Source organism: Malus sylvestris, chromosome 6, assembly GCF_916048215.2.
Source record: "Malus sylvestris chromosome 6, drMalSylv7.2, whole genome shotgun sequence".
Lineage (NCBI taxonomy): Eukaryota > Viridiplantae > Streptophyta > Magnoliopsida > Rosales > Rosaceae > Malus > Malus sylvestris.
In genome coordinates this window covers 27,894,106-27,965,533 of record NC_062265.1, presented here as the reverse complement: position 1 = coordinate 27,965,533, position 71,428 = coordinate 27,894,106, and the positions used below count along the sequence as shown (strand labels likewise).

The following is a 71,428-nucleotide window of genomic DNA, read 5'->3' as shown; positions in this document are numbered from 1 at the left end:
ATATATGCTTATTCAGCACGAATATATGGTTTCGATGCACCAAGCATATATATTATTGCCAATCTATCGATTGATGGAATATTGGTTTATCGATGACATTGTAAACATATTTATCGTTGTTCCCCAGCACATGAGTCATGACGACGCTGATATATATCTGTATATTCATACCTAAACTAGAAAATATGTCACTGTCGTATTAGTATTATACTCACATAATCATGTATCGATCTCCACACTTAATCAGTTTGCATGCAAAGTCCTGATATTTCTTTACAAGTCCTTCGATATCATGCTCGTGAAGAAAATTGAGGTTCCATTATAGATCTAATTGGTAATATAAAGAGTAGCTCAATTACTGATAAGTACGTGTAAGGTCTCTCATTTCCCTGATGTGGGACTGATACTCTCAATACACTATCTCACGTATGGCGAATTTCCAAACCTAACACGTAAACAATACAAATCGGATGACGTGAAGCCCGTGTGACAGTTGAGCTTCACATGAAAAACAATATACTCTGATATATGGTGGAAGCCCAACTGTCTTTATAGTATCTTGCACAACCTGCACTCAATTTCATATGAATTATTTCAACTAATTTGGCTTTTTTTTTTTTTTTTTTTTTTTTTTGTGTGTGTGTGTACGCTCGCGTTTAATATTTACCTAAAATAATTAGTACATTCATCTAAATTTATGCAATAATCATACGTATGCGATACCTGAGTCATCATGTTTAAAAATGGATCAATGCAACTAAAGAAGATATGGACCACAATGAGCACATGCATGGCACCAACTTAGGTTCATCATCACCTTCTATAGGAATAAGATCATCCAATAATATTTCATTGACGACTAGAGGAGTAGCCTGAATGATTCCGGACTGAAGTGCAAAACGTTAGTTTATAGGACATGGCATTCGAACTTCAGACCCCTTCTAATATTGTGAATAAAAAACTACTATATGGTTAGCTAGTATACCCAAAAGATGTTTATGGGTAAATTTTTCAATTAAAAAATAATAATGTTTATGCATACTTATGAACTCATATCAATCAACAATTATTAGTTATCTGTCTATACGATCAATATAATTAAGAGTCGAACGAGCAAGATTATTAAACACTTGAAAGTACTTGAAAAACAACTCTAGTTATATCTTGCCTAATTTCCACCACTCCAATCAAATATACTCACGATTGTTGATCCTACAAACTAACCATACATTTGGAAAAGATGAATCAAAGACTTATAAGTAGCTTGACTCGTGATGAACAGGATAAATGTAGGCCATGCCGAAATTATTGAACGGTTGGTCTCTAAGGCTCTTCAGATTCAAAACACAAACCTATAAACCTATAAGTTTAAGGAAAGCTTGGAAGGATTAGGTTCTTTTCAAGGGATACAAGAAAAAGCCAACTCTCTCTCTCTCTCTCTCTCTCTCTCCTACTAAAACCTTGGACATGTGGCTTATAACTACAAGCCTAAGTTTGTCCCATCGGCTATTATTAGTAATATATAATTGACGTGACATTGCCCTAACTATATATGCTTGGCTAGTTCGTTTTGGTACAGTGTGGAAGGGAATCTTGCTTTCCTAATTAATCTAGCTTTTCAAGTGCTAATTATATTGATCCCATGTGTTCAAATGAAGAAGTGGATCGTACACTTTGCAAGGATGGTGCGCACACACGAGAAAGCACATTGGTCTTCTCCAATCTTAATTTCTCATGCACCTTGGAGTGCAAAAGATCTAGGAGATAGCTTTTCACCTTCTTTGGCTCCTATGTTTGATTCTAATATAATTAAGTGGGGGTGGATTATGCCTCTAACATTTGTCTCAATTAGAATATAAAGTTGTGGGAAGAATGTGTCACAATTATCAAAGTTAAAAAGCATCAAGTTCTTACTAGAACTTGCATGCATAGAAAATATTAGTGGTAGATTCAGAATTTATGGAGTAAAGTAACATGATGAGAACCATAAGAACAACGTTAACAAGATTATTTTTATATGAACCCATGCTAGTACTAGTAGCGGAAAGTTTATATTTAGATAAAATAGGAGAAAACCATAATGATGCTATGCAAACCAATTACATGTTTTCTTGAAATCACTTTTAATGTTGATCTTATTGATCTATATTATAACTTGTCAAATAAATGTACCAATATGAAATATAAATTTAAATGTAGTGGATAATAATGGGGTCGGCTCGAGAATTGATGTACATTTGAATCATAGAAATTATAATCAATGATATGCTCATATCGGTGACGTTTTTGTTGCTGTAATCCATGAAATAGTACCAAATACAACTAGAAAAATTAGAAGTGGTTCGAGCTGTAATTGTACATAATTGTTAAGAACCTAGGGTTTATAATAAGTTCCTTAAATTTATACTTGCATCAAAAATCATATTCGTGACGTCATTGTTGCTGTAATCTACGAAACAGTACCAAATACACCTAGAAAGATTAGAAGTGGTCCGAGCTGTAATTGTACGTACTTGTTAAGAACCTAGGGTTTATACTAAGTTCCTTAAATTTATACTTGCATCAAAAGTTTGTTAACTTTTTTTCCTTAAAGCACCACATTCACAATAACTTTTATGCGTATAACTGATGTTACTTATCATTTTCTTTTTCCTTTTACAAAGCATCAAATTAATTAATTTTGTAAAAACTATTTATGGTGGGAGTCAAAGTTGATGAGGATCATCTTTAGACTCTTGACACCCAAAGAAAATCTCAAGAGTGAATATATGAAAATACACTAGAAATACTATGCCACATTCCAACCCTGGAAACTCACAAAGTAAACGAAATCCCCATATTACCCATAGTTCTCCTTAAAACAACATAAATAATCAAGTTAAACACCATTTTGTTGGGCTACTTTTAATATTTCCTTTGTTCTGGGTTTTTGCTTAAATTGGGTTCCCTGATGTGTCTCTGATTGGTTAAAACAAAACCACAAGTCACTTTCCAAATTCATATCACTAAACAAGAGGGTGTTTAAGTCAAATTATCTTTACATCAACCACGGGAGACAAAACAATAACCGCAGACAAAATCCAACGTCCCAGATTTGATCTCACATCTACCTCGTCACTTGACCGTCCACCTGGCTGAGACCTTCAATGCCAATTTTAAAACCCCAAATGCATGAGGCGTCGTGTCCACCTTCTCAAACCCAAAAGATTTTTCAGTGTGATTGGTACACAGAGTAGTACATCACGTATTATTATAAAAATAGTGGAATATGTGTGATAAAAAATTAATAACATAAAAAAATAAAATTTCTTACCACTTTTATTAAAATACGTAGTGTACCACTTGTGTTCCTGTTACAATGAAAAAAATTTCTATTCAGTCACCAAAATTACTCTCTTCTGCCGCGAGACACGTCTCTCCCTCCGATTGATTCGTCAACGGGGCCCAATCACAACCCTTGGCAGCTGCTTTTGAGTGAGAAAAAAATTTCAAGTGTGTGATATAAGATGCATTTTTGCTGGCATCATTTCACTTAACTATAATTTTTTTTAAATAAAAAAGGGTAACCAAAGTTAATAGAAATAACACATGTCAAATAATGAGGTGTATGAAAAACATATACTATAGTTATAGCGATGAGCAAAACTAGTCCTTCTAATATTTAAATGATTACTCTGCGTGCCATAAAGTAATATTGCTTAGTATTGTTTTAATACATAAATATTTGTCTAGTAAAACTAACTATTTAGATCAAAATTTGAAAACTACATAATATGATTGTTGATGATTAAATTCCTATTGGCTACATATAATATATTTTATAAATTTGATTTAAAAAATTAGTCTACTTTAATATTACTCTATTTGTCGTTCACGTGGTCAAAAAATTTTCAACGTGAAAACATAGGACAGTACGTCACATGTTATTATACTATTATAAATTTTTTTTTATTAATTCTCTCTATTTGTGTAATAACACATAAGACTTCCAACAACATTGAAAAATCTCTCACGTAGCCCTGCCACACCCTAACGCCACGTCTCAGCTCAACCAATCACCCGCCCGCGCTGTTAGGGTAACTATTGACACACGTGTTTTCATCCATACGTGTCAACCTTGTCGCTGTTATAATTTATAAATCCCATCACCTCCATTCTTCAGCTATCAGCATTTGAGTGCAAGAAAATCCTGAAAGTAAAAGAGACACTGGAGTTTTAGAGAGACAAAAAGAAGAGAGAGAGAGAGAAAGAGAGATGGACGGGAGAGGAGGCTGTTGCATAGCGAATTACGGATATGGTGGCGGAGGAGAATATGACATGTCGAAGGTGGACAGGATCATGTTAAAGTTCAGACCGATCGCGCCGAGGCCGGTCAATGGTGGAGGATCAACTGCGGAGAAGGGTGACGTTTACGTTAAGAGTGGGAGGGGGAGAGGGAAGAGATCTCGGTGTGTGAAGTCAAAACGCAGAGCGGTAGTTTACCCTAATAACAAAAATAATAATAAGAGAAAGAGACCGTCGAAGGCGGAGGAGGAAAAGATGGTTGTGACCTTGCCTCTGTTGCCGGAGACTCCGGAGCCAAGGGAGTTTTCTGTGGAGAGAGAAAGGAACTCCTACTCGAGTCACTCGAGTTACTCGTCCACTACGTGGATGAGTTTCGAGAATAATAATTGTACCTCTACGACTTCTCCGACAAGTCATAGAAGTAAGGTGGCGGCGGCGACGGCGATGGGGAAGTCGTGCATCACGGTGGACTGCGTGATGGACACGTGGGTGGAAGTGGAGGGGCTAGGGTGTACGGACGAGGAGAGGAGGATGAACCTGGAGAGGGACACGTGTCCAGGGTTAATTTCCGACTGGATGGGGAAGGTGGTGTGGACAAATGGGGCCTACCGGAGTATGGTAGGGCAAAGGGAGGGGGAGATGATGGTGTGGCTGGTGATGAAGGAGAAAGCAGCGAGGGCGGTGGGAGTGATGAGTAGTTATACGGCGGCGTTCACGTGCAGGGTGAGGGTGCAGTACAGTGGGTGTGGTGGTGGGACTTCGGCAGGGGATTGGTGCTCGTTGACGCTGCCGTGTGACGTGTGGAGGATGGAGGGTGGTGGGTTTGCGTGGAGGCTGGATGTGAAGGCTGCTCTTTGTTTGGGTGCTTATAGTGATTTTATCAGTGCCGTATGAGTAAGTGATACAGATTAACTAATTAACTTAAGTTTGTTTTCCGTTTTAATTAATTAGTTACTTTTAATTAATAATTGTGAATATTTTGGGCACCTGAGGTTTGAAATCCTTATTCGAAGCTCTCTGTGATCTGGGTGTTTTTTTTTTTTATTAAATAGAACAGGTAGTGAGAAGCTAATTTGAATGTTTGAATTTTTCCTTTTTTTTTTTGGATGCAATCAAAGAATATCACTTTATGCACAAGTAGTGTTGAAGTTAGGTTTTGATTTCTGTTTATAGTTTCATTAATTATGTGTCAAGATAGACAATGAATACGTATATTAAGAGAAGCAAATATAAGGATGTGCCTTCGCTTATAATAGAATCTCTCGTTTGTTAAAATAGAACATGTATGGAAGAAAGGAAGTGCCTTCGGTAGGTTTGTGTTTAAGTTGAGAGGTATAGATTATAAAATAATATCCTCAAGTATCAATTTCCTACTCTTTTGACACGACGAGTACACGTGTTAAGAGGTAGATAAAAAGATGTTTTCAATTACACAGTAGAATCTCTTGTCTTTTCATGTCTCAATCTCTTACTGTCGTGACCCAATAAGTACAAGTGTTAAACGATAGATCTTGACAAGATGAGTACACGTGTTAAAAGATAGAAAGATATTTCTGATAATACAGTAGAATCTCTCGTCTCCTCATGTCTCAATTTCATACTCTCATGACACAATAAGTACACGTATTAATAGATGTAGATGTAAAGTTGTTTCCAATTACACGGTAGAATCTCTCAAAGCTGATGCTTTAATTTGTTGAAGTTGGAGAGGGAGAGAGACAGTAGTAGCATGTGGCTCTGGTTGGGGGACAGGTGGAGGGGGTTGAGTTGGATGTTCATGTGTTTAGTTTGAAAGTTTTGATCTATCTTTGATTGGAACTTGGAAATTGAAAGTCGATCTGTTCATCCTCTTTTCTTTCGGTTTATTGCACCACGTACCACGTACCAGTGGGGGGTGTCGTGTTGCACGTAGACATAGTACCTTAGTGATTGGTCTAACACGAATACATTGTATATGAACCTTCGAGAATTTGATCCAATCGATGATTGGGGGGCATAATCGAACGCAAGTGGAAGTGAATAGATTGAATAATCTTAATTTTTAAGCTACAAATACAATATTGCTATTTAATTTATAGCATGATATGACAATTAGCATACACAGATATATGGAAATGTGAGTCTTATTATTTGAGTTTGAGCTAACGCAGTTAATCTAATTAATTCATGAGAAATCTGCTAATCGACCACTATTATTATTACTTAAAGAGGTATTTATCAATTTACCCTTTAAACTTGTGACCTTTGGTCAATTTCTCCCCTCAACTTTAATTTTGACCAATTTCTCCCCTCAACTCTCATAATTAGTCAATTTGCACCACACTTTAATTTTGGCCAATTTCTTCAGAAAATAGTACTACATATATATATAAAACAACACACAAGGGCAGTGAAACCCAAAATATGTCATGTCATAACGTATAAATCATGTAAGCTAGGTGTAGAATCAATGTAAAATAACACACCAGTTGGAGTCACCTAATGTGACCTGTACGACTAGACTATAGCTCATCAACCTAGGCTAGCACATGAGTCGAAGTCACCTGATGTGACCTGTACCACAGGCTAGGTATAAATATGTACGCTCAAGTGCTACAATCACGTGAAGGCTGTGCGATAAATCACGGGTCACCTACTAGTCGGAACCACCTATTGTGGTCTGTACAACAGGTTGGCACTAGACTTGGATCCAAGGTGAGCGTGTGGTGCAGGAGGTGAATGATCACGTGAAGGCTATAACCTAATCCCCAGACGGGAGCACTAATACTAGGTGCAGCCCTGATGAGCTCTAAATAAATATATGCATACCAATGCAACACAACCCATTCAATCACATCATACTCACCTGAAGCTTACCTGAGTCTCCACATCATTACACAATATAATTCACAAGTATAACAGTGCAATACTCAAAGTGCAACTTATTACGACATTGCATTCAAAGCATAAATCATTTTAAGAAAACGTTCTGGAAACCATATCATATATATCTATATATATATATAAGAAAATGCCCACTCACTGATAAGTAGCAGGATTGTAGCCCCCTGACCTCGCTTATCCACGTTCGTCCTTAAGGTATGTCTCACCTATATGCGAAATAACTAATTTTAGATTAATTTTAAAGCACATACACAAACTTTAGGAATAACTTCTCATACGTTGCTCGAATTGGGTGTTTGAATATACCAACATGATCTACTTAGAACACCCCCATATTTTCAGAATAATTTTTGGACATCACACGCGCCCTCACGCTCCAGCCATGCGTAAGCACGTGCTTGGCACACTGACGGAATCCCTAACGACGTTAGGGAATATTCCATTAAATAGTAGAATATTCGGTTTAAAAACTAACGGAGTTACCTGACGCCGTCAGTATATTCAGTCAAAGTTGACGGAATATTCTCCTCTATCTTCGATGGCTTCGCCGGAATTCATCGTCGGCCCCCGTCCGTGTCGCCGGTTTCTGGAAAATTTTCCAAAGCATATAACTACATCATTTCTCAACTAGAAGAACACAATCTTACCTATTTAAGGTCCTAAAATCGACGGAAAGTGGTTGAAAAAACCTTCGAAACCTCCGGGTTAAATCTGCAACTTCAAGACCTTGAGTGATCCGACATTCAAACCTCTCCAAAATTGTTCCAAAATGCTAGGGAAGTTAGATAAGTACCTTCTTGAATCTCAAAACCAACGACATCCCTCGCGATCACGTCAGAGGAAATTGGAACCCGAGCTCTGTCCTTTCTTTGAGAAAAAAGCACCTCCAAGTTTGTGAAGTCGAGATGAGCACAAAGATGTTATCCTTGTGCTTGATCCGTGAGGTTTTGATGAGTTTATGCACGGTTGGTCTACGAGCTGTACGGAATGGGAAGAATCGAGAAAGAAGAAGACGGTAAGGGTATGGTACACGTGTGTGTGTGTGTGTGTGGGTGTAGTCACGAATTGGCCCCAAGAAAAAGAAACAATGCCCTAATTGGGCTGCCATGAGAAAGGGAAAGGGAGAGAGTTATGTTAAGTGGCCCAAAATAAATAAAACCAATCCAATTTTGATTGGATTCAAGATTGTAGGAGCTAAGGTGATTGGTGAGTAAGGTATAGCCAACCCAAAAAATTATTTCTACCTAATCTCGATCTTTAATTGTCGTAACTTTTCCGTTAGAAAACCGATTCGACCCTAACTCACGTCAACGCGCTCGTGACGTTGAGTACGATTTAATTACAATGATAGAAATAATAATTTGAATTTGCACATGTACATCCACGTCACTAAACCACGAGGGCATTATCGTCACTTTACACACTCGGGGAAAAATATATATAATAATTCGAGACGGGTCGTCATAGTCTACCCCCCTTAAAAAAAATTTCGTCCCCAAAATTTCTACACATCAATAACTATAAAACAGGAATGGATATAAATCTCGCATACGTTCCTCAGTCTCCCAGGTGGCTTCCTCGACCGAATGGTTCCTCCATAAAACTTTCACCATATGAACAGTCTTGTTACGAAGAACCTTATCTTTCCAATCCAAGATCATCACTGGTTCCTCATCATAAATCAAATCTGGATTAATTTCTAATGGTTGAGGAGGGATCACGTGCGATGGATCAAAGACATAGTGACGAAGCATAGATCGTGAAAAACGTCGTGCACCTATGATAGCTCTAGAGGTAGTTTAAGCCTGTAGGCAACTTCACCAACTCGCTCAATAATTTGATACGATCCAATATACCGAAGACTCAACTTACCTTTCTTATCGAACAGTACCACACCTCTCCACGGTGATAGTTTTAAGAATACCCAATCTCCAACTTTATATACTCTGTCAGTGGCATGCTTATCGGCGATGCTCTTCTGTCGATCCTGGGCTACTTTCAGGTTAGCTTTAATCACCTGAATATTTTGTGTAGTCTCATTCACAATCTCAGGGCCCACTAGCACTTTCTCGCCAACTTCAGACGAACATAAACGAGTATGACATGATTTACCATAAAATGCCTCAAAATGTTACATACCAATGCTAGAATGATAATTTTTATTATAAGCAAACTTGATCAAAGGCAAACGCTTATGCTAAGCGTCTCCAAATTGCAAAACCGAGGATCTCATCATATCTTATAGCGTCTAAATGGTTCTCTCAGATTGTCCGTCCGTCTGAGGGTGATAAGCCGTACTGTAAAGTAATCTCAAACCGAGAGCTTTCTAGAAAGCTACCCAAAATTTAGAAGTAAACCTGGGGTCCCGATCCGAAACAATACTCACTGGGACACCATGATATTTAACAATTTCTGAAATAAACCGTTCTGCCAACTAATTCAACAAATAATTTTCTCGAACGGGTATGAAATGTGTTGACTTGGTGAGTCGATCCACTATCACCCAAATACCATCATAACCATTCCGCGTACGAGGTAACTTGTACACGAAATCCATGGTAATATCTTCCCATTTCCACAGTGGTACGGGAAGTGGCTGCAATAACCCAAAAGGTTTCTTCATCTCTACCTTTAATTGTTGACAAACTACACAACGACTCATATATTCAGCAATCTCTCTTTTCATACCAGGCTAGTAATAGAAAGGTTGAATAGTGTGATACATCTTGGTACTTCCAGGATGCATCGCATATGCTGAAACATGCGTCTCATAAAGTATATCTTTCTTTAATTCTTCGACATTAGGCACGTACATTCGGTCGCCCTGCATCAGCATACCATCAAAATTCCTTATCCTGAGGTCTTTCTTTTTCCCCTCTAAAATTGCCTGAAGTAATTCCTGAGATTCCTCGTCATTCATTTGAGCCTCGAGTACACGATATATCAAGATTGGTCTGACTCAAAAACTAGCAAGTAGGGCTTCTTCCTAATCTTCCACTTCTAAATCAACTCCAGTAGATCTCAATTCAGTGAGGAGAGGAATACGACATGCATGAAAAACATTAATTTGGCCGTGTGATTTTCTGCTAAGTGCATCTGCCACTGTGTTTGCACAACCGGGATGATACTTAATCGTGCAATCGTAATCACTAAGCAATTATATCCATCTCCGTTGTTGGAGATTAAGATCTTTCTGAGTGAAAATGTACTTGAGGCTTTTATGATCCGTAAAAATCTTGCACTTTTCGCTATAAAGAAAATGCCTCCAAATCTTCAAAGCAAAAACAATGGCAGCCAACTCAAGATCATGAGTAGGATAATTCATCTCGTGGGGCTCGCTATGCATAAGCAATTACCCTGCCATGCTGCATTAACACACAACCCAATCCATTCAAGGAAGCATCACTATAAATCTCAAAATCCCCACTATCATCCGGAAGCACCATAATAGGTACATGAGTGAAGCAATACTTCAGCTGTTGAAAACTTCGGTCACAATCATCACTCCACTCGAAATTTTATGGTTAACGCTGTTAATGGCAAGGCTATAGCTGAGAATTCTTTCACAAAACGTTGATAATAACCGGCTAGACCCAGAAAACTCCATACTTCCGTGACAATACGAGGTTGTTCCCAGTTCTCTACTGCAGCTACCTTCTGAGGGTCTACAAGAATACCCTGAGTTGAAATTACATGTCCTAAAAATGATACTTGATCTAGCCAAAATTGACATGTACTAAACTTAGCATATAGTCGATGTTCTCTTAACTTCTCTAAAACTAAAGTGAGATGTCTAGTATGCTCCGCCTTAGATTTAGAATATACCAAAATATCATCAATGAAGACAATAACAAACATGTCGAGGTACAGACGAAATACCCGATTCATCAGGTCCATAAAGGTTGCTGGAGCATTCGTTAACCCGAATGGCATTACAAGAAACTCGTAATGACCATAACGAGTTCGAAACACTATCTTTGGAACATCCTCACGCTTAATCTTCAACTGATAATACCCAAATCTCATGTCAATCTTTGAAAACACACAAACACCTCGAAGCTGGTAAAAAAGATCATCAATACGAGGTAACGGATAACAATTTTTAATCGTCACCCAGTTCAACTGTCGATAATCAATACATAGCCTCAAAGTTCCGTCTTTCTTTCGCACAAACAACACTGGAGCTCCTCATGGTGAAGTACTAGGCTGGATAAAACCCTTATCAACAAGTTCTTGTGATTGGGTTTTCAATTCTCTCAATTCAACATGAGCCATTCGATAAGGGGTTAAAGAAATAGGATCAGTACCTGGAATTAAATCAATGACGAACTCTACTTCACGATTTGGATGTAGCCCAGGTAATTCATTAGGAAAGACATCAGGAAAGTGTCTAACTACGCGAGCATCCTCCACATAAGTAGAATTACCCTCGTTCAGCACCACATGAGCTAGGTGGCCCTGACATCCTTTCCTCAACAATTTCTTCGCTTTCACGGCTGAGATAACACCATGTCTCAACCCACAACGCTCACCCACGAAAGTGACCACAGGCAAGCCCGGCTGATGGAAAGTAACAACCTTCTTATAACAATCTAACTTGGCATAATTGTAATGTAACCAATCCATGCCCAAAATAACATCAAAATCGACAATATCCAGATGAGCAAGATTACCTGGCATGATAACATCCTCAACAAAAACAGGACATCCTTGATACTCCTAGCTAACATAACATGTCTTACCTTTAGGCATTGAAAACTCTAACTCGTAATCGAGGGGTGTAAGGTGTGGTTAAGTCATTTAAGCAAACTTATGAGAGATAACAGAATGTGTGGCACCTGAATCAATTAATACTCTAGAAAAATGACCAAGAATATTCAATGTACCCATAATTAAATCAGGGTTGCTCTGAGCGTCTTGCAGAGTGATATGATGAACACGACCTTGCGCTTGCTGCCGGCCTCCAAAACCTATGTTCCTTAATTACCTCGTCCCTGGATACCTTCTCCTTAACTAGGCTGATTAGGATGCCTCAACGAACCAGCACTGCTATAAGCAACATCAAGGTTCTGAGATGGTCCTCTAGCGTACCACTGCGATCTACTGCCCTGATATGGCGCATAACCCCCTTATATGGTGGATAACCACCCTGGTAATATGGATCTGTTAGGTACTAGTATGTTCCCCTAGAATATGGAGCTACATCTCCCTGATAGTGGTAAGCACCACAATAACCTGTCGGAGTATAGCCACTATGCCCTTAAATCTACTAAAGGGTTACAGCCGGTGGTAAAGCAGAAGGCTGAGGTTTCTGCTGATTCTATGAGCACTAGATAGCTCGATGCCCCATCTGGCCACAAGTGAAACATCCACCACTACCATCTTGTCTACACTCCCCAAAATGACGATTATTACACCTACAACAAAGTGGAGCACCAGGACTATTAGGATTTCTCTGCCTCTGGAATCAGGAACCACTTGTAAACCTGCCACCCCTCCGTGGCGTAGCAGAATTCGAACCACCACTGGATGAACCAGAACTAGCACTACTTTGCTTAAAATTCTGTGTTTTACAAGGACCGTAAGATGACTGCCCTTTATCTTTATTATTATTTTTTTAACATTACCTTTTTCTTCCTCTTCATCACTATCATCTGGAGCACTCTCAGAGTCCTCAACCCGAAGTAGAATCTCGAAAAATTCTTGATATGTAGAACATGGAGTCATAGTTACCATAAAACACCACTTCTTTCGAGTACCCCACTTAAAACGTCGAAGCATCTTAGTAGGATTTGCAGCAATCTCCGAAAAATATCGGGACAAATCAGTGAACTTCCAATGATGCTCAATAGCTGACATTTTCCCTTGCTTCAAATGCGAGAATTCTTCCCTCTTACGATCCAAATACTCTGGAGTATAAATCTCTTCTGAAATAGGTGCTTAAAAACCTCCCAAATTGGGGCATCTTCCGCTAACAACTGGAAAGATTTATGTCTTCACCATGATGCAGCCTCCTCACGCAAAAACCAAGTAGTTATCTCAACCCATCTGTCATCTGGAAGATTTCCCTGTTGCTGCATCACCCGAAAAGTTTTCTCAACATGATCAAGCCAACGCTCAGCTCCCTCGGACCCTTCATTGCCTAAGAAATCATTCAACTTCAAGTTATAAACAGTCGCAAAGGGGGTTCTCTGGGGTGGACGGAGTGAGGACTGAATAGCATTAGCAATAGCTTCACCAAGTTGTCTAATATCTGGAAAATTATACTCAAAAGAAATACATGGCTCTCTACGAGGCGACATGGTTCTGACATAAAAGATAAAAATAATTTGAACTCAAGCAAAGAGTACAAGACGGCCGAAACCTAGGCTCTGATACCAAATTGACATACCCCGATCGAAGTCGAGACGTGATGGCCGTCACGTGAGGGTGATGTAGCCAAATGCGCAACAGAAGTGTAAACAATAATAAGAAAATGCGAATAAATAAAAATCAACCTAAGCTAATCTAACTAGTGATAATAAATAAGTGCGTGAAAGTGGTCAAGTACCAAATACAAGTATTCAGAGCATAGGCAATTCAACAGCGCAGTCAAACTAACTAAGTGCTAATTATACAAAATAAGCAGAAGATCCCTACTTATTTATGGATATGTCAGAATAGCCGTGAAGTCCTCGTGAGCCACCAAAGATGATCAACTACCTAGAACCTTGAGGGGCGCAAAACAGAAAGGTGAGTGGGCAAAAACAAAACATTTGAAAACACATTTATCTTTTTTAAACATAATAACCCCTCACTGTAAAACCTGTATAGTTTCCAGAAAATAGTACTACATATATAAAACAACACACAAGGGCAGTGAAACCCAAAATATGCCATGTCATAACGTATAAATCATGTAAGCTAGGTGTAGAATCAATGTAAAATAACACGTCAGTCGGAGTCACTTAATGTGACATGTACGACTAGACTATAGCTCATCAACCTAGGCTAGCACACGAGTCGAAGTCACATGATGTGACCTGTACGACAGGCTAGGTATAAATATGTACACTCAAGTGCTACAATCACGTGAAGGTTGTGTGATAAATCGCTGGTCACCTACAAGTCGGAACCACCTATTGTGGTTTGTATGATATGCTGGCACCAGACTTGGATCCAAGGTCACATCATACTCACCTGAAGCTTACTTGAGTCTCCACAGCATTACACAATATAATTCACAAGTATAACAGTGCAATACTCAAAGTGCAACCATGGCATTCAAAGCATAAATCATTTTAAGAAAACATTCTGGAAACCATATCATATATATAGAAAGAAAGAAAATGCCCACTCACTGATAAGTAGCATGATCGTAGCCCCCTAGCCTCGCTTGTCCAAGCTCGTCTTTAGGGTACATCTCACCTATATGCGAAATAACTAATTTTACATTAATTTTAAAGCACATACACAAACCTTAGGAATAACTTCTCATACATTGCAAATTGGGTGTTTGAATATACCAACATGATCTACTTAATAACACAAACACCCCCATATTTTCAAAATAATTTTTAGACATCACACGCGCCCTTACGTGCTGGCCACACACAGGCACGTGCTCGGCACACTGACCGAATCTCTAACGGTGTTAGGGAATATTCCGTTAAATAGTAAAATATTCTATTTAAAAACTAACAGAGCTACTTGACGCCGTCAATATATTCCATCAAAGTTGACGGAATATTCTCCTCATTCTCCAGTGGCTTCGCCTAAATCCGCCGCCGGGCGTTGTCTGTGTTGCCGGTTTCTCGAAAATTTTCTAAAGCTTAAAACTACGTCATTTCTCAACCAAATTTCACGAATTTTTATATGGATTTGAAGCTCTCAACTAGAAGAACACAATCTTACCTATTTGAGGTCCTAGAACCGACGAAAAATGGTCTGAAAAACCTTCGAAACCTCCAGCTAAACCTGCAACTTCACGACCCTGAGTGATCCAATGTTCAAACCACCCCAAAATTGTTCCAAAATGCTAGGGAAGTTAGATGAGTACCTTCTTGAATCTCAAAACCAACTAAATCCCTCATGATCAAGGAAATTGGACCCCTTGCCGGAGCTCGAGTCTCTCGAGTTCTACATGTCCTTTCTTCGAGAAAAAGGCACCTCCATGTTTGTGAAGTCGAGAGGAGCACGAGGATGTTATCATTGTGCTTGATCCGTAAGGTTTTGATGGGTTTCTGCGCGGGTGGTCTATGGGTTGTACGGACGGGGAAGAATCAAGAAAGAATGAGAGGGTGAGGGTATGGTACATGTGTGTGTGTGGGTGTAGTCACGGGTTGGCCCCAAGAAAAAGAAACAAAGCCCTCATTGGGCTGCCATGAGAAAGGGAAAGAGAGAGAGTTATGTTAAGTAGCCCAAAATAAACAAAACCAATCCAATTTTGATTGGATTCAAGATTAGAGGAGCTAAGGTGATTGGTGAGTAAGGTATAGCCAACCCAAAAACATATTTCTACCCTACTCGATCTTTAATTGTCGTAACTTTTCTGTTAGAAAATCGATTCGACCTTAACTCACGTCAACGTGCTCGTGATGTTGAGTACGATTTAATTACGACGGTAGAAATAATAATTTGAATCTACACATGTACATCCATGTCACTAAACCACGAGGGCATTATCGTCACTTTACACACTCAGGGAGAAAAATATATAATAATTCGGGACGGGTCGTCACATCTTACTTAAAAGTGAATAAAATATGGCTAAGTTGGCTACTTTGAACAGTAATAGTTGAATTCAAGAATGGTTGATCACAGTTTGGATGGGGTCAAATATCCTATAAAGACGAAAATTAATCAGTCATATTGCTCACTATATACACCTCTCGAATAATAGATTATTATCCGGGCTCTGGTTTTGGGTGCATGAGCATCTTAAATTATTGACCTAACCTACATATGCTTTTTAAATTACGCAAGTTTTATTTATTTAAGTTATAATGTATGTTCTAGATATGAAATATGAACTTGCATCTCATGTGCGGGGGATGTACATATTTTTTATTTGCAAATAACATATCTTAACTAAATAAAATTTAATAATTTGAACCGTTCAATTTATTAATCTTTATTTGAAGACCAATATTGCAACAAATCATTCGAATTGGAGGTCGTTTAATGATCTAAACATATCAAATAAATGGAAGATTGACCTGAATATATTACTTGGTACCTACATCTTCATTTGTTCTATACATTTGACTATATGATCTCCAAGTGAAACGATTTTAGCAGGAGTGATCTTCAAATGAAGATTAAGAAATTAAACGATTTTGATTATATATTTGTACTATCAAAATATGTTATTCGTAAGGGGGATGAAATCATCCCCCAAAGAGGAATGCAAGTATTGTATAATATTAAAATACAAAGTTAGAATGCTTGTTAAAAATATATATATATAAAGTTAGAATGAAGATGTTATTAGCATTAAAAAAAGTTTTTATGCACTCTAAACTTATAATAATATAAGGGAGAAAAAAGCACTTGAAACAATGATGAATTTTTGAGTGCTAATTAACACTTTGCATTCCTATCTTCCTAAAAAATCATCATCCATTCCTCTTTGTTGAAAAAAAGAACACATATGTAAGTTACCTGGCTATCAAATTAACGGGTGAGCTTATACGCTGATCAGTGCATACAAATTATTTTATTTGCACCGATGCCTGCAAATCAAAAATCATTTTTTGACATATCCAGTTCTTCCTTTCTATCTGGCATATGTTTGAAGTACTTTATCCTTGATTCTGTGAACTATAAAGATATTTTTGGGGTGGATCGTGTTTGCATGCGTAGAAACTGAATATCCTATTCACTAGGATATTAAACTACATGCATTTTGTGAAGAGATTTACAGTGTGTCTGGAACACGGGACGGCTACCACTTGTTATTATACAACTGGAGGAAAGTGTTTTTTTGTGTCCCTCCAATAATTATATAATGACATGTGAATTCTATCGTGAGTTCTGAGTATACTGAAAATTCTCTTGATTGTGTGAACTTAAGTTATTAAATCGTTTACACTAAGCACTTCCTACAACAACAAAAACCATATCACAACATTTGGAAACTACGCAAATAGCTGAGGAAGTGATCTGCAGGCTCCATATCACCGTGTGACTACTCCGAAAAATTACTCACCCAGTTACACAAAAGTACTTATGGATTGCATGAATCCAACATATAATTGCAGTGGCCCATTTGGTCATTTATCATAAGTCGATCGATAAACTGATCAATTCCAGTTATTGGAGAACATTCTTATTGATTCGGCAAGAGTCCTTAACTAGTAAAATAGAAAAGTAGATGATGAAGAAGTGAATGTAATCAGAGCCTGGATGATCCCTTTGGGTAGTGTAGCACAATGCGATTGTAGGCATCCAGAGTGAGAAAATCATCAAGTGTTTGAGCGGTGCATTGCCTGGTGAAAATCCTGCAAGCCTCCTTATACATTCCCTTCTTAAACTTCTCCTTCCCAACCTCCCTCTCAATCCTCTCCATTTCTTCCTCCACCACTCTCCCAAACAGCTCCTTCCCAACCCTCACTCCGAGCCCGTCACCGTCCAACTCCACTCCATACTTGATCCACTGCCAGTTCTGCACCCTGCTTATTTCCGCAGTGGCTGCATCCTCCATGAGGTTGTAGAGTGGCACTGAGCCTGTCCCAGTGAGCCATGCTGCCACGTACTGGATCCCTACCCGGGTGTTGAGCCGGAGACCTTCTAGGGTTCGGACGCCGCGAGGCCTCTGGAGGAGGTCTTCTTCTGTTATGGTGGATGCATCTTCTCTTCTCATGGATTGGATTTGGTTAGGGGTGTTGGGCGGCATGTTGTTGGTGAAGATATCCATGCAGGCTGGGATTAGCCCTGGGTGAGCTGCCCATGTTCCATCATGTCCTGCTTTCACCTCCCTTAGCTTGTCTTTCCTCACCAAGTCCAAGGCTGCTTCATTTGCTTTTGGATCATCTCTGATTGGAATCTGAGCTGCCTGCTCATTTCAAAAGTTGGATAAATGAAAAACATTTCATATTTGTCGTCTCTAATTTACAAGTTCTCAATCTCCCAAGTTTTATATCCATGTTTTACATGAATATGCAAGTAATTTGAGAACTACTTATATATCATTGGTTGCGAACTCTTAATTCGAAAATTGAACTGGGGAGACAGTAGACGGGCAAATAAGTTGTATATAAAACAGGTTTTGTACACTTTATTGTCTGTTAGTGTCCATGTAGTTCTACGTTTGATTAAAAATCGAGGAACGCTCCAATCTACCACTGCCAATCTGGGAACACTCTAACAGTGGTAGATTAGAACATTTCCCTTCAAAAAGATTAGAACATTTTGCATAAGAATCCTACAACATGCATATCAAATTATCAATCAGACACCTACTGTGTCATAAAGATAGCAGTGATGCACAAAATTTGTATACGGCTGCAAACTGGACATGCGACAGAAATGCTTATAGTTATAGGCACATTAACTAATAATGAAGAAGAATTGCATACCATGCCACCCATGGCGTGCACGCCGCGCCTATGGCACGTCCGGATGAGGAGGTCAGAGTAGCTCCTCATGAAATGTTGAGTCATGCCCACCAGAACACGGTCTGGCAAGAGGCGGTCGGGGTGAGCCTGGAAGGTTTTGACATAGCTGAAAATGTAATCCCATCTTCCACAGTTCAAGCCAACAGAGTGGTCCCTCAGCTCATAGAGGATCTCATCCATTTGAAACACAGCTGGAAGTGTTTCAATCAGCACAGTTGCCCTGATGCTACCTCTCTCTATCCCTGCCATCTTCTCTGCCCTCTCAAACACACAGTTCCATATCTTAGCTTCCCTGCAAAAATTATGCAGCTTCTGTCACACTAGTACATCATTTGGGCACAATACTAAATAATCTGGCTAATATCCATGCAACTTTCGGATAAAAATAAAAATTCCCCGACTCTCATCGTGAATTTTTTGTTATATATAGCAATTGAGGTTTTGGGCAATGCTGCGATGAAAGAAACTTATCTACAGTACCTATGACAAAATCTTAAGTCAATCATGTACTGATATGCGTTTTAACTTTTTCACATAGCAGTGTGGATTGGCTCGAGAATTGTCATAATGACATTTCATTACAAAAAGTCCTTTTTCTTCCCCACACAACAACATATAAAATTGACTTCACCAATGTTTGAATTGCATCACGTGACATAAAATTCTAAATATAATGTAAATTTTAGCATACAAATTACACTCTTCCCTTGCAAAAACGTTTGATCGAAACATCTTTAACATGTTTGAACAAATTAGTAAGGTATTTAACTAGTAATTACTTACCTTGAGGTCTCCATTTTAGGGAGATAGAAGAAAGGTCCAAATCCAGCCCCTTGGGTTTGCCTGAATGCTTTATAGTTGTGGTAAAAGTAAAGGCCGAAGTCCACAAGGCAACCAGTTGCAGGCTCACCATCAATGAAAATGTGAGCCTCAGGCAAGTGCCAACCTCTCGGACGAACAAAAAGCTTGGCTGTGTTTCTGTCGTTCAGCTTGTAAACCCTATTCCTGGCCTTGTCATGGAATGTTATGCTCCCATCCACAGCATCCTTCAGATTCACTTGCCCTCTCATCAAGTTCTCCCAAGTTGGTGACAGTGCATCTTCAAAGTCCGCCTACAAAAATAAGAACAGCTTTTTTAGATTACAATGGAGATAAGCAAACCAGACATTAGCCTAATCTTAACTCATTTGCTACGTTAAAGGGGAACTAAGTACCATTTTCATTCATGCTTGTGAATGCACTCAACAAAACTAGTTTGTATCAAAATTGTAGATCACATCTCCAATTTTATTGATGCTAGACTCATTTTTATAAACGAGGTCTCGTGAAGATGTGACTTTACAAAAATTGTCCTCTAAAGAATGTCTTTTGAATAACTATCATACTGTAGCATTGTATTACCAAATAACCAGTCAAATTATCATTGTACTTTAGACAATGGCATATCAACTTTATCGTTTATAACCAGTGGATTAATCTATTACTATTGTAACCTTTTTTATCAAATTAGCACTGTACTTTAGTTTATGACGTATCAACTTCGTCGTTCAGTTATGTCATAACAAATTAATACTAACACTACATCACAGTTTGACCGTGATACTCAAATATTTATAGCGAAAGTAATTGACAAATATGATTCGTCATGTTATAATTCGGGTGGATCACAACATGTGGTGTTATGGCCATAACCATCATAATATGTGGTGTTATGGTTATAACCAAATTTTTCTTCCCACCGATCAAAACATGCTACCAAGCAAAAACGGAAAAAGGCAAAAACTGATCATTTTGAGAACCAACATGTATGAATGAAAACTACTGACCATGAAAACTTTGGCTCCAGAGTTGAGAGCATTGATGATCATCTTCCTCTCCACAGGTCCCGTAATCTCCACCTTCCGATCCGCCACCGCTTCCGGTACCGGAGCACAAACCCAATTCCCCTCCCTAATGAACTTGGTAGCAGGATCAAACCCTGGCAAAGCCCCTTCATTGTACCTCCTCTTAGCCTCCTTCCGACACTCCAACGCATACTTGATTCGGTTCCTAAATTCCCTCTGCAACTCCACCACAAACTGTAAAGCATCCTTGGTCAGAATCCTCGCAAACTCTCCGTCGTACCGTCCCCGAATGTCGACACCATCGGGAACGTCATATCCTCCGCCGCCACCACCGCTCCTCATGGTGGCCTGTTCAGGATAGCCATATGTGCCAACTCCTATCATTTTTTTTCTCCCTTTTGCTAGCAAAAACTATGATATGGTTGTAAGGGGAGGTGTAGTGATAGATATATAGAGGCGTGACCGAAAAGGGGTGTATAATGTAGCGGATGAGCATTATCGTTATGGGACGGTGCATGGCGTTATGTGCGTAAGGTGAGCAGGTGGTGATGCAAGTTGTGGATTGAAGAGGAGGAGGATAAGGAGGGGCGGCTTCTTTGAAGTTTGTGCCTGCCTTGGGGGTGGTGTCAATTAGGATACTGAGGATTGGGGGGTTTTACCACCGCGGTATGGTTTCATTGGACCCTGGTTGCATTTTTCTCACCTCTCAAGTGATGGCGAGAAATAGGGTGTGAATACCAGGATTATTTGTGGATGGTGAGCAAAAATATTTCTTTGACCTTTGCTATAAGATGTGTTAAAAAGAGAAGTTACATTTTTCACACTTTTGTTTTCTTTTTATTGCAATTTTTTCTTGTTTGAAGGTATTTTTAGGTTTGCATGTAAATAATCAGCTTTAATATTGGAGAGTGATTTTAACAACATTTTTACACACACCATTTTTTCAATTTGTTGGATCTAATTACTAAGAAATCTAAAATATTTGAATTGGCTCGCATATATTCTCAACTGAGAATCTATTAAAAAAATTCAACAATCGTGTCATCACTTGTACAACTTGACTAATTGATTCGAATTCTTCATTTAGTACTAGTGGAACAAGTTTTTTTTCACTTGTCAAAATGGAGATATTGTGGTTGATATTAAACCAACCCGTTAGTATTTGTGAGATTTAGCATATATAATTTGTGTCAAACAATGAGTACTCGTTTACCAAAAAAAAAAATAATGAGTACTCAAAATATGCTAACTCTTGTAAGTGACCCTCTATCATAGTGGTGGAGAGAAATATTGCCCTTAAACCATATCGTGAGTTCGAATCTCGTCGGTTTCCTAATCTAACAAATCTATTGTTTGACAAAAAAAAAACATGCTAACTCTTGTAGATGATGTTTTACCGTAATGGGTCAGTGGCAGAAAACAAATTATCAACCATGTTTATGCATTCTGATGGGGGTTTAATCCCCACGGATTCTCCAACCCTTTGACAACTAACTACTTAATCTACTAATGCTATCACAATACTTAAAAAAAAAAAAAGCTAACTCTTTGTCATTTGCCACTTAGGTTTACAGTATTTATAAGTGAGAGATCTTAAATCGAATCTAATAAATAATAAACTAGTATTTGCCTACACACTTTGTGTGTATGAACACATTTTTTTAGAAAATGAGAAGGAGAGAGGGAGAGAGGGAGAGAAAGAGAGAAAGAGAACGTGGGGGGAGTGAGAGGTTTTTGTTTTTTTTTTTTTTAATATTGAAGGTATTTTAACATCACTTGTAGTTAAGACTTCAATAAAAAACAGTAAAATTTAGACCTGTGAAATTACATTATTGCCCATCTTTTTGTTGTGTGATAGAAGACTAATTTATTTTTTCACCCTCTTTTGGTTGACAAAGAGGATTTTATTAATTAGTAGAGATAATGAGTTCAAAATAAAGAAAAAAAACTCTGTATAGAGTCCTCGTCATGTTTGGGCAGAGTACTAGTGGGCCCAAGAGGCCGCAGAGGTTATCGGTATGTTGCCTAATAATAGGCCCAACAGACCTACAATTTGTGCCATGGCAGGCCCATTGAATAAATCTTGTTAAATAATTTGAAGGCCCACAAACAAAAAACCCAAACGAAATATGGAATCCCACAAGAAAAAGGTGCCAAAGTACACGTGTCACACGCTTCCAAACCGCACCAGGACTCTATATATATATGATTCCACGCGGAGACGAAGACCAGATTATCAAAACGCGTATAAGCTGGAAGAACCCTTTGGAGGCTGATCGATTTCTTGCGATCCTCTCATCGGCGCCGACGCTCTCGTATCGATTTCCTGTTAATCGATCTCGATTCATCTTGCCGGTAAGGCCTTCCGATACCTGTGAATTTCTCGCGGGTTCCCACAAAAATCGAGGTTCTAGGGTTTCTGTTATTCGCCGATTTGGCATCTGATTGATGTGCTTTGATCTGTGCGTCTGTGTTCATTTGTAATTGAAGTTTTTGTGAATTGTATTCTCTGTCTGTCTGTGTTGATTGAATTGGGGTCTGAAGGGAAAAAAGGCTGAATTTTTTTTTTGGGGGATTGAGGATTGGTTAGGGTTTGAATAAAAATTGAATTTGATAAAGTTGAAAGTGATTTTGACTCTTTGGGAATTCAGGGATTTGAAATTTTCTAGGGGTTATTGTGTTTTGATTTTTGTTGAGTTTGACCACTGATTAAGAAGAGCTGTGCTTGTTAATCATATGGCGACAGGGCGAGTCGATGTTTTGAGGAGGAGGGATTCTTATAATTACTCGAAAAGGGAATTTGAGTATTATAGGAATGGGGTTTCTCGTGGTGATGTAGGTCATGGTCGCAGTGATGAACTCAAACATAGGAATGGATTCCATCAATCTTCCAATGTGCGCGATTCACGGGGATATGGACGGCTTCCAAATGCCCCAGAGCCATTGGTTAAGAATGGCAAAACCCGAAGGAGTGAAGATGCGGCTCAATTACCTGCTGAGAAGAAGATTGAATTTAGTGATGATGTCAAACATAAGAATGGACTCCATCGTTCTTCCAAAATGTGTGATTCACAAGGATCTGGATGGCTTCCAAATGCCCCAGAACTAGTGGTTAAGAATTGCAAAACCCGAAGGAGTGAAGATGCTTATCAATCACCTCCTGAGAAGAAGAGGAAGTTTTCTCCTATTATATGGGACAAAGAAGAGAAGGAAGTGAGAGTCTCATCGAAGAATAGAGTTGTTCCTGTTATTCTTCTGCCCTCCCCTCATCCAGATGTAGCAAGATTACCTGCTATTGCTAAGGTTGAGGATGTTGTTTCTGTTGGAGTTCTTTCCAAGTCTCCGGCTAGAGTGGTGGAGTCTCTGGAAGTGGAGGTTTCCGAAATTTCTGATGTTTCTCAATTTGAGGCACCAGCCGATCTCTCTGCACCACTACATCCTCAGAAGGTTGGGGAAGATGAGCAGGTGCAAAAGAACAAGGAAGACAAAGAATTTTTCTATCAACGTGACATCTCATTGTCAAAATGGTCATCCGATAGTGATTCCCCAAGGGATATCTCTGATGACAGCTCGCCTGAAAGTGGGGAGATTCGGATAGAAAGCTCTAGGTTGAGTCGGGCTAGAACTTCTGGCTCTGACAAAGAAGACAGCTTTGAAAAGCCTGGCAGTGGAGATACACTTTATGGAGACGAGTTATGTGATGGTGCGCATATGGATGCTGATAATTATGGTGGGAATGCTGACGATAGCCAGTTCTATTCTGATTCTGAAGATGATTCTGATCTTTCTCAGATTGAAGAGCCAGAAGTGCCTACACAAAAATGTATAAACATGCTTCAAGGTTGCAGAAGTGTGTTTGAGTATGAAAGGCTCAACCATATAAGTGAAGGCACTTATGGTGTTGTCTTTAGAGCCAGAGATAAAAAGACCGGAGAAATTGTCGCATTGAAGAAGATGAAGATGGATGTGGATAAGGGATGTGATGGTTTCCCTATGTCGGCATTGAGAGAAATAAACATTCTCTTGTCCTTTAATCACCCTTCTGTTGTTGGTGTTAAGGAAGTTGTTATGGATGACTTTGATGGTGTTTATATGGTTATGGAGCATATGGACCATGACTTGAAGGGGCTAATGGAGTCAATGAAGCAGCCATTTAGTATTGGTGAAGTTAAGTACTTGATGAAACAACTTTTGGAGGGTGTAGAGTATCTTCATGACAATTGGATCCTTCACAGAGATCTGAAAACATCAAATATTCTATTGAATAACGAGGGTGAGTTGAAAATATGCGACTTTGGGTTGTCACGACAATATGGGAGTCCACTAAAGCCATATACTTCTTTAGTTGTCACTTTGTGGTACCGGGCACCTGAAATTCTATTAGGTGCAAAACAGTACTCTACAGCAATTGATATGTGGTCAGTAGGTTGCATAATGGCTGAATTGTTGGCGAAGGCACCTCTCTTTAGCGGGAAAGATGAAATTGAGCAGCTGGACAAGATCTTCAAAACTCTTGGTACACCAGATGAGAAAAGTGGTTTGTCCAAATTGCCGGGCTTCAAAGCTAATTTTGTTAAGCAACCGTAAGTTTCTTTTTTCCATTTTAATTTTAGCGATTGCAAGTTCATTCCTTCCTGCTGATTTTTGTGGTTACTTGTTTTCACCGTTTAATATCTTTCTAATAGTTTCTGAAACTCTTTCAGGTACAATCTTCTGCGCAAGAAATTTCCTGCCGCATCTTTCACTGGTTCATGCCCAGTGCTCTCTGAATCTGGGTTTGATTTGCTGAAGAGGCTCTTATGTTATAACCCTGCGGAGCGAATAACAGCGACGGATGCCCTCAACCATACCTGGTTTCACGAGTCCCCTGAACCAAGAAGGGATTTCAAGCCAATTACTCCTGATCGACATGTTCACGACCGGCACCTTAACAGCAGGCGGCGTGAGAAAATTTTACAGCAATAATCTTAGCCTGTTCTTTTTGCAGTTCTTTATATTTTGCTAACCTGATGGCAGCTAGAAAGTACAACAAAGACCTCTACTGTAGGGTCCTTTAGGATAGCTGGAGCAAAGGAGTTGCAAGGTGTGTCAGTCGGCACTAATGGTTTATCCTGTTAAGAGCAGCTTAATAGTGGTGCACAGTCTTCCTATATGAAGGTGTGGCAAAATGTTGAGAAGAAAAGAGAACTTTTTGTTTTTTTTTTCCACATTCTTGAACCTGTGTATATATATGTTCACATTGGAATGATATTATTTTTATCAATGTCGTCTTCATTATTTGTATGTTAGAACCTTTTGCTTTCACTTTATTCACGCTTAAAACTTTGTTTGCAAGTGATTCTGGGCTTTAAAAGAATGGGAGGGTGCATTATTCGCTTTCACACTTGGAGACTGGAAGTTCCGCAATCGTAAGTTATTTTACCACACACAAGGTCTTTTGAGGTGTATCCAGTCATATGCATTGCTGGTTCATGGATTGAGGTCTGTTCGGTCTTCCATGTTTTCCTAAATCATGATGCTCCCTCTAATGCTTAGCTTATGGTTATGCTATGTTAGGCCAGTGTGTTCATACTTCACGCGGCCAATCCTCGATTGATAATTTGTTGGAAATGTTTCCTTTTTTGTCAAGTTCATAGTAAACGAGGCATTATATTGGTTTAATTTTATTACCCAAATGCAAGTTCTGTCTAGACCACTTCTAATACACATAAAATAAACAAGATATATTGTGTGCACTATAAGTTGACAGTGTTGCCAGTCTCTTCCGCTGCTATTTCTCGTTGTCTAAGTAGTGTTGTTTTGTTAGGTGCTTGAGTTATTTTGATACGTGCAGTACGTTCAGTTCCTCATCGGGTTCGATTGCTTCTGCATTCTGTGGATGCTTTTTGGTTGAGGTTTTATCTCGTAGAGCCAGGAGCTGCAATGTGGTTTAAACTTATATTTTGTTTTTCTCTGTCTTGTAATTCCTTTTTGTCTTCTCCTTCATCTGCCTATTTCTTCATTTGATTAATTTTTGAGATGTAGCTTCCCATGTGCATTATTCTGTTAGGAATTAGCTTGCTATGGCAATGGAGAAATTGCTTGCCTGCAGCTAGATCACTCAACTGGTAAGGGTTTTCATTTTTCCTTATCGATTTGTGAATCTAGGTGCAGCTGTTATAGTTTTTTGCCATGTGTAGTGTGCATAGGATATCTACGGTTTGTAGTTTACATCAATCTTATGCCGAATCAGTAGAAAATTGTGATGCTGTAGAGTTCAGTAATGAGTATTTATAAAATATCAATTGCTAGCATATCTACTCAACTTGTAACTATTTGGATCGAGAAATGTTCCCTGTATGCTGGTTGGATATGACATCGTGTCCCCAGTGGAAATAGTTGAAATTTTAAAAAATTTAGCTCTGATTTTTCTTAAGTATAGAGAATGCTGGGGACTCAAAAGTGTAATGGAAGATGTTGAATGATTTAAAAAAAATGAAGAAAATAAAGATGTATGAAGTAAAGATGTTTACCGTGCTTCCCATGTGCCTTAATTTTCTGAAATCGTGTCTAGTTAAAAGGTATGCTGATTGAATTGGCATCGTCACAATGTCGAATGATGTGAATTCATGTGATGTATATATGCCCTATGAGCTCAATGTTGTGTAAATTAGTTGTCTGAAATTTACATGCCAGGCCCTCCTCATTGGCAGCAGCTTTATCAGCCACGGTGGGAACCATTTTTTTGTAAAGACAGGATAATATCAAAGCTTTATACCGAGCATCAGAGGGAAAGTTGCGTAATGTTGCTTATGATATTCGTGTTTTTCTTTTCGTTTGTTAGTCTTTAGAATAACGAAGATCCGGTTTGGTACTTTCACGCCTTCTTTTTCTCTGAACTCCTTTTATGCAGGATGCATATGTAACTTTTACCCATGCAAAGAGTCACCGTGATGGATATATTCTCTTCTCCGCATTACAGTGAGATTTTTGAAAGGTAATCATGTCAAAATTCTGTCATTCATCGTGCGAATCGCGGCAGTATATAAGTATCATTTGTAATGCAGATTACTTGAGACGAAAGCAGCAGTAGATTTCTTTTTTCTTCGATTTCCCTTTGCAACCGTCTTCCCTACATCTGCAGTTTCGATATTTCTAGCCGAACATGATTGATTTTTTCCGTATATTTCACTGGGTGTTGTAAATGTTGTGCTTGACGAAACAGAATGCAGCAGAAGTCTAACGAGCCCCCGAACATAAATCATCAGAACCCCGAACATAAATCATCGAGTCGTGAACGTTATCGTCTTCCCAAGCACGAAAAGAGCTAGTGTCACCTCAAAGAAGCTGATAGTGCTAACGAGCCCCCGAGCAATCGTCCGTCCATAGAGGGTAATTCCACTAGGGTTGCGTGTAGGTCACTGAACAATAGCAAACTTTGTTACACTCCAAAATCAAAACACAATGGGCGAGTTTGATAACTGTTTTGGATTTAGTTTTTTAGTTTTCTCTGCGCAGCGTAGAGGGGAAGTACAGAGCATGAGGAAGTTGCAAGTAGACACACCAAAAAGGCTGTCTTTTCTGATAGATGGACATGTATGAGGCCAATTGTGTATTTGTAGGCATTAGAACATAATCAACTGCTTCAAGATCACTTTCTGAGAAGAAACCCCGGAGGTTCCCGGAACTGTTGGTGATTCCCAAGTTTCCGGAGCTGTTATTGATTCTCGATTGCGACCTATCGCCGGAGTTGCAACAAGCATAACTAATGAGCCACATGCTCAATGTTGTGAAAATTTGCACATGGTATATATAAAAGTGGTGAAATTCCAGGATATGTCGGGATTTATGCTGGCCTCTATGTGATTCCGCCATTGTATATTAATGTGCGAAATATAGGAAAGCTACTTTTGGCCTCAATCACTTTCCTCCAGTGTTGCCAACAATGAGGAGCGAACACTTCCGGCGGATTCAGGATTGGGTTCATGTGGTTGCAAGTGCTGCTCATATTATCATTTTTGCAATCGAACCTTGCCATTGCTTTTTCTTAACGATGGGAAACAATTTCTAAAGTTGTTGAGAATTTTTTATTTATTTAAACAAATGATATTATTTATAGGAGAAGAGAGTGGGCATAGTCTTATAATGAGTTAATATTAATGTGGTTCAAATTCGTCTTAGTAAAAAAAATACTGAGTATACCATAATATTAAGTGGTTAAAGTAGTTGGAGACTAGCGAACAAGTAAATTGGTATTTATAGGCCCAATATTGATAATGTAAGATGTGTTTGCAATTGTTAAGTGGTGTACGAACATGTCATGGATTTTGCTAGGGCTAGTTGAATCAAATGTCACACTCAAAACTGCGCGGTCTACTAACCCAAATATTGCAAGTGTGCACAAACGGTTGGAAGTCTCTAAACTTGCGTGAGTGCGCACAAACGGTTGGAAGTGTCTAAATTGCTTCTCTAAGAGCGATAAATAATAGAGATAGGGCCCATTCAATAAAAATGTTATATGAAGGCCATAAGATAGGGAGCAACTTATATGGCACAGTACACAACGGTACGAAGAAACAAAAAAGGGTCTTGAAGGGTTTAGGGTTTCAAAATATCACAGAAAAATGGTGTACATATACACAAGTAAACCCAAACAAAGTGGGCACCCAACTATGATCCGACCCTCACCACCGGAAAATTCAAAGATTGCATACATGCTAATGAGCATGAATGAGCTGATATGATGAACGCCGGACGGAATGTGATGCTGAGAAGGCTTTGTTCTTCCTTTGCTTTGGACGAACGAATCATAATTTAGATGAACTACTAGATAAAGCATGATTGACTAGCTCCCTCCTCAAGATCTTCCCTGCTGGAGATTTTGGAATGGAGTTGATAAACGCTACCCGCCGTATCTTCTTGTACGGTGAAACCTGCAATAAGAACGCGCCAACACCAATGTGAAAGCCTATAACATACAAAGCTGCTCCTCAAATCTGCAGTTGAACCCTAATATTCGTGATGAGAATTGTTCTCTTTTTCCGTAAAATATGCATGTAAAGCTACGTATATGAGCAATTTTAATTCGAAAGCTGTGAAGAAAACTTGTATGCACATTCAGTTACAGATTTTCCATTCAGGAGCTTACTTGTTTTGCAACGAAATCCATAACTAGAACTTCGGTGATGTTGCTTCCGGGCTTTCTAACCACATAATGCCATGGGAATCTCCCCTGCATCTTCATCCGGATACCTGTTTTACGAACACGAATGGGAAGAACAAAGAACTTGTAAACCTTGAGGAAAAAAATACACAAAAAGAAAAACCAGTAGATTATTCCAGAAACTGTGATCTTATCGACTATCTGCGCGAACACATGCCACTCGTTTTCTTTTAGCCTTCTGGGATGAGGGTGGGACGGCATAAAACAAGATTTCGTAAGGCCATCTTATCAGCAAAATATCCGTTTAAACGGAAAATTTTCTCTATACCTTTTTTCTCCTTTAAATGCACCAATTTCTTGTTTACAAATAAAGCTAAACTTCTAAGGATGACATAGTACTAGATACATACGGAATCACAGCAGCATCGGCAATGTCAGGATGGGTTAGAAGTATATGTTCCAACTCAGCTGGAGGTACCTGCAATTCGTTCCAGAAACGAGACACCGAAAATAACACATTACGTAAAGGGACTGATCAAATGATATTTACAGTGATCTTTGTTATGAGTGAACTTTCAAAGGGTCTCAGTTTCGGTCGTCACCTGATATGCCTTGTACTTTATCAACTCCTTCAACCTGTCGACAATGTAGAGGAACCCCTCGTCATCGAAATAACAAAGATCACCGGTCTTCAACCACCCGTCTTTGTCCATGGTCTCGGCAGTTGCCTTGTCATCTCCTACATAACCTGCACATGTTATAACGGTTTCGAAAAGGTCATTTGGACATGGAACTACATTGTCATCACTGCAAAATCAAACTGTAAGAACAGGGTGCCGAAAAACTTAGAATCATCTTAACACGTTTTATGTTTGCAATGTGGAATATCTGAGACATGGCAAGTGTTCATTACCTTTCATGACCGATGGACCTCGCAGCCATAGCTCACCCCTCTTGCCGGGAGGCAATGCCTCTCCTGTTTCAGGGTCGACAATCTTGGCTTCCATATTTTCCGATAGGCGGCCCACAGAAGCATGCGACTTAGTCTCTTCGGAGTTTATCATCCTCGTTGCCCCTCCTCCGGTCTCCGTCAAACCATATCCCTGAACAGCCACAATATTCAGACATGTGACACACGACAGCAATGCGTGTATTAAATGTGTGCCTACTAACTCTTTTTCGTTTACCCGATAATATTCTAAACTACTCTAGTTTAACAAAAAAGATTCGAACCTGAGTGCAAGATTCGAACGTGAATTATGTACTGTAGATGCATTTTTCAATTAAACGTGTATTTTATGGGGTTTTTGAACTTTAATCCTTTAAGAAGATTAAAATTTAAAAAAAACCTGGTGTTAGATTAAATATTGATTTTAGTCCCTAATGTGTCCTTAATTCAAAATAATTAATGTGCATTTTATTTAATGTCTCCCATTAAATATTTCAATTTATTAATACACAAATTTTAATTTATTTTTTGACCAAAAAAGAGTTTTTTAATCTATTAATTTTATTTAACATTCTTCAAATTTGAAAGACTCAATTAATGTACCTAAATGTTAGTACCGAAATGTATGTACCTAAATATATGCACCGAAATGTATTAATATTAAATTAATGTACCTAAATGTGTGTACCGAAATGTATGCACCGAAATGTTAGTACCGAAAATGTATTATATTGAATTAATGTACCTAAATATTTGTATCGAAATGTATATACCGAAATGTGTGTACCTAAATGTATGCACCGAAATGTATTATAATGAATTTAATATACCTAAATGAAGAAGATAAAGTACATCGAAATATATTGTATAACAAAAATTAGTTTATTTAAATGTTCACAAAAAAATATATTACAATGAATGAAATGAAAATAAAAATTATAATGAAATAAAATTAATACATTAAAAATTAGAAAGAAAAAGATAAATAATTAAAAAATCAAAATATAATTAATAAATGAGGCTATTAATGTATCAAGGGACTAAAATTAGATTTTGATCTTACTCATGGTTTTAATCAAAAAGTCATCTTTGCAGAGGATTAAAATGAAATTTTCTAGTATTTTATTTCACGTACAAGTTTTCTTGCTAGGAAAGAAAATTAGAGCACAAATTAAATAATTTTTCGAAAAACGCGGGAAGTTAAAAGATAAACAAATACCAACGGCCAAGATTTTGCGCCGTTTACTTAACTATCAATCAACGGTCAAGAATTAAAATTAGGAAGTTAATGCGACAACGTTAATTCTCTGACCTGTACAATTTCAACAGTGGGAAATCTCTCACGGAATCTGTCAACAACGTCCTTTCCCAGCGGCGCACCGCCACAGCCGAGAAGCCGAAGCGAGCTGAGATCGTATTTCTTAACCAGCTCCGACTTCGCCATTGCAACGACCAGCGGCGGCGATACCGGCATGTACGAGATTTTGTGCCTCTCCGCGGCCCTCAGCATTGATTCGAAATCGAACCTCTCCATCAGAACCAAGGTCTCGCCCATTGCCACCGCCCGAACCACCATGAAGAACCCGAACACGTGGAACAGAGGTAGCGTGAACAGCGACACCGCTTGGCCGTTGGGTAGGTCCGGATCGGGTTCGTGAAGGGCATGGAGCCCAGCTATGACGGCGATGAAGTTGCGGTGTGATAAGAGAACGCCTTTGACTCGGCCGGTGGTGCCGGAGGAGAAGAGAATCGTAGCCGGGTCGGTCTGGTTGACTGCAAACCGGAGGTCGGGTCGTGTTTCGGATGAACCGACCCGGTCGAGCATGGAGAGGAATTCGGGCGAGTCGAGGAGGATAACGTTGCCGATTTTGTCGTCACCTTTGGGGAGCTTCTGAGCGGTTGCTGACGTGGCGAAGGCGATGGCTGGTCGGGTTAGCCGGACCTGATGGGCGATCTCGGACTCTGACCCGACTGGATTAGCGGGCGAAACGACGACGCCTAAGGCGAGGAGTGAGAAATAGAGGACGGGGACGTGGAGGGAAGGAGGGGAGAGAATGAAGGCCACGTGACCTTTGGAGAGAGAGGGGGCGAGGGATTGGAGGGAGAGAGTGAGGCAGTGGATTTGGCCGAGGAAAGTTTGGTAGGAGACATGGCGGTCGGAGGCGGCGTCGATGAGGACGGAGGTGGTGGGCGCGGCGGTAGAGGATTGGAGGAGGGAGAGGGTGAACTGGGTGAGGGAGAGGGGTTGGGAGAGTGGCGGGAGTGGGACCGGAGGCCGGAGAGTGTGGAATGTCTTGGTTTGTAGGCAGTAGCCGTTCTTGGGATTTGGTGTGGATTCGTCCGCCATGGTTGAAGGTTCAGTTGGACGTGGTACTTGAATGTTGAAAGTGCTTATAAGTTGTAAGACGAAAACGAAGAGACAGGCGACGAACGGGACTGACGTATTTGATTTGGCTTTTTCCTAGTTGGGTGCTTTTGTGGTTGTAAAAAGGTTGAGTTTGGGGAGGAAAATAATTCAGATAAGGAATGTGGAGCAAACGCGGATTTTATGCGAAATTAAATCCAGACGTTGACTCCCTTGGGTTGCCATATAAATATAAGAGAAATGTTAAGGTGATTAAATTTAGAGAGTTTTAATGAAGAGTGTATTTTTGCTCACCACCATTTAGTGTGGTGTATGCTCACCATCATATTTATCACCATTAGATGAGTTTGAATTTCGAGATTCGTGTAGTAGATAAGTACAAATCTCGAAATTCAAACTCATCTAATGGTGATAAATAGGATGGTGAGCATACACCACACTAAATGGTGGTGAGCAAAAATACTTCCTTAATGAAAAGGGTCTGGGTCAACAAATATTTAACAAAAAATCATTTCAAAATGTTATTTAACCAAAATGACTCAAAGTTTAATATAAAATCATCCAAAACTATTATCTACGGGTCAAACTTACAAGCCCCACCCACTACAAATCTACACTTCTATAAATATTCCTAAATGATTTGATATTGTATTGACTCTTCACCAACCTCAACCTAGCACGAAATTGCCATAATAACTCCTTGTTTTCATATCAAATTAAATTCCCCCATTTATCGAAACAAAGCCGCCGAAACAAGTTCAAAGAAGTTTAATGGCAGAAACCGGCGAAAAAGTGCCTAGAAAAAAAAAAGAACCATAACATAAAACTGTTTCTGGATAACCCAAAACATAACATTGTTTATGGAAACCAAAAAAAAAAAAAAAAAGATACAATGTTTGTTTTGTCTGTGCACAAACAAACACTATATCTGAAAAGAAAAGAACAAAAATCCAGAAACAGTAACTTAAATTCCAGAAACAGTGACTTAAATTTTAGAAACAAGGAAGACAAAGAATTTTTCTATCAACGTGACATCTCATTGTCAAAATGGTCATCCGATAGTGATTCCCCAAGGGATATCTCTGATGACAGTTCGCCTGAAAGTGGGGAGATTCGGATAGAAAGCTCTAGGTTGAGTCGGGCTAGAACTTCTGGTTCTGACATAGAAGGCAGCTTTGAAAAGCCTGGCAGTGGAGATACACTTTATGGAGACGAGTTATGTGATGATGCGCATATGGATGCTGATAATTATGGTGGGAATGCTGACGATAGCCAGTTCTACTCTGATTCTGAGGATGATTCTGATCTTTCTCAGATTGAAGAGCCAGAAGTGCCGACACAAAAATGTATAAACATGCTTCAAGGTTGCAGAAGTGTGTTTGAGTATGAAAAGCTCAACCATATAAGTGAAGGCACTTATGGTGTTGTCTTTAGAGCCAGAGATAAAAATACCGGAGAAATTGTCGCATTGAAGAAGATGAAGATGGATGTGGATAAGGGATGTGATGGTTTCCCTATGTCGGCATTGACAGAAATAAACATTCTCTTGTCTTTTAATCACCCTTCTGTTGTTGGTGTTAAGGAAGTTGTTATGGATGACTTTGATGGTGTTTATATGGTTATGGAGCATATGGACCATGACTTGAAGGGGCTAATGGAGTCAATGAAGCAGCCATTTAGTATTGGTGAAGTTAAGTACTTGATGAAACAACTTTTGGAGGGTGTAGAGTATCTTCATGACAATTGGATCCTTCACAGAGATCTGAAAACATCAAATATTCTATTGAATAACGAGGGTGAGTTGAAAATATGCGACTTTGGGTTGTCACGACTCACGACAATATGGGAGTCCACTAAAGCCATATACTTCTTTAGTTGTCACTTTGTGGTACCGGGCACCTGAAATTCTATTAGGTGCAAAACAGTACTCTACAGCAATTGATATGTGGTCAGTAGGTTGCATAATGGCTGAATTGTTGGCGAAGGCACCTCTCTTTAGCGGGAAAGATGAAATTGAGCAGCTGGACAAGATCTTCAAAACTCTTGGTACACCAGATGAGAAAAGTGGTTTGTCCAAATTGCCAGGCTTCAAAGCTAATTTTGTTAAGCAACCGTAAGTTTCTTTTTTCCATTTTAATTTTAGCGAATGCAAGTTCATTCCTTCCTGCTGATTTTTGTGGTTACTTGTTTTCACCGTTTAATATCTTTCTAATAGTTTCTGAAACTCTTTCAGGTACAATCTTCTGCGCAAGAAATTTCCTGCCGCATCTTTCACTGGTTCATGCCCAGTGCTCTCTGAATCTGGGTTTGATTTGCTGAAGAGGATCTTATGTTATAACCCTGCGGAGCGAATAACAGCGAAGGATGCCCTCAACCATACCTGGTTTCATGAGTCCCCTGAACCAAGAAGGGATTTCAAGCCAATTACTCCTGATCGACATGTTCACAACTGGCACCTTAACAGCAGGCGGCGTGAGAAAATTTTACAGCAATAATCTTAGCCTGTTCTTTTTGCATTTCTTTATATTTTGCTAACCTGATGGCAGCTAAAAAGTACAACAAAGACCTCTACTGTAAGGTCCTTTAGGATAGCTGGAGCAAAGGAGTTGCAAGGTGTGTCAGTCGGCACTAATGGTTTATCCTGTTAAGAGCAGCTTAATAGTGGTGCACAGTCATCCTATATGAAGGTGTGGCAAAATGTTGAGAAGAAAAGAGAACTTTTTGTTTTTTTTTTCCACGTTCTTGAACCGGTGTATATATGTTCACATTGGAATGATATTATTTTTATCAATGTCGTCTTCATTATTTGTACGTTAGAACCTTTTGATTTCACTTTATTCACGCTTAAAACTTTGTTTGCAAGTGATTCTGGGCTTTAAAAGAATGGGAGGGTGCATTATTCGCTTTCACACTTGCAGACTGGAAGTTCCGCAATCGTAAGTTATTTTACCACACACAAGGTCTTTTGAGGTGTATCCAGTCATGCATTGTTGGTTCATGTATTGAGGTCTGTTCGGTCTTCCATGTTTTCCTAAATCATGAATGCTCCCTCTAATGCTTAGCTTATGGTTATGCTATGTTAGGCCAGTGTGTTCATACTTCACGCGGCCAATCCTCGATTGATAATTTGTTGGAAATGTTTCCTTTTTTGTCAAGTTCATAGTAAACGAGGCATTATATTGGTTTAATTTTATTACCCAAATGCAAGTTCTGTCTAGACCACTTCTAATACACATAAAATAAACAAGATATATTGTGTGCACTATAAGTTGACAGTGTTGCCAGTCTCTTCCGCTGCTATTTCTCGTTGTCTAAGTAGTGTTGTTTTGTTAGGTGCTTGAGTTATTTTGATACGTGCAGTACGTTCAGTTCCTCATCGGGTTCGATTGCTTCTGCATTCTGTGGATGCTTTTTGGTTGAGGTTTTATCTCGTAGAGCCAGGAGCTGCAATGTGGTTTAAACTTATATTTTGTTTTTCTCTGTCTTGTTGTAATTCCTTTTTGTCTTCTCCTTCATCTGCCTATTACTTTATTTGATTAATTTTTGAGATGTAGCTTCCCATGTGCATTTTTCGGTTAGGAATTAGCTTGCTATGGCAATGGAGAATTTGCTTGCCTGCAGCTAGATCACTCAACTGGTAAGGGTTTTCATTTTTCCTTATCGATTTGTGAATCTAGGTGCAGCTGTTATATTTTTTCACCATGTGTAGTGTGTGTCAACTAAAAGCAGCCATGAGTATTGGATGGCTAGTGAAGTTAGGCTAGTCAACTTTCTTTATGTAAATTAGGCAAGTTAGGTAAGTTAGGCAAGTTAGACAAGTTAGGCAAGTTAGGCAAAGTTAGGTCTTATGTCTTCTTTCTTTCCCTATATATATGTTCATCTTGTAATGAGAAATAATCATCTAATATATCAAGGAATTAACTCTATTTTGGCATGGTATCAGAGCCATTCTGATCCAAAAAGAGTTTCTATTCTGATTCACTTACTGGCACTACTGCCATCTACCCAATAAGACCTGCTATTCTGCAGGTCTTCTACTTTCATACCAATTCAATCTTACTCTTTTTTCATTTAGCCATATCTGCCAACATTATTACCCATATCCAGCTTGTTAACCATACATATTCCGCTGCATCTTTTCCCATATTCTTCCCATTTGCAGTATCTCTGCAAAACCCAGAAATCTTTCCACACAAAAAAAATGTACTACCCAATACCCTATAAGCCATACCCGTTGGAATCACCCAACAAATTTACCCATAACCTCTGAGGCAGTAATAATGGGTGACTCCAAGACCACTGTTTCAGCTACTGTTACTCAAAGTGATATGTCTCTACATATCACCCCAGACAAGTTGGATGGGTCCAACTATTCTTCATGGTCCCAAAGTGTCCGCATCTACATCACTGGCAGAGGTAAATGGTCTTATGTCAGTGGAACAAAAATGGCACCAGCAGAAGCTGATGCATTGTATGCTATATGGGAGGAAGAGAATGCTATGGTTCAATCTTGGTTACTCAACTCCATGACCAGAGATGTACGGGCCATTTTTCTCCGACTCTCTACTGCAAAAGATGTTTGGGATGCTGTTACCCAAACTTACTCAATTGAAAAAGATGCATCAAAGTTATACGAACTTCGCCATCAAGCACTGGCGACTCGCCAGAATGGAGAACCTTTATCTGCATATTATGGTAAACTTCAGCAAACATGGCAAGAAATTGATTTCTTGCGTCCTGGAAAATTGAAGTGCGCTGATGATATTGCTACCCGAGAGACAGAAATTTCGGAAGAAAGATTGTATGATTTTCTGGCTGGTCTTGATCCTCATTTAGATCATGTTCGCAGTCAAGTTTTGACTCAAACAACTCTGCCTTCTGTTCGTGCTGCTTATGCTCTTGTGAATGCTGAAGCAAGTAGGCAAACCATTATGTTGGTTGGCCCACAAGTGGAAGGATCCGCCATGGTAGCTGCTCCGTCTCGATTTCCCCGTGGAGTCTCCAATTCTCGATTAGGTGGATCCAAAACTACTGATACAAGGAAGTGTACTTATTGTGACAAGGATAAGCATACTAGAGACACTTGCTTCAAGCTGCATGGATATCCTGATTGGTGGGTTCAAAAGAAGGAAAATCAAAAGAAAGGCATTGGTGGATCACAAGCACACCTGACACCAACGCCTTCCATACCTCGGGTGGATCAATCTGCTGCCTTAGTTTCTCCTACTACTGCTTCTACTTCCTTAGTCGATGCAGGTAACTTTGGTTTTGCCTTGAACACTACAATTGTTCCTCCCAATAAACCTTGGATCATTGATTCAGGGGCTTCTGACCACATGACCAATAACTCTACATGGTTTGTTTCTCACACTACTCCACCTTTAAATACCGTTAAAGTTTCTAATGGTATTTCTACTCCAGTGCTTGGAGCAGGCTCCATCTCATTAACACCAGGCTTATCTCTCTCATCTGTTTTACATGTTCCTAATCTTTCTCACAATTTGCTTTCCATTGGTAAACTTACAAATCAACTAAACTGTCTTGCCATCTTTTCTCCTACCCATTGTTGGTTTCAGGATATTCGAACGAAAGCATTGATTGGTCATGGTAGAGAGAGGGGAGGTCTATACTACTTGGACTTATCACCAGATTGTGAGAAGACAAGTTACAGTTGTCAAGTGGAGGCCAAACAATTTGAAGCTTCTGAAAAAATTTGGTTATGGCACAAAAGATTGGGACACCCTTCCTTTCAGTACCTGCAATATCTATTCCCTTCTTTATTTTCTAAAGTCAAGGTTTCTGATTTCCATTGTGAAACTTGCATTCTTTCTAAAAATCATCGTGTCTCATTTCCTTTAAGTTCCCATAAAAGTAATGTTCCTTTCTCTCTTATTCATTCTGATGTTTGGGGACCATTTCATATTCCTACTTATACTGGTGCTAAATACTTTGTCTCTTTCATTGATGACTGCACTCGAGTTTCTTGGGTATACTTACTAAAAAATAAGAGTGAGGTTATGTCTATTTTTCCAATCTTTCATCAAATGATTCAAACCCAATTTCATGCTAAAATTCAAGTTGTTCGATCTGATAATGGGAAAGAATATTTGAATTATGGACTTGGAACATTTTTTCAACAACACGGTATCATTCATCAAACATCTTGTCCACATACTCCTCAACAGAACGGTATAACAGAACGTAAAAATCGTCATCTCTTGGATGTGGCTCGCTCTTTATGTTCTGTTATGCACGTTCCTAAACGTTTTTGGGGTGATGCCATTCACACAGCTGTTTTTCTTATCAATCGCATGCCATCACGTGTTCTCCAATTTCAAACACCTATCCAGACCCTTTCCCAATATCATTCTCTTCCTTCACTCCTTCATATTCCTCCAAAAGTGTTTGGTTGTGTCTGCTACGTTCACGTCCCCATGCAAAATTGTGATAAGTTGGATCCTAGAGCCATCAAATGTGTGTTTATTGGCTATTCTGCTACTCAGAAAGGGTATCGATGTTACTATCCTCCCACTGGGAAATTTTTTGTCTCAATGGATGTTACCTTTCGGGAACACGAGGCATTTTTTTCAAAAGAAGATTTGGCCACTTCTCTTCAGGGGGAGATATGGAGTAAGGAGGAAGAGAAGTTGCCGCTTGACATTGGTGGTATGCATTTTTCAGATGAACACTTGTCTGATGTCAGTGATGGTGCAAATTTGCCTAATGATGAGGCACAAGGTGAAAAAATATTGAAGGTGTATGAGAGGACAAGAAAAAAGGGAGATAAAGAAAAAAGGGATGATGAGATAGACCACCCACAGACAGATCCCCGCATTGACCAACTCTCTGACTAATCAGCTGCTACTTGTACGAATTATCCTGAGGTAACCACTCATTTTCCCTCTCTTCAGCCTACTATATTTGATGAGTCCAATCATGAGATTTCATTAAGTGATGATCCAAATGATTCAAATGAACCACATCGTGAGTCTCAGGGTTCTCGTTATCCTATTCGAGAAAATCGAGGGATACCCCCTGTTCGTTATGGTCATTCTTCTACAAAGGGTATTCAATATCCTATATCTAATTTTGTTTCATCTCATCGCTTGTCAGACTCTTATATATCTTTTGCAAACCAATTGTCATTAGTCTCAGTTCCTAATAAGTTACAGGATGCTCTTAAAGATCCAAAATGGAAAAAGGCTATGATTGAAGAGATGGAAGCGCTTCGAAAAAACTTCACTTGGGAACTGGTTGCACTTCCTGAAGGCAAGAAACCTGTTGGGTGTAGATGGGTGTTCACAGTAAAGCATAAAGCTGATGGTTCAGTGGAAAGGTACAAGGCTAGACTGGTAGCCAAAGGTTATACTCAAACCTATGGCATTGATTATCAGGAGACATTTGCTCCGGTAGCAAAGATCAACACTATCAGGGTTCTTATGTCATTGGCAGCAAATCTAGGGTGGCCTCTACGACAGTTTGATGTAAAAAATGCATTTTTACATGGAGACTTGAATGAAGAGGTATACATGGATCTTCCTCCAGGATTCACTACCACTTGCGATATTGGCAAAGTATGCAGGTTAAGAAAGTCCTTGTATGGATTGAAACAATCACCAAGGGCATGGTTTGGCAGGTTCGCTCAATCAATGAGAAGTTATGGGTTCAAGCAAACTCAAGCTGACCATACCTTATTTCTTAAGCATGATAGAGGTAAACTTACAGCCTTAATTGTTTATGTGGATGATATGGTGGTTACAGGTAATGATGTCGAGGAAATTCAAAAACTTCAAAAGTATCTAGCCAAGGAATTTGAAATGAAGGACTTGGGTACTCTGAAATATTTCTTGGGTATTGAAGTTGCAAGATCAAAACATGGCATTTTTCTTTCTCAAAAGAAATATGTTATAGACTTATTAACTGAGACTGGGATGTAAGCTTGTAAACCTGCAGACACACCAATTGAGCAAAACCATAGATTGGGAGACTATCATGATCAAGTTCCGGCTAACAAGGAAAGGTACCAAAGATTAGTTGGGAGGTTGATTTATTTGTCTCATACACGACCTGACATAGTCTATGTTGTAAGTGTAGTGAGTCAATTTATGCACAGGCTAAGTGAAGCCCACATGGATGCTGTACAACGCATTCTCAGGTATTTGAAGTCTGCCCCTGGAAAAGGCTTGATGTTTTCCAATCATGGACATCAAGAAGTTGAAGGGTACACTGATGCAGATTGGGCTGGGTCAATAACTGATCGCAGATCGACTTCTGGATACTTTATATTTGTTGGAGGAAATCTAGTTACTTGGCGCAGTAAGAAGCAACATGTAGTGGCTAGATCCAGTGCCGAAGCTGAATTTAGAGGTATGGCAGATGGTGTGTAAGAATTGTTATGGCTCATGACTTTGTTGAGAGAATTAGGTTTTAATTCTGCAAAGCCATCAAAACTTTATTGTGATAACAAAGCTGCCATTAGCATTGCTCATAATCCAGTTCAACATGATCGTACTAAACATGTTGAAGTGGATAGGCACTTTATTAAGGAAAGGTTGGTTGATGGTACCATTAACTTGCCTTATGTGAAGAGTGATGACCAGCTAGCAGATATTTTAACAAAGGCAGTGTCAAGTAGGATTTTCCATCTTTCACTCAGCAAGTTGGGCATTCGAGATATTTACGCACCAACTTGAGGGGGAGTGTCAACTAAAAGCAGCCATGAGTATTGGATGGCTAGTGAAGTTAGGCTAGTCAACTTTTTTTATGTAAATTAGGCAAGTTAGGTAAGTTAGGCAAGTTAGGCAAGTTAGGCAAAGTTAGGTCTTATGTCTTCTTTCTTTCCCTATATATATGTTCATCTTGTAATGAGAAATAATCATCTAATATATCAAGGAATTAACTCTATTTTGGCAGTGTGCATAGGATATCTACGGTTTGTAGTTTACATCAATCTTATGCCGAATCAGTAGAAAATTGTGATGCTGTAGAGTTTGGTAATGAGTATTTTTAAAATATCAATTGCTAGCATATCTACTCAACTGCAACTATTTGGATCGAGAAATGTTCCCTGTATGCTGGTTGGATATGACATCGTGTCCCCAGTGGAAATAGTTTAAATTTTAAAAAATTTAGCTCTGATTTTTCTGAAGTATAGAGAATGCTGGGGACTCAGAAGTGTAATGGAAGATGTTGAATGATTTTACCGTGCTTCCCATGTGCCTTAATTTTCTGAAATTGTTTCTAGTTAAAAGGTATGCTGATTGAATTGGCATCGTCACAATGTCGAATGATGTGAATTCATGTCATATATATATGCCCTATGAGCTCAATGTTGTGTAAATTAGTTGTCTGAAATTTACATGCCAGGCCCTCCTCATATCCTGTGCTTTCATTAGCAGCAGCTTTATCTGCCACGGTGGGAACCATTTTTTTTGTAAAGACAGGATAATATCAAAGCTTTATACGGAGCATCAGAGGGAAAGTTGCGTAATGTTGCTTACGATATTCGTGTTTTTCTCTTCGTTTGTTAGTCTTTAGAATAACGAAGATCCGGTTTGGTACTTTCACGCCTTCTTTTTCTCTGAACTCCTTTTATGCAGGATGCATATGTTGTAAGAATAAACTCTAACAGTTCATCAATCTAAAGAACATGGATACAACCAATTAATCACAACTCCACTTAACCAATAGATGAACAAAAGCATGAGAAAAGCTCGAGAACTTACCTGCAGAATTGGAACCAGATGAAGAAGCCATTGCGACTTCACAGCTTACTGCCTTCTCCTCTTTTACAAATCTCAATGGTTCTTCCAGACAATAGGACTTGAAACTCTATATAACCGTATATTGCAAGAGCAGTGGCATAAGCTGTTATAGCACTCCTATTGTCATTCCCTATCAGAATAGACTAAGGATTCAAACATCACAATTGATACAACATATCAATCCCAAACATGTTCTATTACCGAGTTCTAATCCCACAAGGATTATTCAGAATCTCATAAAACTTATTCCACAAGGAAACCAAATAAGTTAAGGCTTTTGACCAAGACTTTTCCATATCAATCTTAAACACAAGAACTGATTCCTTCCATAATTCATACTCATAAACTTACATATGTAACTTTTACCCATGCAAAGAGTCACCGTGATGGATATATTCTCTTCTCTGCATTACAGTATGATTTTTGAAAGGTAATCATGTCAAAATTCTGTAATTCATCGTGCGAATCGCAGCAGTGTATAAGTATTCATTTGTAATGCAGATTACTTAATACGAAAGCAGCAGTAGATTTCTTTTTTCTTCGATTTCCCTTTGCAACCGTCTTCCTTACATCTGGCAGTTTCGATATTTCTAGCCGAACATGAATGACTTTTTCCGTATATTTCACTGGGTATTGTAAATGTTGCTCTCGACGAAACAGAATGCAGCAGAAGTCTAACAGGTGAGCTGCAACTGCCTCAAAAGCACAGCAGAAATCATCAGAACCCCGAACATAAATCATCGAGTCATGAACGTTATCGTCTTCCCAAGCACGAAAAGAGCTAGTGTCACCTCAAAGAAGCAGATAGTGCTAACGAGCCCCCGACCACTCGTCCGTCCATAGAGGGTAATTCCGCTTGGGCTGCGTGTAGGTTACTGAAAACAATAGCAAACTTTGTTACACTCCAAAATCAGAACACAATGGGCGAGTTTGATAACTGTTTTGGATTTAGTTTTTTTAGTTTTCTCTGTGCAGCGTAGAGGGGAAGTACATTCCCCTATACATCAGTGAAACGAGGGATGAAGAAGGGTAAACAGTATGAGGAATGAAGAGTGTTTGAAACAAGAAAGTTCGGAAAAACAAAATAGTTGTTAGACGGGCCTTTATTTGGTTTCTTGTATGGTAAATAATGAAATCATTTAATCAAGTTACAGAGCATGATGAAGTTGCAAGTGGACACACCAAAAGGGTGGTCGTCTGTAATAGAGGGACATGTACGAGGCCAATTGTGTATTTGTAGGCATTAGAACATAATCAACTGCTTCAAGATCACTTTCTGAGAAGAAACGTCCCGAGGTTCCCGGAACTGTTGGTTATTCCTAAGTTTCCGGAGCTGTTATTGATTCTCGATTGCGACGTATCGCCGGAGTTGCAACAAGCATAACTGTTGAAGAAGATCGAGCTTAGAATGGAATGTTGACTTTGTTTATATTGTAAATAATTCCTTTCCTTATTTGTGAATGTTTTAGCTTGATTATAGGAACCATATTTAGACATTCTTGTAACTATAAGTTGGCAGTTTTTGCCTCTTGAATGTAATCAATAATATATCATTCTCTCACATGGTACTAGAGCATTGATCTGGGCAATAAACCAAACACAACAAAACCCTAGCCGACCTCCATGGCAGAAGACAAACCATCAGGCACGGCCTCAGGAACCCAGTGGGATAATCCCAATCATCAACTATATCTACATCATTCAGACCAACCCAGTGCTATTCTTGTGCTGCAGCCTTTGCTCGAAGATAATTACAGCACATGGAAACAATCCATGACTATGGCCTTAATGGTCAAGAACAAAATCGGACTTGTAGACGGTTCGATCGAAGAGCCGAGTGGATAGAATCTCAATGAATGGCAGCAGTGGAATCGCTGCAATAATCTGGTCTAGACTTGGCTGCTAGGGTCGATGTCGAAAGACATCGCTAGCAGCGTGATAAATTACAAAAACGCCAGGCAGATGTGGCCGGAATTGCAGGAGCGATTCTCGCATGTGAACGTGGTTCAATTGTTCAACATCGAGAACGAGATTCATGATTGTGTGCAAGGAGGTATGTCTGTGGGATCTTACTTCACGAAGTTGAAGGGACTCTGGGATGCCCGTGATGCTTTATGCACTTTCTCGATCTGCACCTGTGGCTCAGTCAAGGAAGTGGCTGCATATTTGGACACACAGAATACTATGAAGTTCCTTATGGGCCTCAATGACTCATATGCAAGTGTTCGCAGCAACACCTTGCTGCAAGATCCTTTACCCACAGTGAACAAGGCGTACTCCCTTGTTCTGCGGCATGAGAAGCAATCAGAAGTAACAGCAGGAAAAGCTTTGACACAACCGGATGCGGCTGTGTTTGCCGTGAAGAATGCCAACCGTGAATCCAAAGGAGAAAAAAGTGAGTTGAAGTGCACCAAGTGTAACAAAACAAACCACACTGCCAAGAATTGCCGTGCACACCTCAAATGTGCATTTTGCGGCTGGAAAGGTCACACGACAGAATACTGCCGCAAGAAGAAGGCAGCGACTGAGGCTGACTTTGAGGCAGTGATTTCCAAAGGGAACCAAGCAGCGACGTGTTTGACATAAAGGAAGGAGATGAAATTCCTGTTTACTGCTGAAGAGTGCAAACAAATTTTGAGTGTGCTGCAAAACAAATCTTCATCTGCCAATCATGTTAGTAATCCTGCAACCCATGCAGAACTCTCAGGTAAAGCTTTTTCACTCAACTCTCATGGCAAACAAAGCACTTGGATTTTAGACAGTGGCTGCACGGATCATATGATTTATGATCCCAACATGTTCTCCACCTCAAGGCCCATTACTAATCACACAGTCGAATTGCCGAATGGATCCGTAGCATAAGTGACTCACATTGGCAAAGTTGTCTTGTCCCCCAATTTGATTCTTGAGAACGTTTTATGTGTCCCATACTTCAAGTTGAATTGAATTTCAATTAGCAAGTTAGCCAATTCATCTTGTATTACCATTTTTTTGAACCAATTTTGTATCATACATGACCTACGTTCGAGGAAGATGATTGGGACGAGAATTGAATGGGAGGGCCTTTACTATCTCGATCATACGAAGAAAGGAACATGCAATCAGGCACACCAAACCCATCTCATCCTTTGGCACCAACGTCTTAGCCACCCTTCTACTAGAGTTCTTCCATTATTTTCTTGTGCTAAATTTAAACATGCATCTTGTGATATCGACAAGTGCGCAATTTGCCCCTTGGCTAAACAAACCAAACTTCCTTTTTCTTCCAGTTCAATTACTACTCATTCTAGTTTTGATTTAATTCATATAGACATATGGGGTGGTTATAAAATTGCTTCCACTTCGAGTGCAAAGTATTTTCTTACCATTGTTGATGATTACATTAGATGCACATGGATTTACCTTATGAAACACAAGTCTGATGCTCGGCCTCTTCTAGTTAATTTCATCAATATGGTTGCCACTTAATTTGATTCCAAAATTAAAATCATCCGTAGTGATAATGGCCCTGAATTCAAAATTGACAGTTTCTATGCAGATAATGGTATCATGCATCAAACTAGTTGTATCAACACACCACAACAAAATGGGGTTGCTGAAAGAAAACATAGACACTTGTTAAATATGGCACGTGCCTTGCTCATTCAGGCCGGGCTTCCAACTCATTTTTGGGGGGATGCTATTCTCACATCCTCATATCTCATCAATCGTACACCTACTCCTTTTCTCGATGGCAAAACCCCGTATGAAAAATTGTTTAACAAATCTCCCAGTTATTCCCATTTACGTGTTTTTGGTTGTTTATGTTTTACTTCTATCCATGCCCAACCTCGTTCAAAATTTGATCCACGAGCATCTCGGTGTATTTTTTTGGGCTATCCTTATGGTTAGAAAGGCTATCGGGTTTTTGATCTTAGTCAACAAAAGGTCCTCATTTCTCGTGATGTGAGTTTCTTTGAGGATGTGTTCCCTTTTCTCCTTTCCCACCATTCCGCTGCGTCACCACATCCCCACATTCTTAACATTTCTTCCCTTAACCCTGACCCATTTTTAACCTCTGATTTGGACTCCCTTTTCGCCGCCCATCTGCCTACACCCCTTGATGGGCCAACCCCAACCCCCGGCCCACCTGATCCCGCTTCCCTTAACCCACCCGCTGCAGAACCCACAACTCTGTCTTCTCTATCCATCACCGATCTGCCATTTTCTTCCTCGATCCCCTTTCACTCTCCACCGACACCTCTCCTTTCCCCACCCCCGTCGCCCACGCTTACCAGCCCATCTCTGCGCCGTAGTGGTCGCTCCACCCGACCGCCTGCCTATTTGTAGGACTTTCAACTCGAGACTAGCCTCCCTTCCCGACCCGTTCCATCATCGTCTTCGAACCTGGTCACTCGTTCAGGTACGACTCACCCGCTCTCTCAGTTCTTGTCTTATGCTCACCTTTCTCACTCTCACAAAACGTATCTTGCTCAACTTACCCTTCTTAAAGAACCCACGAGTTTCTCTCAGGCAGTCCAAATACCACAATGGCGTGCCGCCATGCAAATTGAAATTGCTGCCTTGCAAGCTAATGAGACTTGGAGCTTGGTGCCGTTGCCCCCTCATAAACGGTCGATCGGTTGTAAGTGGGTGTATAAGGTGAAATTGAAGGCTGATGGAACGGTTGAACGCTACAAAGCCAGCGGCCAAGGGCTACAGTCAGGTCGAAGGTGTCGATTACCGGGAAACCTTTGCACCAGTTGCAAAAATGGTGACAGTCTGTGTCCTTCTTAGTGTGGCTTTTCTGCGTGGCTGGCATCTCCACCAATTGATATGAACAATGCTTTCATGAATGGCGACCTTGATGAGGAGGTCTTTATGTCTTTGCCTCCTGGTTTCGAAGGAAAGGGGGAGCATCAGGTCCGTCAATTGCACAAGTCATTGTACGGATTAAAACAGGCATCTAGGCAGTGGTTTATCAAGCTGTCCACTGCCCTCAAAGCCGCGGGATTTCAACAGTCACAATCTGACTATTCTCTTTTCATCCGACATCGTCAAGGCAACTTCCTAGTGTTGCTTGTATATGTTGATGATGTCATACTGGCAAGGAACAATTTGGAGGATATAGAGAACACAAAGTTATTCTTGGCTAACCGATTCAAACTCAAGGATTTAAGGCAGTTGAAATATTTCCTCGGCATCGAAGTTGCCAGGTCACGACATGGAATTAGTTTGTCGCAACGTAAGTATGCCTTGGAAATCTTAGATGATGCAGGCTTTTTGGGTGTCAAACCTTCTCGATTCCTTGTGGAACAGAATTTGTCCCTTACACAGCTCGATGGAAAACTGTTAGATAATGCTTCGACATACAGAAGAATGGTTGGGAGATTAATATATTTGACCATAACTAGGCCAGACCTGACTTATGCTGTACATATACTGAGCCAGTTCATGGACAAGCCACGACAACCGCATCTGGAGGTAGCCCACAAAGTGCTTAAGTACATTAAGCGAACACCGGGTCAAGGCATCCTACTGATATCTACAGGGTCACTCCAATTGCGAGCATTATGTGATGCCGATTGGGCACGTTGTAAAGACACAAGGAGATCAATCACGAGATACTGCATCTTACTTGGGCAAACACCGGTCTCTTGGAAGATTAAGAAACAAACAACGATATCACGTTCGAGTGCGGAGGCCGAGTATCGTTCCATGGCTACCACTTGATGCGAAGTTACATGGTTGAAGAACATTTTGAAGGATTTGGGAATTGATCACACACAGCCAGTAGCCTTGTTTTGTGACAATCAGGCGGCTATACACATAGCATCGAATCCGGTGTTTCATGAGAGAACCAAACACATAGAGATAGATTGCCATCTGGTTCGAGAGAAAATACAAGAAGGGACGATTCGGACAGCTCACATTCGAACCACAAATCAGCCGGCAGACTTGTTCACTAAGCCATTAAGCTCAACACAGTTTGAAGTGCTACTTAGCAAGTTGGGTGTCATAAACATACACTCCAACTTGAGGGGGAGTGTTGAAGAAGATCGAGCTTAGAATGGAATGTTGACTTTGTTTATATTGTAAATAATTCCTTTCCTTATTTGTGAATGTTTTAGCTTGATTGTAGGAACCATATTTAGACATTCTTGTAACTATAAGTTGGTAGTTTTTGCCTCTTGAATGTAATCAATAATATATCATTCTCTCACAATAACTAATGAGCCACATGCTCAATGTTGTGAAAATTTGCACATAGTACATATAAAAGGGTGAAATTCCAGGATAGGTCCGGGTTTATGCTGGCCTCTACGTGGTTCCGCCACTATATATTAATGTGCAAAATATAGGAGAGGTACTTTTGGCCTCTATCACTTTCCTCCAGTGTTAGCCAACAATGAAGAGCGAACGCTGCCGGCGGATTCAGGATTGGGTTCAAGTGGTTGCAGTGCTGGTCATATTATCATTTTTACAATCGAACCTTGCCATTGCTTTTTCTTAACGATGGGAAACAATTTCTAAAGTTGTTGACAATTTTTTATTTATTTAAACAAACGATATTATTTATAGGAGAAAAGAGTGGGCATAGCCTCACAATGAGTTAACATTAATGTGGTTCAAATTCGTTTTAGTGAAAAAAATACGACTATACCATAATACTAAGTGTCTAAAGTAATTGAGATTAGCGAACAAGTAAATTGGTATTTATGGGCCCAATATTGATCATGTTGCGTTTGCAATTGTTAAGTGGTGTACGAACATGTCATGGGTTTTGCTAGGGCTAGTTGAATCAACGTTTGAAACGTCACACTCACAAGTGCGCGGTCTACTAACCCAAGTATTGCAAGCGTGCACAAACGGTTGGAAGTCTTTAAACTCGAGTGCGCACAAACGGTTGGAAGTGTCCAAATTGCTTCTCTAAGAGCGATAAATAATAGAGATAGGGCCCATACAATAAAATTGTTGTATGAAGGCCATGAGATGGGAAGCAACTTATATGGCACGGTACACAACAGTACGAAGAAACAAAAAGAGGTCTTGAAGGGTTTAGGGTTTCAAAATATCACAGAAAAATGGTGTACATATACAAGTAAACCCAAACAAAGTGGGCACCCAACTATGATCCGATCCTCACCACCGGAAAATTCAAAGATTGCATACATGCTAATGAGCATGAATGAGCTGATATGATGAACGCCGGACGGAATGTGATGCTGAGAAGGCTTTGTTCTTCCTTTGCTTTGGACGAACGAATCATAATTTAGATGAACTACTAGATAAAGCATGATTGACTAGCTCCCTCCTCAAGATCTTCCCTGCTGGAGATTTTGGAATGGAGTTGATAAACGCTACCCGCCGTATCTTCTTGTACGGTGAAACCTGCAATAAGAACGCACCAACACCAATGTGAAAGCCTATAACATACAAAGCTGCTCCTCAAATCTGCAGTTGAACCCTAATATTCGTGATGAGAATTGTTCTCTTTTTCCGTAAATATGTATGTAAAGCTACGTATATGAGCAATTTTAATTCGAAAGCTGTGAAGAAAACTTGTATGCACATTCAGTTACAGATTTTCCATTCAGGAGCTTACTTGTTTTGCAACGAAATCCATAACTAGAACTTCGGTGATGTTGCTTCCAGGCTTTCTAACCACATAGGCCATGGGAATCTCCCCTGCATCTTCATCCGGATACCTGTTTTACGAACCCAAATGGGAAGAACAAAGAACTTGTAAACCTTGAGGAAAAAAAATACACAAAAAGAAAAACCAGTAGATTATTCCAGAAACTGTGATCTTTCGACTATCTGCGCGAACACATGCCACTCGTTTTCTTTTAGCCTTCTGGGATGAGGGTGGGACGGCATAAAACAAGATTTCGTAAAGGCCATCTTATCAGCAAAATATCAGTTTAAACGGAAAATTTTCTCTATACCTTTTTTTCCCCTTAAATGCACCAATTTATTGTCTACAAATAAATCTAAACTTCTTAGAATGACATAGCACAAAAGATACATACGGAATCACAGCAGCATCGGCAATGTCAGGATGGGATAGAAGTATATGTTTCAACTCACTGGAGGTACCTGCAATTTGTTCCAGAATTAGAGACACCGAAAATAACACATTACTTAAAGGGATTGTTCAAATGACTTTTACAGTGATCTTTGTTATGAGTGAACTTTCAAAGGGTCTCAGTTTCAGTCACCTGATATGCCTTGTACTTTATCAACTCCTTCAACCTGTCGACAATGTAGAGGAACCCCTCGTCATCGAAATAACAAAGATCACCAGTCTTCAACCACCCGTCTTTGTCCAAGGTCTCAGCAGTTGCCTTCTCATCTCCTACATAACCTGTAAATGTTATAAAGGTTTCGAAAAGGTCATTTGGATATGGAACTACATTGTCATCACTGCAAAATTAAACTGTAAGAACAGGGTGCCGAAAAACTTACAATCATCTTACCACGTTTTACATTTGCAATGTGGGATAACTGAGACATGGCAAGTGTTCATTGTTAGTGTGTAAATTGTGATATGATGTGGCAGTTGGTTTTCTAGCTCATATTGCTAGGATTGTGTGTATGTTGTCTTATTAAGTCTCATAGGTCTTAAACAAGCAAGTGTATATGTGTCTTCATCTCATAGGATGTAAGATGGATGGCTAGGATTTGTTGGATGTAATTTGAATACTGCCAAGTTTAAATTGTAATAGCAATTAAGAGGAGTGAGACTTTTCTCACTCATTCTCGGTGGAATGAAACAGTGAAATCATTTTGCAGAGTCATATTCTCTGCATTCTTCATATTTTTCTCTCACTGCATCATCTTCTTCATTGCTGTAAACAGTTTTGATTCCATATTACCTGTGAGTCACAGCTCACAGGGAAGGTTAAAATTCGTTTTAACACTAACATGGCCTCAGAGCCTTGTTGGGTCTGATTTTCTGGGCGTAGATTTTGTGAGGGTTTACTCTAGCAACATTTCGTTGCAGAGAAAGTCAGTGAGAGTGAGAAGTGAGATCTTAGTCTAACACGGCTGGATCTGGTGGAGGAGAGCTTCGTGCTCCGATATTCAACGAAGAGAATTTCGATTTCTGGCAAATTCGAATGAAAACAATTTTCTGATCTCACGAGCTGTGGAGCATTGTTGAGATGGGTTTTCTACCTCCAACGATGGCGGAGGGTGAGATAGCAGAGGCGGAGATGAAATTGCATCGTGAGAATTTGGTCAAGGATGCGAGGGCTCTTGGAATCATTCAAGGAGCAGTGTCGGATCAAAATTTTCCCCATATTGCAACTCTAGAAACTGCGAAGGCAGCTTGGGATATTCTGAAGCAAGAGTTCGTAGGAGATAAACATGTTCGATCTGTGAAATTACAAGGTCTTCGTCGTGATTTTGAATATACTCGTATGGGTGAAAGTGAATCTCTAGCTGCATATTTAGCTAGGTTGTTTGATTTGATAAATCAGATGAAAAGTTATGGTGAAGATCTTAGTAATCAAAGAATTGTGCAAAAGTTGTTGATCAGTTTACCTAAATCATATGATAGTATTGCTTCTGTTATTGAAAATACTAGAGATATTGATGTAATTGATGCACAAGATGTGGTTGCCATCCTGAAAGGGTATGAACAGAGATTAAATAGGCATGAAGAGAATAGCACTGAACGTGCATTTTCTAGCTTAGATATTTCATCTAAGAACAGTAAAGTTGGTAATCAGTTTACCAAGACTGGTGGATCGAAATCTCAGAAGAATTTCAAGTTCAAAGGGAAGCAGTGGACTAACAGGTTCACTCCGGGTGTCAGGAATGAAGCAAATAACTCTGGTAACTCTGGAGGTGCTTGTAAATATTGTGATAAACTTCATTATGGAGAATGCTGGTTAAAAAGGAAGATTAAATGTCACAAGTGTGGGAAACTTTGTCATATTGCTAGAGTTTGTAATCTCAACAAGAATGTCCAGCAAGGAAATTTTGCAAACAAAGTGGTAGAACAAAAGAACTTTGCAAATAAGATGGGAGAACCTGGAAATCTGTTTATGGTTAAGCAATCAATTGAAGTGAAGGCTGTGAGTGATGCCTAGTATATAGACAGTGCGTGCAGTAACCATATGACTTCCAGAGAGGAGTTACTTGTGGAAATTGATAGAAGTATTAAGGCAAAAGTGCAAGTTGTCACAGGGGTTCTTGTTGATGTGAAAGGAAAAGGAACCTTAGTCATTGACACTAATAAAGGGAAAAGGTACATAAGAGAAGTTATGTTGGTACCTGGAATTGCAGAGAATCTACTCAGTGTTGGGCAGATGACTGAACATGGGTATTTTCTGGTATTTGGTGATTATAAGGTGGATATTTTTTATGACAGAACTCTGACAAATTTAGTGGTTAGTGTGAAGCAAAAGGGAAACAAATGCTTTCCACTTGTGTTCAAATCAAACGATCACTTGGTACTGAAAACCAATGTGCATCAGAGTAGTACAATGTGGCATAAACGGTTTGGTCACCTGAATTATAGGAGTCTGCAACAATTGCAGGAGCATGATATGGTTCTTGGGTTACCTGAAATGCATGACAGTGAAGGTGTATGTCAGGGATGTGCATTTGGTAAGAATCATAGAGTGTCATTTCCAAAGGAGTCAGTTTGGAGAGCAAGAATGCCATTGGAACTCATACACTCAGATGTGTGTGGTCCTATGTAAACACCAACCATGAGTGGAAACAGATACTTTGTTACATTCATTGATGATTATTCACGGATGTGCTGGATATATCTCTTGAGACACAAGTCAGATGTCTTTCATGTATTCAAGAAATTCAAAGCGATGGTGGAACTTCAAAGTGGTTTTTTTCTGTGAAGAAATTGAGAACAGATAGAGGAGGAGAATTCATCTCAAATGAGTTTGAACAGTTTTGTGAAGCTTTGGGTTTGGAAAGGCAGCTTACTGTTGCATACTCTCCACAACAGAATGGAGTTGCAGAGAGGAAAAACAGAACTATAGTGGAGATGGCAAAGTGTATGCTTCATGAGAAAGGTCTTCCTTATAGTCTTTGGGATGAAGCTGTGGTTACATCTGTCTATTTGCTCAACAGATGTCCTACAAAAGCATTGGAAAATGTGACACCTTTTGAGAAATTCAGTGGAAGAAAACCTGGAATTAAACACTTGAGAGTGTTTGGCTCATTAGGTTATTCTCTTATTCCAGGAAATCTGAGACATAAGTTGGATGAAACAAGTGTCATTGGTATTTTTATTGGATATGGCACTTGTGAAAAGGGGTACAGATTACTTAATCCTGAAACTCAAAAAGTAATTCTTTCAAGAGATGTTATTTTTGATGAGAATGGTAAATGGGATTGGGATAAACAAAAAATCAAAGAAGTGTACATTCCATTTGCTGCAAGTGAATCTCTAGAGATGAAAGAAGCTGATGAGAATTATGATTTCATGGAACAAGTTGTTACTGAAGCTTCTCAGACTCAAATTACAGATTCTCCATTCATTGAGTCTGGAAGTGCTAGTGACTCAATTTCTACACCTCAGGTTGATCATACTCCTCTAAGATATAGAAATTTGAGTGAAATCTATGAAAGATGTCATGTGTGTATTGTTGAACCAAAATCCTATTATGAAGCTGCACATGATGAAGCATGGAAGAAAGCCATGGAAGATGAAATGAGCATGATTGAGAAAAATAAGACTTGGGAATTAGTGAAAAGACCATCTGATAAACCTGTGATTGGTGTGAAATGGGTGTACAAAACTAAATTGAATCTGGATGGATCAGTTCAAAAGAACAAGGCTAGGCTTGTTGCAAAAGGCTATGCACAAAAGCCATGAATTGATTATAATGAAACTTTTGCACCTGTTGCAAGGTTGGATACAATCAGAACATTAATTGCACTGGCAGCAAAGAATAAATGGAAGCTGTTTCAATTGGATGTAAAGTCGGCATTCTTGAATGGTGTGCTAGAAGAGGAAGTGTATGCCGATCAGCCAGATGGGTTTATTGTACAGGGAGATGAAGATAAGGTCTACAGGTTACATAAAGCACTGTATGGTCTGAAGCAAGCACCAAGGGCCTGGTATGGTGAAATAAACTCATATCTTACACTCTGTGGGTTTAAGAAAAGCACCAGCGAAGCAACTTTGTATACCAAGTGGAGGAAAGATTCAGAAATGATTATAGTATCCATTTATGTTGATGATATAATATACACTGGAAGTTGTCAGGAATTGATGGATGCTTTTAAATCTGATATGATGCTCAAATATGAGATGACTGATCTTGGACTCTTACATCACTTTCTTGGCATGTGAGTAATGCAAACTGAGGAGTATATTTTCATTAATCAGAGAAAGTATGCTTCCTCCCTACTGAAGAAATTTGAACTTCAAGATTGTAAGTCAGTGAGTACTCCATTGGTTTCAGGTGATAAATTGAGAAAAGAAGATGGAAGTGGGACTGCAGATGAAGCTCAATATAGACAAATTGTAGGCAGTTTGCTGTATCTCACAGCAACTAGACCTGATATAATGTATGTTGCATGTCTGCTATCTCGGTTTATGCATTGTCCAACCAACAAGCACTTTGGGACAACAAAGAGAGTGCTAAGATATGTTCGAGGAACTCTTGATTTTGGCTTGGAATACAAGAAAGGTGAAGGGGCAATCTTAGTGGGATTTTGTGACAGTGACTGGAGCGGTTCTGAAGATGATATGAAAAGTACATCTGGGTATGCCTTTACGTTTGGCAATGTAATTTTCTCTTGGTCTTCAGTCAAGCAACAATGTGTTGCATTATCCACAGCTGAAGCAGAGTACATTAGTGCATCTGAAGCAACTGCACAGGCTACTTGGTTGAGATTTGTTTTGGAGGACTTTGGTGAAATGCAAACAGTTGCAACACCAATGAATTGTGACAATACCTCAGTCATAGCTATCACTAAAAACCCTATCTTTCATCAGAAGATCAAGCATATCAACAGGAGATGCCATTTCATAAAGGAAGCACTGCAACAATGAGTAATTGAGCTGTTGCACTGTCCTATGAAAGAACAAATTGCTGATATTTTTACAAAGGCATTGGCAAGGGAACAATTCAGTTATTTGAGGGAACTTCTTGGAGTTAAATCAGTCCACAATTTAAAGGGGGTTGTTAGTGTGTAAATTGTGATTTGATGTGGCAGTTGGTTTTCTAGCTCATATTGCTAAGATTGTGTGTATGCTATCTTATTAAGTCTCATAGGTCTTAAACAAGCAAGTGTATATGTGTCTTCATCTCATAGGATGTAAGATGTATGGCTAGGACTGGTTGGATGTAATTTGAATACTGCCAATTTTAAATTGTAATAACAATTAAGAAGAGTGGGACTTTTCTCACTCATTCTCGGTGGAATGAAACAGTGAAATCATTTTGTCATATTCTCTGCATTCTTCATCTTTTTCTCTCACTGCATCATCTTCTTCATTGGTGTAAACAGTTTTGATTCCATATTACCTGTGAGTCACAACTCACAGGGAAGGTTAAAATTCGTTTTAACACTAACATTCATTACCTTTCATGACCGATGGACCTCGCAGCCATAGCTCACCCCTCTTGCCGGGAGGCAATGCCTCTCCTGTTTCAGGGTCGACAATCTTGGCTTCCATATTTTCTGATAGGCGGCCCACAGAAGCATGCGACTTAGTCTCTTCGGAGTCTATCATCCTCGTCGCCCCTGCTCCGGTCTCCGTCAAACCATATCCCTAAACAGCCACAATATTCAAACAAGTGACAGACGACAGCAATGCGTGTATTAAACGTGTGCCTACTAACTGCTACTCTAGTTTAACGAAAAAGATTTGAACTTGAGTGCAAGATTCGAACTTGAATTATATACTGTATATGCCTTTTTTAATTAAACGTGTACTTTTATTTCACGTACAAGTTTTCTTGCTAGGAAAGAAAATTAGAGCACAAGTTAAATAATTTTTCAAAAAACGCGGGAAGTTAAAAGATAAACAAATACCAACGGCCAAGGTTTTGCGCCGTTTACTTAACTATCAATCAACGGTCAAGAATTAAAATTAGGAAGTTAATGCGACAATGTTAGTTCTCTGACCTGTACAATTTCAACAGTGGGAAATCTCTCACGGAATCTGTCAACAACGTCCTTTCCCAGCGGCGCACCGCCACAGCGGAGAAGCCGAAGCGAGCTGAGATCGTATTTCTTAACCAGCTCCGACTTCGCCATTGCAACGACCAGCGGCGGCGATACCGGCATGTACGAGATTTTGTGCCGCTCCACGGCCCTCAGCATTGATTCGAAGTCGAACCTCTCCATCAAAACCAAGGTCTCACCCATTGCCACCGCCCGAACCACCATGAAGAACCCGAACACGTGGAACAGAGGCAGCATGAACAGCGACACCGCTTGGCCGTTGGGTAGGTCCGGGTCGGGTTCGCGAAGGGCATGGAGCCCAGCTATGACGGCGATGAAGTTGCGGTGAGATAAGAGAACGCCTTTGACTCGGCCGGTGGTGCCGGAGGAGAAGAGAATCGTAGCCGGGTCGGTCTGGTTGACTGTAAACCGGAGGTCTGGTCGTGTTTCGGATGAACCGACCCGGTCGAGCATGGAGAGGAATTCGGGCGAGTCGAGGAGTATAACGTTGCGGATTTTGTCGTTACCCTTGGGGAGCTTCTGAGCGGTTACTGACGTGGCGAAGGCGATGACTGGTCGGGTTAGCCGGACCTGGTGGGCGATCTCGGACTCGGACCCGACAGGATTAGCTGGCGAAACGACGACGCCTAAGGCGAGGAGAGAGAAATAGAGGACGGGGACGTGGAGGGAAGGAGGGGAGAGAATGAAGGCCACGTGACCTTTGGAGAGAGAGGGGGCAAGGGATTGGAGGGAGAGAGTGAGGGAATGGATTTGGCCGAGGAAAGTTTGGTAGGAAACATGGCGGTCGGAGGCGGCGTCGATGAGGACGGAGGTGGTGGGCGAGGCCGTAGAGGATTGGAGGAGGGAGAGGGTGAACTGGGTGAGGGAGAGGGGTTGGGAGAGTGGCGGGAGTGGGACCGGAGGCCGGAGAGTATGGAAGGTCTTGGTTTGTAGGCAGTAGCCGCTCTTGGGATTTGGTGTGGATTCGTCCGCCATGGTTGAAGCTTCAGTTGGACGTGCTTCGTGAAAGTTGTAAGTGCTTGTAAGTTGGAAGACGAAAACGAAGGGACAGGCGACGAAAGAGACAGACGTATTTGATTTGGCTTTTTCCTAGGTTGGGTATGGGTTTGCTTTCCCCAATTATGTGTCTCATTTGTGTCTCATTTTTAGTTTCGTGACACATGTCATTTGCTTAAGTTGAAACTTCACACCGTTACTTTTGCATAAAATTTAATTAAAATTGAAAAATGAAAAAAAAAGAAAAGAAAACGAAACGACATATACGCCTACCAACAGCCTCCCCCAATCGTTTTTGCAAATCTCCCTGCAATCCTTCAAAGAAACCCTTAACCCTCATCATCCTGCATCCATCAAATTGCAGGGTCTCAAACTTCCCTTCAATTTCAAAATTCGAACCTCTCCCGCAAGTCAAAAGTTGCAAGCTACATCCCTCCTTCCTTCTCTGATCCAACCGCGAGGCAAGATCAGGTGAGTATTCTCTTTCTCTCTCTCCATTGGTTTTCTTTGGTTATTTCCTATACCCACTTCACAGGTATTGACGAGATGAATCGATCACCGGGAATTTGAAGAGAGAGGAAAGGAAAGAAATCTTAGCCAATTGTGAGGAGCAGCGATGACGGCAATGGCGTGGTTGCAGTGGTTGGCGGCGATGGGTTGTGTAGTTGCAGTCGGTGGTTATCCAGTAATGGTTTTTATTTTTTAGTTTTTTAATTAATTTATGAAAAGTTAACAGTGTTAAGTTTGGTGTTACGTTAATAGATAAGTGTCAAATAATTAAAAAAGAGACAAATGAGACATCAAATTGGGGACAGCAGAACCCTGGCCTTTTCCTAGTTGGGTGCTTTTGTGGTTGTAAAAAGTTTGAGTTTGGGGAAGCAAATAATTCAGGTAAGGAAATGTGGAGCATACGTGGATTTTATGCGAAATTAAATCCCGACGTTGACTCTTTTGGGGTTGCCATATAAATATAAGAGAAATGTTAGGGTGCATAAATTTTTTTTTTTTGTAAAATTTATAAATTAAATGATGTATTATCAATAAGAATGATTATGTTTGTCAATGCTTAATTAATAAATCAATCATCAACTTCTATATATCGTTTAGTTTAGCAAATTTAGAATTCGTTTGGATGTACTTTTAAAATGATTGAAAGCACTTTTAGTGAAAATGTTTTTGGACCTAATTCTTAATAAAAATGCAATTAAATCCTGGAAAAACACTTAAAGTTCATAGAAAAAGCACATAACTGGTGCTTCTTGCAGAAAACACTTCAAGTGTTTTTGGAATCCAAAAACATTTTCTCTATCCAAACGAGCACTTAGTCTATTTAGCATTACCCTAAATATAAACAAAGGGTAATGCTAGGGAGACTAAATCTGTTGATAAATTTGCAAAACAAAATGATGTGTCATTGTTGACCCTAGAAATTACAAAGCCTACGTGGCGCGCAGGCCGAATATATTCTAAGCTAACTACGTCATTCGGTGATTGCGGGGCGTGCCAACTCGTCGGCCGAGGCTCGGCCGAGGAGTAAATTTGATGATGCTGCGTTGGGTCGCGCTACTGACTTCTGCGTCTTGCGATTGCGGCCGAGAAAGGAACGCGTCTCGGCCTCTTGGGTTCTCGAGCCTGAAGACAAGGCTGCTATTTCTTACAAAGTTCACGAACCGAATTCGGCTTACAATGTGCCGAATGTAATAACTGTAACACCTCACCTCGCCGAGAAGGCTAATGAGATGACCTCGACCAACAAGGATTCGAAAACCCTTCTCGACCGAGACTTGGATAGGCAATCGACCGTTCTCGCCGCAGTGCTGTTGATGCCAACGGAAGATACTGCGAGACCGACCGACTCTACGGTGACAGAGCTATCTATGCCGACTTAAGATATCACCGGTTGCTTCCACAGTGCTGTTGATGCCAACGGAAGATGTGTCAGCGAAAAAGGAAAAGAAAAAGATCTCAAGTTGTGAGAGTTTGCGCAGGGCAATTTTTGTGTTGATTTTGTGGGGGTTTTCCATTGCTGAATGTCTTGTATTTATAGTAGCAGAACACCGAGCCCGAGTTCCAATCCTATTTGAACTAGGTTTCCCTCTCCGGATGACCTCGATCAGTCCTATCTCTGCTAGGACTACGAATCTAGTCCTTAACTGAGCCGGATTCGCCTTCTAGTTTTACTGATCTCGTCAAGGGTCCCTATTGTATTAGGACTCGACTTGCACTCTGATTTAACCGACCTAGGCTTGGAAACCCATGAGCTGAACACCCCATGACCCTCTCGCCGTACGTCTTCCCGGACCAAAAGTGATTCCTCCCTCGGCCCAAACTGTTATTTTGGGCCCAAACATTGCCCCCTCGCTTCTGAGGTCCTCGGCCTGAAACCTTCGGCCGAGTTTTGGCCTTGAAGAAGCGAATCTACCACTCAGGATCCCAATACCCGAGTTCCAAGGCGCATTTATTGAACACGATCGCACGATCTTGATCCTGCCAAACCACTCGCCACGTGGCATCCTCTAACATGGCCAATCCCCGATAATGACGTCTGAAGCGTGCGCCTGCCCGAACCGTCTCTCCATTATGACCACTATCTCAATCCGCGAGCCAGTACATCAGTCCGTGAGCCCACCTGTCATCGTGCAGGCGTCGAACCGTCTCTCGTCATGAACTTCGCCGTCACACGCGATCGTGCGCCCCCAAAACCTAAAACCGTCGGTCTTCTCAACCGCATTTCCCAAATGTTCATCATGATTAACGATTCCTCCGGTCGATTTTGCCCCTTGTTTTGAATTTCGAACGATTGCTCTTCCCCCCCATAACTCTATAAATACCGAAATTCCCTCATTTGTACTTTTACGCTCTCAAACTTCCTGAAATCCTCTGCCATTGATTTCTAGTGCATTTCTCCTATTCCAAGTCTTCGTTTTTAAATCCCCAACCCAGACAACCCTTTTACTCCGTGCCTCTTTCACACAATGGCGTCCTTCATCTCCAAGTTTTCCAGGGAATGTGACCAACACCAGAAGATTGTTGATCGGAGCTCGATCAAGACCATCCGGTTTGAAAACGACATGAGCACCCAGTACCAAATCCTGGGTCCTCTCTTCAAGGCTACCATTCCGCCGACTATCATCGGCCTTCTCCAGGAGCACTGCCTAACACCCTTACTTCAAGGGTTTGAATGGTCGCGATGGGATGCGGCTAAACCCCAGGGCTCCTGGCTCTCGACGACCACATCCTGGGCAGCCTGGGTCGTTCGAATGGAACGACTCTTCGGCGAGCAATGGAAGGCCCTTGGCATCTACGACGCCATTCTCCTTTCGTCTATGGAAATCGTCCCCGACAAGGAGCTTCTCCAAGCCGCTCTGTGCTTCTGGTGCTCGGCCACCAACACGATGGTCCTTCCTCTGGGTCCCATTGGTCCCACCGTCCTGGATATCACTGCCATTCTGGGGACTTCGACGACCGGGATCCCTGTCGACGCGACCCTTTCTGGGCATCCGTCGAATATCGACCTGAAAACGCTCTTCGACCGTCGGGCCTTCGAGACCTTGAACCGTGACGGTCATATCCCGTCGAAGGAAGATATTCAGAAGCTCCACAAGAACTTCTGCAATTACAACACCCTCTATCTTCACTTCGCCGGCCGAGGAGAAGAGGACCTGCGAGAGGGAGAGCATGAAGCCTTCCTCTTCTACTGGTACAACAAATACGTTTGTTGTACCAAGTCAAACAAGTGTTTGGTCGAGAACATGCCGGTAGCCGAAGCCCTGGCTAGTGGTCACGTCTTGGCACTGAGTTCCAATATTCTCGCCCAACTTTTCCGCTGCCTGGCCGAGGCGACCCTCCACAAGGTCGACCCACACCAGAATGGTCATCTCTGGGTCTTCCAGCTCTGGTTGCAGGTATACTTCGCCTCCCTTCGGCCGGCCATAGCTGAATTCTCACCAACAGAGGCGCTTGGACCTCAACTGGCCTCTCGACCGACACCTCCCCATCAAGCCGAAGAGGTATTTCGGTACCTCTTTGCTCTCGACGACTTCTCCAACGACGAGTTCCTAATATGTCGTCGTCGAGACTATCCTTCCTCCATCAGGCTGCCTACCTCCCCATGGAGCGCGGAAGAGGACGCCGATCTTCGTCAGACCTGGGGGTCGTTTGTGCTTGCTCGCGACCTCCCTCTCGGCTGTGATGGGAAACGGTCAGGTTGGGAAGTATATCATCCGAACTTCCTTGCCCGACAGCTCGGCTACCTTCAGGGCTGCCCTATCCCCCTTCTCTCCTCCCGAACGGTCCTAAGCCGTGGACGCGAACCTCGTTCCTCTGAGAAGGAGTGTAGAACCGCCGTGAGGGAGTTCCAAGAGCACTGCCAAAAATTCCGGCTTCGACCAGCCACCCCAGAAACTCATTGCACCGACACCTTCGGTGAGTGGTGGGAAAATTACACCCAAGAATTCTTTAGTGCGCCGGTCGAAGATGTGGTGAGCAGACTTTTCGGCGACCGACCTAAGAAGGCCTCGGCCCCTCATATTCAAGGTACCTGTTCCATTTTCCTCCTTTCCATCAACCTTGCATATTGATTTGCCTCATTGAATTGATTGATTTACCTCACCGAATTGTCTTTATCCTTTTAGGTAGTCGGCCTTTGAGAAAGACGGAGGTAGTTGCCGCTGCTACGGCCGGGAAAAAATCGGTCGTGGCCCAAAAGGACAAACCCGCTGGTAGGGCCGTGCTGATCAAACGGCCTCACCAAGAGGCCGGGCCGGCTATCGAGCCTTCCCCGCCTGCCAAGCGGGTCAAACAACTGGCGAAGAAAGGTGCACGGGAGATCCACGTTATCTCCAGCCACACGACGACTCCCAGTGCTTCCCCTTCTCCCGCCGCCGGCCATTCTGGGGTCAAGAAACAGCCGGCTTCGGCCATAGAGACGGCCCCAGCGCGGCCTGCCTCTGTGGCCGGCGAATCAGTTGTACCTCCCTCTGTCGAGAAGGCACCTGTCTCACAACAGGCGGCTCCTACGACCGAGGGAACCTCTCCCAAGAATCCAAAGCCCACGGTCTTCGTGTTGGAAGAGAGTGAGGGGAGCGACGAGGTCCCGCTGGCGCGTCGTCCTCATACTCGCCAACAACCTCCTCCAGTATCCGAGATAGCGGTTCAAACCGGCCCCTCCTCGGATAATCGTGGCAAGCGCACGGTCGAGGAACCGACCCCGGTGGCCGAACCTCTCGTTCCTTCTCAGGACCAGGACGTCCCTGCCTCCACTGAAGCAGCTGCGCCAGTCGGCCCATCGGCAGCCGACCGTGGCAAACGGCTGCTCGAGGAACCCGAGGCCACGGCGGAATCGCCGGTCCATCCTCAAGACCAAGGCTTCCACATTCCTCCACAGGAGGTTACCTCGGCTTTTGTAAGTACCTTCAATTTTCCTCCTGATTGCTTTTCTGCTTTAGAATTCTAAACAAGGAAAAACTAAATGTCAGGTGCCTGTACATTCTTTTCACCGTCAATTCTATGCGCCGAAGGGCGTTATCTATATTTCCTGGACGCCTCAGTGGCCATCAAACGTAGATAACCTCCATCGGCCGCGTGAAGTGAGAAGCAATCTGAGACACTGGGCTCGGCCATTGAGTTCTTTAGGTTCGAGCAACGACCCTGGGGACATGGCCGAGGTCTCCTCTCGGCAGGTTAAAAACGACACCTTCTTGCTATTCTTGTCATGACTTCCTTTAAGCTTAACCTTGTCTATTCGCGCAGGCTTCATGGGAGGTTGAATTCAAGGCTCTCCTCTCCAGCACGACTGCAGAGTCCGGCCCTTCGGCCGCTCCGACTGAGGCTGCTGATCCAAGCGCCCTAGCCCAGTTGCGAGAAGTCCTGTCGCTCTCATCATCGCAAGTACTTGAGTGCAACGGTCTTGATCTGCTCGGCGTGTGTCTGAACGACCTTGGAGCCGACGGTCGCCTAAGCGGAGATGCCATTGTTCGGGCATCGTCTGCCTTGGAGCGCGTTCGGGAGACATTTAGCATCTTCCAGACTGCTCTGAAGGCCGAACAGGACCTACAAGCTGCCACGGCCGTTCAAGACACCCTCCGTCCGAAGATTGACGATCTACGGGCAAAAGGAGAAGCGTTAGCCGAGCTCGACCGTCAGATGGCCGAACTAGCAAAACGCCGGTCGGTCATTGCTTCTGAGCTTGCGAGGGACTTCGAGTCAGGTGGGAAGGATCGCCTAACTGAGTATGCGGCGGCCAAAAAACGGGTCGAACGCCTGAGGCTGGACAAAAAGAATCGGCAAGCCGAAGTCATCATGGCCGACGTGCGGTGGTTGGAGTTGAAAGCTCTGCTCAGCACTCTTCTTCCCTCGTCTCCTTGAATGTATTCGACCTACTCATTTTTGTAATACCTGTCAATTTTAATGGAATGACTTCTTCTACAACAATTTTTTTTATTCACGCATTTCCCATGTGACCGGATAGTATTTCTTCAAGAACTTCCCATTAATTGGTAATTTGTGAACTACTCCAGTCCGGTCTTTAAGATGATACGCCCCTTTGCCGTATACCTTATGCACAATGAACAGCCCTTCCCAATTCGACGACCACTTGCCGAACCTAGGATCCTTTATTCCTACGGGCAACACCGTTTGCCACACCAATTCACCCTCGTCGAACGTTTTCTGTCGTACCTTTTGATTATAGGCTCGCTCGGCAATCTGTTTCTGTGCCACCAGTAAGTTATAAGCGTCAAGTCGCGCCTCTTCCAAATCTTCTAGTTCCTGTCTCATGGACTGATTATATTCGGCGCTAAACAAACTACTTTGTTCAATTAATCGCAACGAATTTATGCTCAACTCGACTGGTAGCACCGCATCGTGTCCATAAGTCAATGCGTACGAGGTTGTTGCAGTCGCCGACCGGGGCGACGTTCGGTATGCCCATAATGCCTCGTTCAACTTCAAATGCCACATGCCAGGCCTTTCTTTTATTATTTTTTCGAGGATGCCAATCAACACTTTATTACTTGCCTCGGCCTGCCCATTCGCCTGTGGATAATACGGTGTGGACTGTTCCAGCCGAATTTTCAAGTTGGCCGTGTATTCCTTAAACCTTTCGGCTGTGAAGATTGTTCCATTGTCGGTTATGATCGTTTCTGGCACACCGAACCGGGTCACAATGTGTTCCTCCACGAAATCGCAAACTTCTTTAGATGTTAGCTCGGCATATGATTTTGCTTCGACCCACTTAGTAAAGTAATCAGTTGCGACTATTATCCATGCATGCTTAGCAGCTCCAGAAGTCGGCGTGATTTTGCCAATTACGTCCATGGCCCATCCTCTAAACGGCCATGGCTTAATGACCGAATGTAGCGATTCGGCCGGGACCCTTTGTATAGGCCCATGGATTTGGCACTGCACGCATCCTCGTGCAAACTCGATACAATCTTTCAGTATTCTCGGCCAAAAATAACCGTGTCGTCGGAGTAGCCATCACATTTTTCGTCCAGACTGGTGAGCTCCGCATACCCCTTCATGAACCTCTGCGATCGCTCGAGCACTCTCTTGAGGGCCGAGGCATAGCAATAACAAACCATCTTCGCCCTTTCGGTACAACTCGCTCTGGTACGTGACATAGTTCGTGGCGTGAGCCCGTGTCCTGCGACTGTGTTTTCCGTTAGGATTGTCAAGGTACTGCATAATGGGCTTTCTCCAATCATCTGGTACTGCCTCGGCCGCGCAAATTTCTATAGAGTCCTGGTCCTGCCGATCTAACAACGAAGGCAAGGACATGACCCTGGTACGTATCACATTGTCTCGACGGAGGATTTGCTGATCAACCAAGGCCGGGTATAATTGTTGTAATATTGGTATCTCCCGGCCTAGCTTGCCCCCCAGGAGTTGTGCACCGGAGGCGATTTGAGCCAACTCGTCTGCGTCGGTATTATGAACCCGAGAAACATGCTCGAATGTAATACCGTCAAAGGACTCGGCCAAATAGCTGGTGACCATGTGGTAATGCGCCAGAGTACAACTCATGCAGCGAAAAGACCCATTAATTTGGTTAATCACTAGTTCATAATCCCCGAGGACGAGGACACGAGTGGCATGTAGGTCAAGAAGGAGGCCTAGACCAATGACCAGAGCCTCGTATTCGGCCTGATTATTGGTGCAGTCGAAATCCAATTTGAGCGAAAAATACCAACGATCGTTGTGAGGAGACTGAATGACGATGCCTGCGCCGGCCGAGGACGAAGTACTGGAACCATCGAAATACATCGTCCAATAGTTGTCGCGGGTCACCACCATGCCAATCTCGACATCAGCACCCCCGAAATCGTAAGGCGAAGGGTGCTGGGCAAGGAAATCGGCCAACGCTTGTCCTTTCACAGCTTTTTGCGGCACGTATTGCAAACTAAACTCGGACAACACCATCGTCCATTTCCCAATTCGGCCCTTCACAATTGGCCGGGTAAGCATGTACCGGATAACGTCGGTCTGGGCAATGACTTGGGTGACCGACGGGAGCATGTAATGCCGAAGCTTGGATGCAGCGAAGAATACGGCGAGACAGAGCTTCTCAACGGCGGAATAATTGATCTCCGGAGGACTCAGATTACGGCTGAGGTAGAAGATAGCCTGTTCCCGGCCGGCATCGTTGTCTTGCGCGAAGAGGCAACCGATGGACTCGTCGGCCGCCGAAATGTACAGCTTGAGAGGCTTACCGCGCTGAGGAGGGACCAGGACAGGTGGGTTTGTAAGGGAAACCTTGATCTGCGTGAACGCCGCCTGGTGCTCCTCATTCCACATGAACTTATCGGAGTCCTTGAGCTTTAAAAGTGTGGAAAATGCTTTCATTTTACCTGCCGAATTAGCAATAAATCGGCGTAAAAAATTGATCTGGCCGAGTAAGGACTGTAATTGTTTCTTCGTTGTTGGGGGTGGGGCGGTGATGATTGCGCGTGCCTTATTCTCATCGACTTCAATCCCACGATGATGTACGAGGAAACCAAGAAAATTCCCGGCCGATACACCGAAGGCACACTTGGCAGGATTCATCTTGAGGTTGTGCTGACGCATACGGAGGAAAGCCTGTCGGAGATCGTCCAGATGTGTCTGTCGGCGTTTAGATTTGACGACAACATCGTCGATATAAACTTCGACGATGGTGCCAATTAAATCATGGAAGATGGTGTTCATTGCCCGTTGGTACGTGGCGCCGGCATTCTTGAGGCCGAATGGCATGACAACCCATTCGTAAGTGCCGAGTGCCCCCGGGCACCGGAAAGCAGTTTTGTGCACATCGGCTTCGGCAATAAATATTTGGTTGTATCCGGCATGTCCATCCATAAAAGATAAGATCGCATGATTCGCCGCGGCATCGATTAACAAATCTGAAATCGGCATTGTATACTCATCTTTGGGCGTTGCCAGATTCAGATTGCGAAAATCGGTGCAGATGCGCAGTGCACCACTTTTCTTTAATACAGGAACAATATTCGCCAACCATTCGACATATCGAGCTGTCCGAATGAACCCGGCTTTCAAAAGCCGAACTAGTTCGTCCTTAACACTGAGTTGTACGTCGGTCGAGAATCGACGAGGTGGCTGACGGAAAGGCTTGAATCCGGGCTTAATACGTAATTCATGCTCGACTAAAGCACGATCTAAGCCGGGCATTTCATGATAACTCTAAGCAAAACAATCTTTGAATTCCGTAAGCAAGGCCCGCAACTCGTCCTTCATTTGTTGAGGAAGTAACGCATTAATAAACAAAAGTCGTGGGTCATCGGCCGTCCCAACATTAATTTCTTCCAAAGGGTCCTTAACAAGGGGCCGATGATCTTCGAGTTCGGCCGGGGCGGCTCGAATTTTATCAAAAGATAATACAGGCCCATTATCTCCCTCAGCAAGGAACTCGACGAGGTTGACGCCTGAATTTGGTTGTTTAGATATCGTATACCAATGGGCCAGCAGTCGTTCCATAGTAAATGAAACCGCGGCCCTGCGTGCTTCCCGATCGGTGTCAAACATCGGCTTCGGGGAGAAAGTTAGCTAATCCGAGTCTTGCCGAATCCTGCTGGACAGTCTCGGCACCAACCTCGATAGCTTTCTGAACGGAAATCCGAGTCGGCCGTCCCTCTTCATTGAAGCCTTGCAACGTAATATAGCCGACGTGATCGTCATAATACCGTGCTTGAATCATGTTGGCTTCGAAGGGCTGGCTATCGGCCGGATGAACAGTGATCGATTTGCCGTCCCAAAAGACAAGCACTTGGTACAATGAGGAAGGAATACAACTGGTTTGATGAATCCAATCTCGGCCGAGCAGTGCATTATACTCGGTTTTGGAATCAACCACGAAAAAGGCGGTCATATGGGTGCGACCGGCAATATTCACAGTTAACGGAAGCACACCTTTGGTGTGGGACTTATCGCCGACAAAACTACTCATTGTGATCCTTGATGGAATAAGCTCGTCATTTGAACGGCGTAAGGCCTTCATGATGTTCAGGGGCATGATATTGACAGTAGCTCCACAATCGACAAAAACTTTAGAAACCGGATATCCCTCGATGTGTGCCGTTACATACAATGGCTTTAAATGGTGAAGCTTGGCCGATGATAAACGAGGGAACAATTCGGCCAAAGCGGCCTTTAGACTATCATCTTTTGCTGTTGACTCGCCTTCAGCAATCGATATAAAATCAACATGGTCAGGTTCCTCGACAACCACATCTCCATCGAGGAAATTTGGTTGAGCCGTGCTTGATTGAAAATCGGCAGGTAATACATGGACCATACTAATTTCCATATTATCCAGGACTGACGGGCCCATTTGGTCGAGACCCTCCTCGTTCGGTTGGTTAGCGACTACGGACTCAGTTGTCGTCAGAGTCGGACAACGAGATTCTTCCGTCCCTTCAATAATGTCACTCGGCGGAGCTGCTTCGGCCACTTGTTGGCTCTGCGTGACCGCCTCAGGTAAGGTCGAGATTGACAATGAGCTTGGGGTCAAGACCTGAACCTGCTCCTGGTAGTGTAGCCGAGCATCCCTAGTGTCGAGATAAGCATCCAGACAGGCAATACGGGCGATTTCATCGGTCGTAAGGCCGAAGAGAGAAACCGCCGAAAATACTTCAAAGTGATACCGTAAATACTGAAGGTCCTCTAGCGAGAAAGGAAGGTCAGCGACATCGATATCGGTATACTGGTCAACTTCAAATCCAAAGACACGAGCTTCTCGTATGTGCTGGAACCTTGCTTTCAATCCTGGATCTAAGGTCTTCTGGATGATCCGCTCAGCATCCGGACAAGTCAAGACAAGATCAATGGTGTCCTGACATGCCTTCGGCAAACCATACAAATCGTTGGCCGAATGTTCCTTATGAAATTCTCGCATATACTCCAAAGACTCCCCAAGGAACGGGGGGTGCAAATTCCGTCGAATTTTGACCAAAGGCTCTTGTATAGCTAGCGGGGATAATTTGCTTTCGGCCTTTTGCCTGAAATGTTCAACACGTGCCTTCATTTCCCCTGGTCGAATGAGAAGTTTGATCCGCTTATCAGCTTCTTCAAACATGGTCTCGGCGTCTTGATCGACCAGCCGTTTCCCCTGAGCCAACTCTGTCATAATTGGTGAAGGTGGTCGCTTTTCATTAGTGGCAACTGTATCCTTCGGTCGCCACTTAGGGGCCGAAGTTTCTTGGGCTGCTTGTCGGCGAGCCATGCAATCTATCCGTTGATGCCGGCGTTTTCTGAGATTTGGACAACGCAGTGTAAACGCCCTTCGAAGAATGGTATGTATACCAACGTTGATCTCTAGGCTCGGGAGGCTTGAAGGTCTTTTGACTCCGTGATGATCCTGAACTGCTAGAATTACGCTTATAGTAATCATCGTCATAAAATGAAGCATCAAAATCAAGGCGCCGCCTGACCGGGGGTGTATCTTCCATCCGTACTTTAGGACCGAGCCTCTCAAAAACCCCGTGATGGTGGCCTTCATTGGCTACCTTTTGCCGAGTTGCGGCCACAGGCTCCGAAGAAGGCTTCTCATCTGATTCACTGTCGACCTTCGCTTTACATTTCCTGCACAAAACCGCCGTTCCACTATCTTCATCAGTACTATAATCCATCATAGATTTGACGATAGCGGGTCCCGTTAAAGCCGTAGGTGGTTTATTTGAACGAAAATCGGCCATGAACCGTGGCCGAACATTCTGATTCCGCGGGCGTTGTGTCTCAACCACTTTAGCCTTGCCTTTCCCTTTGTCCTTGGGTAGGTACGCGTCGACCATGTTTACTGTTGCCGTGGGGAATGGATCAGTATCCATACCCATCTTTTTTTCGGGGAATTTCAGTTTGCCATTATCAATCCAGTTTTGAACGTTGTCGCGAAACACGACACAATTGTTTGTCGTATGTTTGCTTGAATTGTGGTATTTGCAATACACCTTCCCTTTAAGCTCTTCGGCTTTAGGAATGTTGTGACCGGGCCGAAGCTTGATAATTCTTGCGGATAACAGTTGGTCGAAGATCGCGTCAGCCTTGGTAATATCAAAAGTATAGACCTTTGATGGTTTCAACACTCCTTCAGCGGCCGAGCGACTTTTGACTTCTCTAGAATCAACCTGAGTTAATGCCTTACAAACGTATGGCTTATCTATCACTATCTCGGCCGCATCCACACTGACGCATTCATCCTCGGTTGACGCATAGCTGACAGTAGGATTTTTGTACAACGTCCCCCGAGATGGCGTTTTCGAAACCTTCTCCTCACGGAGCAAGTAGTCGTACTGTTCAACATGCTGGGCTAATTCATACATGTCCCGAAAGTTTGCCCCCAGGAATTTCTTTTTATATTCGACGTCGAGGCCGTTCAAAGCAAGCCTGACGAATTCGACTTCGGGTAAGGGCACTCGGCACCAATTCCGGGCCGATTTAAACCTAGTGAGATAGTCCATTGGTGATTCATCAGATGCCTGAGCCATCCTTGCTAATGAAGAAACTGACATCTCCATCCCTGGTCGATAAAACTGCTCATGGAACTTCTCGACCAACTCTTCCCAGTTCTGGACGGAATTGAGGGGTAGATTAATGTACCAAGCAAATGCCGAGCCGGTCAATGAGAAGTTGAATAGCCGTAACTTATGAAAGTCACTATTGACATCTCCGCATTGCGCAGTGAAACGAGCCACGTGCTCCAACGAAGATAAAGACGATTCACCGGCAAAAAGACTAAAATCTGGGATCTTGAAACCCTTCGGGTACCCAAACGATTCCACGTAAGCTGGGTACGGATGAATAAACTTAGGAAACTTCGGCCCTTTCTTCATGGCCGAGTCAATCATCCGCTGAACTTCGGTCATATCAACAGGTGTTGCTTTGACCCTCTGGTCGGTCCCGTCTGACCTACTATTCGACCCTCCTCCTTTCTCCAAGTTAATTGGTTTGAGCAGGG

At 41.5% G+C, this 71,428-nt stretch overlaps 5 protein-coding genes, 1 long non-coding RNA gene and 2 pseudogenes across 29 annotated transcripts; 4 read left to right on the top strand and 4 right to left on the bottom strand.

Moving 5' to 3' along the window:
* Window positions 1–4,151: 4,151 nt before the first annotated feature.
* On the top strand, window positions 4,152–5,432 carry LOC126625354 (uncharacterized). Its single transcript, XM_050294452.1, has one exon. The coding sequence runs from the start codon at window positions 4,255–4,257 to the stop codon at window positions 5,176–5,178; it is 924 nt and encodes a 307-aa protein (XP_050150409.1). The 5' UTR covers window positions 4,152–4,254; the 3' UTR covers window positions 5,179–5,432.
* An 11,866-nt stretch (window positions 5,433–17,298) lies between these two features.
* Window positions 17,299–21,382, bottom strand: LOC126625349 (malate synthase, glyoxysomal). The gene is made up of 4 exons (XM_050294448.1): window positions 20,591–21,382; window positions 19,548–19,876; window positions 18,726–19,056; window positions 17,299–18,202 (listed from the first exon to the last, which is right to left on the bottom strand). The coding sequence occupies exons 1-4, from the start codon at window positions 20,990–20,992 to the stop codon at window positions 17,543–17,545; spliced, it is 1,722 nt and encodes a 573-aa protein (XP_050150405.1). The 5' UTR covers window positions 20,993–21,382; the 3' UTR covers window positions 17,299–17,542.
* A 1,458-nt stretch (window positions 21,383–22,840) lies between these two features.
* Window positions 22,841–43,449, top strand: LOC126625348 (cyclin-dependent kinase G-2-like). Of its 23 annotated transcripts, none has more exons than XR_007624406.1 (6): window positions 22,841–25,191; window positions 25,312–25,765; window positions 25,944–26,715; window positions 27,301–27,382; window positions 27,501–27,584; window positions 43,259–43,449. XR_007624406.1 is itself a non-coding variant. In XM_050294447.1 (2 exons), the coding sequence occupies exons 1-2, from the start codon at window positions 23,345–23,347 to the stop codon at window positions 25,571–25,573; spliced, it is 2,109 nt and encodes a 702-aa protein (XP_050150404.1). In that variant the 5' UTR covers window positions 22,841–23,344; the 3' UTR covers window positions 25,574–25,871. The 23 variants fall into 23 exon arrangements, 1 of the variants encoding a protein (XP_050150404.1); XR_007624398.1 differs by lacking the exon at window positions 43,259–43,449 and adding an exon at window positions 27,835–28,711; XR_007624395.1 differs by lacking the exon at window positions 43,259–43,449 and adding an exon at window positions 27,813–28,711.
* Window positions 25,596–35,976, bottom strand: LOC126625356 (uncharacterized). Its single transcript, XR_007624413.1, has 2 exons — window positions 35,813–35,976; window positions 25,596–25,826 (listed from the first exon to the last, which is right to left on the bottom strand). It is a non-coding gene; the product is annotated as an uncharacterized LOC126625356 (long non-coding RNA).
* LOC126625351 (4-coumarate--CoA ligase-like 9) lies at window positions 29,071–33,215 on the bottom strand (annotated as a pseudogene).
* Window positions 34,178–35,855, top strand: LOC126625352 (cyclin-dependent kinase G-2-like; annotated as a pseudogene).
* LOC126625353 (uncharacterized) lies at window positions 37,294–38,956 on the top strand. 2 transcript variants are annotated; one of them, XM_050294450.1, is made up of 2 exons: window positions 37,294–38,320; window positions 38,641–38,956. In XM_050294450.1, exons 1-2 carry the CDS (start codon window positions 37,345–37,347, stop codon window positions 38,673–38,675), a joined length of 1,011 nt encoding a protein of 336 aa, XP_050150407.1. In that variant the 5' UTR covers window positions 37,294–37,344; the 3' UTR covers window positions 38,676–38,956. The 2 variants fall into 2 exon arrangements, with proteins under 2 accessions (XP_050150407.1, XP_050150406.1); XM_050294449.1 differs by having other exon boundaries at window positions 37,294–38,420; window positions 38,641–38,702.
* A 6,404-nt stretch (window positions 43,450–49,853) lies between the features above and the next one.
* On the bottom strand, window positions 49,854–58,201 carry LOC126625355 (4-coumarate--CoA ligase-like 9). Its single transcript, XM_050294453.1, is given in 7 exon segments — window positions 49,854–50,199; window positions 50,414–50,516; window positions 50,841–50,898; window positions 50,901–50,907; window positions 51,030–51,175; window positions 56,380–56,569; window positions 56,926–58,201. Coding segments are annotated over 7 exon segments (1,665 nt in total). The 5' UTR covers window positions 57,961–58,201; the 3' UTR covers window positions 49,854–50,073.
* Between the last annotated feature and the right edge of the window lie 13,227 nt (window positions 58,202–71,428).

Coding starts and splice junctions, on each gene's coding strand:
- LOC126625354 (XM_050294452.1), top strand. CDS start 4,255: ATGGACGGGAGAGGAGGCTGTTGCATAGCGAATTACGGATATGGTGGC.
- LOC126625349 (XM_050294448.1), bottom strand. CDS start 20,992: ATGATAGGAGTTGGCACATATGGCTATCCTGAACAGGCCACCATGAGG. Junction 19,057..19,547: donor CCTAAAATGGAGACCTCAAG/GTAAGTAATTAC, acceptor TAATTTTTGCAG/GGAAGCTAAGATATGGAACT. Junction 18,203..18,725: donor TGCACGCCATGGGTGGCATG/GTATGCAATTCT, acceptor TGAAATGAGCAG/GCAGCTCAGATTCCAATCAG.
- LOC126625348 (XM_050294447.1), top strand. CDS start 23,345: ATGGCGACAGGGCGAGTCGATGTTTTGAGGAGGAGGGATTCTTATAAT. Junction 25,192..25,311: donor GCTAATTTTGTTAAGCAACC/GTAAGTTTCTTT, acceptor AAACTCTTTCAG/GTACAATCTTCTGCGCAAGA.
- LOC126625353 (XM_050294449.1), top strand. CDS start 37,345: ATGGGTGACTCCAAGACCACTGTTTCAGCTACTGTTACTCAAAGTGAT. Junction 38,421..38,640: donor ATGACCAATAACTCTACATG/GTTTGTTTCTCA, acceptor TGTTGGTTTCAG/GATATTCGAACGAAAGCATT.